General features: G+C 37.8%; 2 protein-coding genes across 3 annotated transcripts; both read right to left on the bottom strand.

The window, feature by feature from the left end:
- Window positions 1-5,607: 5,607 nt before the first annotated feature.
- Window positions 5,608-29,421, bottom strand: Coq2 (coenzyme Q2, polyprenyltransferase). The gene is made up of 7 exons (XM_047565920.1): window positions 29,149-29,421; window positions 23,338-23,504; window positions 15,675-15,796; window positions 14,580-14,665; window positions 12,495-12,628; window positions 10,276-10,464; window positions 5,608-8,484 (listed from the first exon to the last, which is right to left on the bottom strand). Exons 1-7 carry the CDS (start codon window positions 29,399-29,401, stop codon window positions 8,320-8,322), a joined length of 1,116 nt encoding a protein of 371 aa, XP_047421876.1. The 5' UTR covers window positions 29,402-29,421; the 3' UTR covers window positions 5,608-8,319.
- A 10,958-nt stretch (window positions 29,422-40,379) lies between these two features.
- On the bottom strand, window positions 40,380-71,349 carry Hpse (heparanase). Of its 2 annotated transcripts, XM_047567526.1 has the most exons (12): window positions 71,032-71,349; window positions 64,010-64,155; window positions 62,124-62,249; window positions 54,235-54,408; window positions 52,919-53,087; window positions 52,354-52,401; window positions 51,721-51,814; window positions 51,190-51,296; window positions 49,972-50,086; window positions 47,497-47,615; window positions 46,141-46,287; window positions 40,380-40,907 (listed from the first exon to the last, which is right to left on the bottom strand). In XM_047567526.1, the coding sequence occupies exons 1-12, from the start codon at window positions 71,244-71,246 to the stop codon at window positions 40,748-40,750; spliced, it is 1,620 nt and encodes a 539-aa protein (XP_047423482.1). In that variant the 5' UTR covers window positions 71,247-71,349; the 3' UTR covers window positions 40,380-40,747. The 2 variants fall into 2 exon arrangements, with proteins under 2 accessions (XP_047423482.1, XP_047423483.1); XM_047567527.1 differs by lacking the exons at window positions 51,190-51,296; window positions 51,721-51,814.
- Window positions 71,350-72,089: the final 740 nt, after the last annotated feature.

Genomic DNA, 72,089 nt, shown 5'->3' with positions numbered 1-72,089 from the left:
CAGAGTCTTGGCTTCTAAGAACTGCAGGGAAGTTATGTGTTGCTGTGTGGGAGTGGTTCCCTGTCTCCTTCTGGATTTTCCCCCTAACAGAATGGCTCCCCTAACTCCACCCTATCCTGTCCATCACAGAAGCAGCTCCTCCTGGACCTGGCCCCCTTTACCTGTATGTTATAAATAAAAGAGAGTTGGGCGAGTTGTTGTTTTAAGAGGCCGGAGCTGGTATGGCCAGACCCGTCATGCCCTCTCTCATTTAAAAAGAATATTGGCTCTTGTGTGTTTATTGAGTAGATATGGTTTTTGGGTAAGTGAGTGATATACAGCCAACATCCTCCCCTGTCAGCTAACCCTTTTCTCATCCACGCAGGACGTGGCACAGAGGACCCCTACAGTACAGCCAAATGATTTTTCTAATGTTTTGGACAGGGAGTGTGAGAGAAGAGGAGTCATGGATGACTGCATGGTTTTGACCAGAGAAAAGGAAGAATGGATGATGCCATTGCTAAGATGGCAGAGAGAGGGGGATAGGAGAGTTTGAGGAGGAAGACCACGAGTTCAGTTTTGGACAAATTGGAGGTGCCTATTTGGCAGTTAAGTAGGTCAGGTTCAAGGAGGTTTAGGCTGGAGGTATACATTAGGCAGTATTTGATGTGCAGATGACAGCTAAGAGGGTAGATGAGATCATTTTCTTGTGTAATTCTTACACAACTACCATGAGGGAGATATTATTTAATACCATGTAGATAAATAAACTGAAGCTGGAGAGGTCTGAACAGTTTGCTCTAAGTTGTACAATAGGTAACCATGTGGATTAAATGTTCATTCTTTTTACAATCCCCATGTGGCAATAACAACTTCTGATTATAATAAATTATTTACCCAGTCTTTAGTTTCCTTATAGCAAGATCAGGAGATAAACAGTTTTTTCTTCTTTTGGTACGAGGGATTGAACTCAGGGGTACTTAGCTACTAAGTCACATCCCCAATACTTTTTATTTTTTATTTAGAGACAGTATCTCACTAAGTTGCTTAAGGCCTCACTAAGTTGCTGAGGCTGGCTTTGAACTTGTGATCCTCCTGCCTCAGCCTCCCAGCCACTGGGATTACAGACGTGCACCACTGCACCCGGATAGGAGATTACTGTTTATTAAGTGGGTTCTATGAATACTAAAACAAAGGGAGGCTTAGAAGGCAGGTTTCAGGCATTTCCACCTAGCCTGAGGAAGTGTCTCTGTTTTCCATCTGAACTTACATGCTGAAACTTTATATGAGAATGTATTTGGAAAAAAAATTGTCACCTGTTTATTAAAAGTTAGAGAAATTTGCTAGACTAGGTGTTCTGTGACTTCTGTTGCTCTACCAGTTTCATGTTTTCATTCAATAAGCAACTGCTGCCTGCTCCTGCTTGCCTACACACTGTGCTCTGCTCTTAGTGTTCCCACTCCATATTGAGAAGGGAAGCAGGGATAGTCTTTCCTATTTTATGATTAAAATGTCAGTAGACAAGGAGAAGCAACTCTGTCTATGGAGCCATTGCTTGCTTGCTTATCCATGCACCTGTCTGTTCATGCATCCATCTCTCAATGTATTCATGAAACAGAATCTAGTTAGAAAATATTGATGGTAGCATAAACCTGAAAAGCATGACATACTAGTTCAACATTTTTTTTTTATATGGCTGATTACCTTTCAAATCATAGGAGTATGGGGACAAAGGAACAGTTTTTGAGGTGTATTTGGCAGTGAATTTTAATGTCTCCCCTATGGGGTGAGGAGACATCACACTACCCACTTTTGGTGATACCCCAAGGATTGTCTTGCACTTACGTACAGGAAGGATTTGATCCAGTCTTGTCCTGGCTGAGGATATAGATAGGCATATGATATTGGTGCCTCAAACTGTTTTGAGTGAGGATGGGGCAGAAGGTAGACAGGGAAGTGGTTTGGGAGAGACTGGTAAGAATACAGGTTTGAGTTCTTGTTGACTGAGGTCGTTGGTCTGGGCAGTGAGGGCATCAAGGGCAGCCTGTACCTTCGGCTGGGTAGCTACTGCTGTGGTGACTCCTGTATGCCTAATTCAAGCGCACTGCTCAAACCATAGCTGGGTCTCTCTGGGCCCCCTCTGTGGGGGGGTCACTGGCCTGGATGATGCACCTGCTGAGATAGATGGATCATGTGTCCTCTGGTGGCCCTCGAGAAACAAGGCAAGCCCTGGTAGTGCTCTGCAAGGATGCTCTCTGGGCCGTACAGAAATCTTCACCCCAAATAGATTAGAAGTTGTGCCTAAGTGTTGGATCAAGTCTTGGATTAGCCACAGCTGCATACTACCTGGTTTAATCTGGTTCTCTCCAGCTGGGGCACAAGCAGGATTGCGACTTAAGAAACTGCTTGTGTTACCCCAGCTGCCTGCTGCAGGCTAAGTGTAGGGAGGCCAGTTTTTGAGGTTTTATCACGTGCCAGGAAGTTGTTTCACTTTTTCCTCATAATAACTGAGTGAAATATTATTCCCTGTATTTAGCAGATGAGGAAACTAAGGCTCTGAGTGTAACTTGGCTGTGGTCACTCAGTAGGGATTCATATCAAGATCTGTCCCACCCCAAAGCCAGCACCTGTGTATCAGTGCTATCAACAGCTTGCAATGAGTCACAAAGGCTTCCTGTATGTCAAACTTCAATGAGCTTTCTTTGTATTCAAGAAATTACATTCTTTTCACATTCTAACTTAGTTTTATGGTTTTGATTATGCATTGCTACACTGCTTTCCAAGACGCTGTTCTTTATTGACAATACCAAGGTCCACTTTACTACTTCCTTGTCACTACTGGGTACTGTCATTTAAAACTTTTTAAAAAACTCATCTGAATCATGTGTGGCCATGCACACCTGTAATCCCAGTTACTTAGGAGGCTGAGGTAGGAGGACCTCAAATTCAAGGTCAGCCTGGGCAACTTCGTGAGACCCTATCTCAAAATAAAAGATAAAAACGACTGCAGATGTGGATGAGTGGCAGAGCTCCAGTGTTCAATCCCCAGCACTAACAAAACAAGAAAAAAAAAAAAATACCTCTCTTGGTTACTTTGATTTTCAGAAATTTGCCTTTTAAATGAATTTGAATATTTCTTCATGTTTGCTAGCTTGTTACCTCTTACCTGTGTAACATCATCCCAAATGAAATGACAGATATAAGAGTTTTAAAAATGATGAAAAAAGTTAAAAATCTACTTGTTAAATGAGTGATTAAATTACACTACAGATATGGTAATAACTTAGGCAGCCAATAAACACTGATATTTAAAAAAATGATTAATGATATGATAAAATATTAAGTGAAAATGCATATAGATACACACACACACACACACCAGTGGTATTGGGGATTGAAAATGCAGTAATTATTTTTTTAAGGCAGAAGAGAAGAAAGCTATAGGTAACTGTTTCCTGTCTTGAAGATAAGTAAGGCAATATTGCTATTCCTGGACATATGTTTCTGATAACAAGCAAGGTGTGGCAATTATTATCCACCCTTACAGGAAGCTCTGACATCATTGGTTAAGAAAATGTGTTGACTCTACCATGAGATGGGATTATGACCATTTTACACTGTAACTTCTTGGCAGCACAAGGATAGTCTAACTTTAGTGCTCTGTTGGGGTTTATCTTTTTTTTTCTTCTTATTCATGGCAGGGCTTTGTTTAAAATTATAATTTATAAAATGCAGTGACCCTACAGTCTTAATCATTTTTATAAAATTTTTCTTTATAAGGAATTTTTAAAATCTTTTTTAGAGACTCAATGTATTTGAGACTCAACTGTTCATTTGTCTCTTTGTTAATTTCAACTAAAAGTAAAATTTATATTCATTTATTTTGAAGTCATTTATATTCCCCAATATTTATTAATTTCTTTTTTTTATTTTGGAGGTTTATCTTTTCTTAGAACTGAAATTCTTTTTCAGATGTTGGCCAAGGTTATGGTCAAAGGAAGACAGGGAAGTCTGGGGCTAGTTCTATGGCTTCCTCCGTCCTCAATCTTAGTATTTATTTTGGAAAGAATTTATGAAAATGGTAATTTTCTTGCCTTTGTTTTTGTGAGGATTACACATAGGTTATCTCACAAATATTAAAAACTACAAATTGTACTGAGTTAGCTTAAACATGAAATTTACAAAATACCCTTCCAATTTCGTTACAAAACTACATCCTAATAAGCTGTTACCTAAGATCTTTTTGCTTCTTTAATCTTCATAACCTGTATTTTTACAGTTTTGATCATGTGTGCATGAAATTATTTTTACTATGGTGCCTCATGTTGTACACTTTAGATGTCACTGAATGACATTAATGATTTCTAATGGTTGGGCTGGGATGCAGTTCGGTGATAAAGGTGCTTGCCTAGCGTATGTAGGACTCTGGGTTCAATCCCCAGTAACACACACACACACACATATTTTTCTGTTTGCAGATAACACCAGGTCTGGTGAGCAGCTCAAATGTTAGCTCAACTGATGTACAATAAATATTTGAGCCCTTATGGTGTGGTGTAGTGGGGACATTTCAGCAAATAAGACAAAGTCCCAGTTATCATAAACTTTGTATCTAACAGGGGGCGACAAAAATCTTAAAATCATGTGGAAGGTATTATCATCCTTTTGAGCATCTGAACCTCAGAGATCACGGAATATGCTCAAGATCATCCCACTGGTAGATATTAAAGCAAAGATTCCAACCCAAGCAACTGTGGCCAGGTCTTGAATTTTTTAGCTACTGCTCCACCAGTACAAAGTGCTCTGGGAATTCAGAGGACAGGTCAGTGAAAGCTGGAATAGTTGTATTCATTTCTTGTGCCTGCTATAACAAATTACCATAAATCTAGTGGCTTAAAAGGACAGAAATTTATTATCTTATGGTTCTGGAGATCAGAAGTCCAAAATCAGCTTTATCGGTCTAAAGTCAAGGTGTCAGCAGGGTTGGTTCCTTCTGTACACTGAGGGGATGTGCCTGTTTCCTTTTTTAGCTTCCAAAGCCACCTGCATTCCTTGGTTCATAATACCTTCCCCTCATCATGCCAATCTCTTGCTTCTGCTATTATATCTCTTACCACTGCCTTTTTTGGGAGGGAAGGTAGAGGGAATAGCAGGGATTTAATACAGGGTTTTCTATTACTAAGTCACATCCCTAGAGCTTTTTATTTATTTTTTTATTGAAACAGGTCTTGCTAAGTTGCTGAGGCTGGTTTTGAACTTGTGATCTTCCTGCCTCAGTTTCCCAAATAGCTGGGAATACAGGCATGTACCACCACGCCTGGCTAACTTCCCTGCCCTCTTATAAGGACTGGTGATTATGTTGCACCCCTAGACAAAGAGATAATTTCTGTATCTTAAGAGTCTTAACTCAGTCATTTGCAAAGAGCCTTTTACCATGTAACATATTGGGAGGGCTTTATTAAACCTCTGTAGTTGTGGACACTGGAAGGGCCAAAATTTGTCCTTTGGGACAAAAAGGACAAATTGCAGGACAAAGAGAGACCTTCTATTCTCTTGACTTTCCTATGCCAGGCTCAGGGTTTCTGGTTAGTTTCCTACGACTGCCATTATAAACTACCACAGATCAGGTGGTTTAAAAAACAAATTTATTTCATCACAGTTCTGGATGCAAAATGGTTGAAATCAAAGTACTGGCAGGTTGGCTTTTTCTGAGGACTCTCTTCTTTGTTTGCAGATGCCAGCTACCTTCTTGCTAAGTGTTCATGTGGTTGTCTCTCTCTGCATATATTTGTCTAGTGTATATATCTAGGATTTCCCTCTTCTTATAAGGACATGAGTCACATTGGATTAGTATACACACTAAAGATCTCATTTTATTAATTCAATCACTTCTTTAAAGATCTTATCCGCAAATACAGACACATTCTGAGATACAAAGGGTTAGAACTTCAATATATGAAGTTTTGTGGGGGATAAAAGTGAGATTATAATATACCAAATCAGTTAAATGTTGATGACAGCTGAGTTTGGCAGATGAGGATAACGTGCCAGAGAGATCCTAGCTGAAGATTGCCAGGATTCACACCCTGGCCTATTACTCCAGAAGCTGGGTCTCACCATCCTACTCGGGCAGAACAGTTGTAATGACAAAACGGTGTATGAGGGTGACCTGCGGACAGCAAAGAGACCAGCCCTGAGGGTAGAGGTTGGAGGCTGAGTTGGGAAACAGGAGGGTATGGCCCGCTTGTGAAAAGCCTTTCCAGTCTGGTAAAGGCATTGAGCAAAGCAGCAAAGAAATTCAGGAAGAGGGAGAGGCAGCACTTGTGAAGTAATTTCTACACCCTGTAGTTTCCACTCTATTTCCACCCACATCATAATCTTATTTAAGACGACTGTCCACAATTTATAAAATTCTTTCACTCATTTCTCTACACAGACTCACAGAATCCAAAGAAGTCTAGGGCAAGCACTCTATCCACTGAATGGATTTCCCAAGGCAAGACTGGTGGCTTTCACTGTCATAAATGTCTGGCAATATCCCTCATAATTATGCAAGGGACAGACAATCCTCACTGTAGATGAATGACTGCTGTTCTTTCTGACCCTGAAATGTTTTGAGTCCTTGATTCTAGAGACTAATATCCTACTTCATCTTTTTTTCCTATCTCACCCTTACCCATTTATATTATTTTTCTGCTTGTCTGGTGGAAGACAAAAGCAGAAATGTAAAATAACTAAAATGATTCAGTTAAGTTTTAGCAGCTTTTGAGAGCAAGTGAATCTATGAATTAACTTTCTCTTCTCCTGTCCCCATTTATCACAAATGGCTGCAAGATTTTTACTGATTCCAAAATTTGTTTCAACTTTCATCAACTTAGAAAAATAAAACCACTGCCATTCATCCTCCTTTTAACTGAAGCCAGTGCTAACAGGGTAAGATGTTTAAGCTTTAAAAAATAAAATGTGATAGTATTGAGAGAACAAATCAACAGATTTAAATTCTATCTTGATGCAGTGTAAGAATTAGATAAAATTAAAGGCAATCATATTTAATTAAAAGTAGGGTACCATGTTCCTACTTCCTCCTCCCTCAACTCATTGCTACTATAGCTGGGTTACAGTTTCTACTTCTGTCCTAAGTCTTAACACTTTCAGTGTTTCATCATTTGCTGGAAAAAGTTAAACAATTTTTCCTATGCTTATTGATCAGTGATGGGCATATATAAGTGTTCTTTCAGCTGCATTATCATCATTGTCATCAATATTATGCACGTTAACATTTACTGCTGCCTGCAACCCACATATATAAGTGACTCCTCTTCACCTCATTGTACATGATAGTCACTTAAATTAAGTAAAAGGTATTTTAGGTTAACAGTAAGTGCTGAAGGAAAAAAGCAATAAAGAGCAAAGAGACAGGAAGTATGGGTGATATTTGTGTAAAATTTTAGAAACAATGACCAAGAAAAGCCTGGTAGCTAGCAGCAGTGGTGCATGCTTATAGTCCAGTGACTTGGGAGGTAGAGGCAGGAGGATCACAATTCACTTAGAGAAAAAGAGGAAGGAAGGAAGGAAGGGTGGGAGGGAGGGAAGTGGGAGAAGAGAAAAAACCTGCAGTAAAGGAGTAAGATCTAATTTTAACTCAAGCAAAATGAACAGTAAATGAAAAGGTCGTAGGGTAGGAGTCTGCCTATTCTAAGAACAGTAAGGCAGACAGCATGGTTGGAGCAGGTGTGAGTATGAAGAGTAATGAGAGATGAAGCCAGATCATGGAAGTCTAGCAGGTAACAGGATTCTAAGTTTGTTTTGAGTGACCACGGGAGATCTTGGAGGATTCTGGGCAGAGGAATGATATGACCTTACTTAGGTCACTTAAGAGAATTCCTCTGGTTGCTGTGTTGGAAATGTTCTGAAGGGGTCAAGGGAAGGAACAGTACATTCAAACATGTTTCTATTTTATAAATTATAATTAGATAATATAAAAAATAAATAGAGATTACATTTTCCTACAGAGACATTCATTCAGATGAGATACACATCTGGGGTTTTCTAAAGTGCCAAAACTCATTATGATTTCCATAACTTCAAAAGAGAATTATAATGGGCAGAAGAATGCATCAACTTAAATACTCAAAGTCATCTCAAATCTTAGAGTCCCTGGTTTCTGTGACAGGGGAAAAATTTTGCTAGCAAACAGATGAATTAAAATCCAGGCAAATATGATCTATATCTTCATTTTTTGGTTCTTACTTCTTTAGCATATTGCATGAGTTGCATTACGTGCTTATAAAGCCTGAGTGTTTTGTCAGAATTTGTTTTACCAATTCCTAAACTTATTTGCTAATTTTCTATTTTACTATCTTTATTTGTCTTTGTTTCATCTATCTTCTTTTCTTTCCACAAGTTCCCAAAGACAATCCCTAAAAAAATGATTATTCCTATTGTTCGGTTGGAGGTAAATTTGTCCCAACAATCCTCAGGTTTGTGGATGTCTAGAGTGTAAATCTGTAAGAGAAGAACATAATGCTGCATTGGTATCTTGTCAGGGCTTTGGGACATCACAAAGAAACAAATCAACGCAGAGCAGGAAATAGTAGTCATTGGATTTTAAATAATGGGAAATAACGTACCCCAAATTGTCTCCCAATGTAGAAAAATTTGTTCATATTTTGCACTAGGAATCATCGAAAATGTGACCTAAAAATTTCTGGCTAATGGGTGTGCAAATGCTTTGAAAGGTAACTCATGCTATTCTTAGTTCTGACTATTGGTTGAGCATCCCTAATTCAAATATATGAAATGCTCCAAAATCCAAAACTGACACCACAACAGACATGATACTACAAGTGGAAAATTCCACACCTGGCATCATGTGATGAACTTCAGTCAAAATGTAGACACACTAAAAACATTTTATAAAATTGTCCTCAGGGTATGTGAATAAGATGTACATGAGACAAAAATGAAGTTTGTTTTTAGATTTGGGTCCCATTTCCCATATGGGTACGCAAATATTCCAAAAATCTAAAGTATTCCTGGTCTCAAACATTTCAGTTAAGGGATATTCCCTGTACTCAGAAAGCTCTTCCTTACACAGAGTGATCTGAAGTCTGGTTCCCTGTAACACCCATTTTCTGCTTCTAACTTTATTCTCTGAAGCAACATCTCTCAACCAAGAACAAGTCACATTTGGGCAGGACAACTTTATTGTGCAGGGTTGTCTGGTGCACTGAAACAATTAATATTCTTGGCTCTCACTCACTAGTTGTGTAAGAGAGAACCAGGCATGCTCCTATACATTTCTAAATATTCTTCCCATTTCCACATGGAGAAGTGAATGTAGACACCTATATTGTGGCTAGTGACCTAGAATACACACATATTTCTTTCCCCCCCTGGTAGCCCTGCAAATATGTTGTGAAAGTTTCATGTTCTTGTCTTACTTTTCCCTAGGCATAGGGAACTCATTAGTATATGGTCTGCAGACTTTAAATCATCAGTTTCCTTTCTATTCAAATACTAGAAGGTTATGTCCATCTTAAAACATTGCATTAAGGACTAGACAGAGGACTACATATGCAATTTAAAATATAAAGTGGGTTTCACAGATTCATTGTAATATTCATTGAAGCAAAGTCTCTCAACCAAGAACAAGTCACATTTGGGCAGGACAACTTTACTGTGCAGGGTTGTCTGGTGCACTGAAACAATTAATATTCTTGGCTCTCACTCACTAATTGTGTAAGAGAGAACCAGGCATGTTCCTATACATTTCTAAATAGTCTGAACAATGTATTCCTATACATTTCTAAATATTCTGGTGAATATTCTGAAATGACAATTTCCTGCTTTCTAGGCAGAACCCAGACGTGTTTAGCATGTCATGACTTATCTGGCACTGGTCTCAATGGCAGAGAAACCCAAACTTCTGAATGATTAGTCTGCTAACCATCAACACAAAGATTTAAAAAAAAAAAAAAAAGTTTGGTTTATCAGTCTGCTTTTGGAGCAATTCAATCAATCCACAAGTTTTATACATTGCTGAAAATTTCCCAGACATATCAGAAGTAATTCCAGGAAAATCAAAGGGGAAAATCCAAGCTTAGGTTTATAATATTTCTCTAACATAATTTAGTCAAATATTTAATATGACAAGTTGGGGCAGGGTAGGGGGCAATTCAAGGTAATACAAGTTGTTAAAGAAGTTCCTTGCTAAACACAGAGGGCACTTTGTTTAAATAATTTTTATAATTTGTACCAAGGAAAAATGAGGGAAAAGTAAGAAAAAGTTCAAACCTGGTGAGCTAGATGGGCTCCGACAGTGGCCAGAGCAGCATAGTATGGTGCAGTTTGATCACTATTCAGTCCCACTAGGCTCAGAGCCCCCATCATGGCAACACTGAAGCCACTTAGCCACTGCTTGGTGTTTTCTTGGAACCGCAGTGCTGTGGACTTAAGACCAATCAGAGCATCGTCTCTTTTGTCCTAATATCAGAAAATAATAAGAAACTGTTTTTTGGGATTTAATTATATACCACAAATTTCATATTTCAAAATGTATAATTTAGCACTTTTAAATATATTCCCAAGGTTGTTCAACCATCACTGCTATCTAACTGCAGAAGAAATGGTCTTTTAAAGAGCATGCTGGTATGTCACAAGCTGTAAGAGATAACAGTAACTCAGAAACACAGGCTAATCAGTAATGAATGAGTAGGTTGAATCACATTTATGTGCCACTGCTAAAACCATCAGCCAGCTCTATTCCCATGTATTTTATTTCTTATGACCATAAAATGACTATATCCTGATTAAAACTCAATTCTTCACAGAGCTCCTTTCTACCTCAAAGTTCAAGTCTCAATAATTTCTTATGTATTTTAATCTTGCTAAAATGCTCACTCACCACATAACCACATCCATCCCCTTGCACTTGTAGCCCAATTGATTCCTTGGCTTTCCCATTAAGTCCGTTTTGTTTATGCACAGGTAGGTCTTGATGGCACACTCATATCTAGCTGTGTGGTCTCCCTCAGTAGCTGTAGTCACATGACAGTGGCAGCATGTTGAACTGTACACTCATCTGCAGTCAGTGACCTGACAGGGTGGCTTTTGGGGACCAAATCTAAACAACAGTATGGGATTATTCTATTTCTTTTTCTTTCATACTATAATCACAATCAGGATGAAAACTGTCTCTTTAATTATGTCGATCATAAAAGTCTCAATGAGTACACAGTGTTTTACTGAAGAAGTCAATTTAATTGGAATACAGTTATTCTAACCACTAGCTCCAGGCCTTACTATAAAAAGTGTCAATATCTCTCCTAAACTGTGAGTCAAATATCACTTCAGAAATAAGGCTGATTACAGATCTGCTTCTTCATATGTAGTGGTGATGGAAGAAACAGGATGAAATCCAGTTGAAATATTACGAAAAGAAGTATTAAATCATGATACATTCTTTAAGCAAATAATTGAGAATACATAATCATAATTTAGAAGAAAAATATTGTTAAAAATTTTTTAAAGTTCATAAATATATCCTCACCACACACACACAAATGGTAATTAATTGTAGTGATGAGTATGTCAATTAATCTGATTGTGGTAATCATTTCACAATGTATATGTATATTAAATCATCACATTACATATCTCGAAAATACAAATTTTTCTGTCGGATGCATCTCAAGGTGGAAAAAAAGGGTTTAACTGTAAAAGGTCATAAATTAAAAAATGCTAAAAAAGAAGTTTCTAAAATTAAACTTATGACAAAGTATTATCAAGAGCTATAAAAATGTGTATACCTTTACCTCAGTAATACCACTCATGAAAATTTACCTGAAAACCTCATATTTGTAAAGTGTTAGTGATTTATAATATTTATAAATACTATTTATAATTGTGAAAACTCAGGAACAACTTAAATGGCCCAAATAGACATGTTGGTAAATTTAAAATAACTATGGCATGCCAAGTTAGTGGATATTATGTAGTCTTAAAGTGACAATGATAAAGCATCAATAAAAATATGGGAAAATGCGTACCACCTGTACTAAGTAAAAAAGTTGCCCAATGCAATGATTAGAGGCATACAGAGGGGAAACGTTGTGTAACATTAAAACTATAGACTCTGGAAATTGGGTTTGAATCTCAGCTCTGCCACCTACTGTGTGACCTGGTCAAGTTACTTCACACATTTCCTTATCTGTAAAATGGCAATAATAAAACTACCTTGCATGCAGCCTATTATGGACATTAAACTAATATGTGTAAAATGTTGAAAATAGTGCCTGGAGTATAGTAAACATTATTTAAATTCTTGTAAACAAAATAAATTAACTCTTTGGTTCACATACATAAACATGAAACAAATATTTTATTGGCATCATGGAATTGTGACTTTCTTCTTAGGAAAAAAAATCCAATTTTCTCCTTAATTTGGTTCTTATTGTAAAGTTTTTTAAAAACAATATATAAAACAAAGTTAAGAAAAAAATTTATTTCTTTACCTGATGGGCATATATAGTATCATATATCAGTGTCCACATAACTCCAGAAAAATAAAGAGGCAGGCACACAGATGGATCACAGGAACCCTTGATAGCAGACCATCCAAGTAAAGTTCCCCAATTAAAAGTAAGCCCTATGATGGGTAAAACACAGAGGGGAAAAGTCAATATGTACTTCAGAAATCCTCAGAGAAGGCGAGAGGCATCTATATATATTAAGAGCTTGCTGTTTTAGGCTCTGAAGAGACTGTTTCCTATGTGTTCCTTCATTAAATTCTCTCAGTCCTGTATGGCACTTATTAGCACAAAATTACCAAAAAGGAAACAGGATCAGAGTTTAATTAATAATTAAAATAACATAGCTAATAGAATAATATCACCCATAAGGTAAATAGGTTTAATGAGAACATTTATCCTGCCTGGTGTGGTGCCTGGTACAGTCAGTAAACAGCAACTCCTGGGGTCTGAATTTAGACCTAAAAACCTGAGTTCTTTCCATTACCACTCAACTTTCCCTGTAAATTACAGAAATAAGAGTATAGATAAGAAATAAGAGTATAGACTCACTAATTCTATAAGCCCATCCTCCATGAAGAATGTAAACATAACAGCTCCTAAATCTCTATTTGCAAGTCTGTTCAATTCCCTAAGCTTCAGACTAGACACTAACATTCTGCTTAACACCTCTGCCTGTGAGTCTCTCAGGCACCTTAAATTCAATGTGTCCCTAACAGTTTTTTTCTCAGAAACCTCTTTTCTCCTTATATTGCCTATTTCCATTCAGAAAACTCCCTTAACTGTAGTCCTACAGTATTCACACATGCCACACTGTATAATGACCTGTTTTATCTGTCTCCTCCTCTATCTCCTTAAAGATGGTAAATGTGTTTTGGTCATTTTTGTCTTCCAAGTACCTAGGATAATTCATGGCACAGGTAGAAGCAGTGTTTAAAAAATGTCTGAAGGAAATGCAACAGCTTTTGAGTATTATCTTGTGGATAGGAAATGCTTAGGCTCCTTCTACCAAGACTCCCAGGTAGTTAAGAATATAATTTTCTACTTTTTTTCAATAATAAAAGAGAACATTCAATTAGAAGATCTTAGAAGAAGATAAATAATTCTATCATGACTTTCCCACAAGTCAGGCTTTCATCAATTTGCTGGGGTGCCCTTTTGCTCTTTTGTGTATTGGAAGAATGGTCCCAAAACCTAGAATCACTTGGAATAGTCTAGAACATTCCAGAAAAATAGAAAAGTCTAGGAGTAGATATTTTTGTAATAGATTTTGATTTACCTACTGACTTACCTATCTTTCTCTCTTTACACCAACAAATAGTCTATTGAATACCCGCCCTATGCTGAGTACTATATGCTAGATGTTGGGCCATATGTAAAGAATGCCTTAACTCCTACTCACAATTTATTAATGGGGAAACACAGGAGACTGTCAATATATTCTTGCTGAATTAATGTTGAAATGAGTAAATGCCACAGTAGAGGGTTATGGAGGTCTGGAGACTAATGTGTTCTTGGGAGGTCTAAGAAAGGCTTCACAGAATGACTGCTGTCTAAGCTATCACATAAACTTTTAATCCCTTGTTCTACCAGAGTGCTTCCTATCTCATTCCTCAAATTCTTTAGGGTACCTACATCAAACATCTTTTGACAACATGCCTAGATTTTTTTGGAGGGGAGGGAGGGTTGTTACTGAGAACTGAACCCAGGGGCACTCTACTATGGAGTTATATCCCCAGCCCTTTTTGAGACAGGCTCTGGTCAAGAGGCCTTGAACCTGCAATCCTCCTCTTCAGCCTCAGTGTAGCCGGGACTACAGGTGTGTGTCATAGTGCCTGGAAAAACATGCACAGGCTTTTAAAAAAGATTCCAGAAAATGATAATTTAATAAATATGCAAGATTTTCTTAGCCAATAAAAATGACTAATTATCCTCTTTATAATATGAAAATTAATTTGGTTTGGAAAATTCATGACTCACTTGATATTTCATCTGTCTCTCTCCTATATATGATACATGAAAGTGTAGGTTAAGAGTATCAAAGGAAATACTTAGCTATTCCAAGCTCACCCAAGGCTAACTGAGGCCAGTATGTAATTCTCTTCATTAGTGGGTAGGTGATGACAAGAAGTAAGGATGCTGCTCCCAGAGCTATACTAAAAACAGGAAAAACAGGATTAATCATTTAGAAATCGCTAAATATTTCAAGGCATTAGTAATACTAAGTGGAAAATATTTTTATCTTAAGTAATATTTTCTGTTATATAAAATTCTCTTCCTAGACTTTGACTTTTCCTATTAAAGGACTGATTAGAAAAATATTTCAAGCAAAATAATAGCTAACAAATATAGTACTTTTATATTAGGCACTATTCTAGTACTTTATGTTTGTTAAGTCATGAGAATCTTCACAATGACCCCAGGAGGTAGGAGGCTTTATTCTTATTCCTTTTTGCAGATGAAGAAACTTACTTCTCAAGAAAAGGAAAGCAATTCTGGAACCATAAGATGTTCTTAAATACCGTAAGTTCATCTAACACCATCCCTCCAGGAATAACGTTCCAAAAGTGCTTTTATGCTATGAGCCCAAGACATGCAATTAAGTCCAGTTCCTGAAAAGTAATACACATTTGCTGACACCCCCCCACATACACACTGCATTGAAGCTTTCTGTAATAGTCATCTGATATACATACACATTGTGTCTCAGCTTAAGAGATCTAGGAGTCCTCCCACTTTTTTCTTCTGTCAATCATTAGTTATATGAGTCTGGGAAAGACATAGTTCCTCTTTCTGAAAAATGATTCTAATCATTCCTGCTTCCATGGACTTCAGAGATAATTATCAGCATAAATCAAATTGTACATATACATGTGGGTATATACACACTTATAAAACCTAACAAAGAACCTATGTACAAACACTGAAGGTAGTTCAGAACAAATTAAATGATGATCTCTTAATTCCTTTGGCTGAAAGCATTCTTGAAGCAGATTTTATAATGTGTGGTGGTTTACTGTATTTACGCTTGCTAACTTACAGATGTTTCTCAGGTAGCCAATAAGCAACTTTGTGATAAAGCTAATTGTACTTTATTTTATTTCTACTTTAATCATTTCCAAGAAGAGATTTTATACACGATTATGAAAAACACATTTAATATACCTGTAGTAATTCAAACACAGAAGAATACCCAGTGCCAAGGTCAGCTGTCCCCCAAGAAAAACAAAGGACTGAAAAATTGAAATATCTCCAGCGGCTATCGGGCGATTTGCTGTTCTTGTAACCTTAACAAATAAAAACAGATACCTTAGCCTCATTTAGTGACTCATTTATTTAAACATTTAATCAAGAGATTGGCCTATGGTAGGCACTAAGGTACGAATAAAAATAGAATGAAAACAACACTTGAAGTTCTGCCAAGAATTAAAACTGCATACTTAAAACAGCTTTGAAAAGAGCTAAAGATTCTCATTCCCTATTTCGCATACCCATCTCCAAACAAACCAAACAGAGCAACTTCTTTATATAGTTATTTCACTAAATAACTACTCAGCATAACAAATGCATAAGTTCAATTTTCATAAAGAAAATAGGCACAATACTAAAGAGAATTCGCAGGAAAGAGGAAGTTGCGAGAGATATTAGAGAGGTTATTATTACATGAATGTTTTGAGCACATGAAGCATTACCTTCAGAATTCAGACATGAGAAAAAAGACAGATTATCTGTGTTTGTAAGTGGGGGTGCTTTTGCCAGGTTACTTAAGAATGTACCTGTGATATTCTATCAACTATACCCAAATGCTAAGGTCAAAACCACTCTGAGAATGTGAACCGACAGAGCTGCTAAATAGACAAATTATATACACTAAGTGTTCTTTTCCTTCATGAAATATGACTGTCTTAAATTCAACCACAAATAAGAATTTAACCAAAAATTTCAAAATTGCCAGAAATTAAAAACTCAGAAACTGGGATCTGAGAATCCAGCATTTGAATCCATCACTTACTGGCTGGGTAAATTCTGGCAAATTACTTAAGCTCTTCTAGCCTTAGGTTACCTACCTATTAGAGGAAAAATAGAAAGAAGTAATAATAGCACCTACCTTATATAGTAAATGCACTGAAGTATGTAAGTATGCAATAAATATTATCTATTATTAACTTTATGACTGGTATCAAAGGTTAGCAAAGTATGTTTTATAGGCCACAAACAGTCTACTGCCTATTTCTGTGCAGCCAATGAGCTAAGAATGGTTTCTAACATTTTTTAAATGGCTAAACATTTTTTTAAAAGTAATGTAACACATTAAAATAATATGAAATTCAAACTTCAGTGTCTATAAAGTTTTGTTGAGAAACACAGCCATACCCATTTTTAACATATTGCATATGTATGTTTTCACATTCTAACAAAGAGTTGATTATTTACAACAGACAATTTGGCCTACAAAGCCTCAAATATTTACTAACTGGTTCTTTATAGAAAAAGTCTGCCAATTAGATTTATATCATACTTCACTATGCAATAAAGCAACTTATCCAAAACTGTAATGATACATCCTAGTTAAAGTACCACACTTGGATCTTCATTCCTGATTTGGTTCTAAAGTTTCAAATTGGAAATAATATTTTTATATTTATTTCAAGGTATTATCATTATTCTAACAAGAGTATGAGTGTTCACAAGGTGCTACTATTCTAAGACCCATAATTGCATTGTTTCACTGAATCCTCATAGCTCTTGACACTTCTAATGTTAATGTTAATGAAACTGAGGCAGAGGCTCTGTAACTTTCCAAGGTCACAGGTGCTATGAGATAGTAGTCGTCCATTCTACTAACCACATCACTAAAGAATAGATAAACTGCCCCTTCAATATGCTAGTACAGAATTACCTACCTAAATTTGAAAGCTGCAAATAAACAAGTACTCCATCAAGGTTGAAGATGATACAACATATTGATCAAAACATATTTTATGAAATCAGAATGACCATAGTTACAAAAATGAATCATTAATATCTGTGTGTTAAGGATTATTTCAATGTTCTTAACCTAATATTTGTCATATTATTACATGACTGATAAATTATAATACATCAATGAAAACATTAAACCTATGTGTACCTTAATGACAATTCACTTATTATGTAGTATCTTAACAATTTATTTAACATGCAATGCAATTAGACAATAAATTCTTAGTGAGTAATAATAAAAAAACATGAAATGCCTTAAGCAAAAATGCTGGGCCATGAACATGTCCTTTATGACACTCATATTGCCTTTAAAAAATAAGGTAAGCATTAAGCATTATAATTAAGTCAAGCTTTTTAAGTCATCCTTTAAAAAGAGATACATATAATATTTAAAAATTCAGGTTAGCAAAACTACCTCACAACATTTATTTAGTGCTCTGTTGTAGGTCAATCTACAATATGGATTCTAAACAGAGAAAAATGGTATGTAGGAGATATTTATCAGTTCCCTTTCATCCAGGGAGAAAAAAAAAATCACTTATGGAGAACTAAAATGTTCATTCTTTGTTAATTAAAAAATGGAAAAAGGTGGTTGATATAAATGTAATTTTTTAATGAGCTTTTTCTTTTGAAATAATTATAAAATTACAAGCAATTTTAAGAATATACCCTTTATCCAGATGCCACTAATAACAACATTTTACAAAATTACTGTACAAGCTAGGTGTGGTAGCGCATGCCTGTATCCCAGTGACTCCCAGTGACTTGGGAGGTTGAGACAGGAGGAATGCAAGTTCAAAGCTAGACTCAGCAATTTAGTGAGGATCTAAGCAATTTAGTGAGACTTTGTGTCAAAATAAAAAATAAAAGGACTGGGGATGTGACTCAGTGGTTAAGCACCCCTGAATTCATTCCCGACACCAAAAAACAAAGAAACAAAAAAACCCACAAAAAACAAAGAAACAAACAACTGTACAATCTTAAATCCAGGATTCTGACATTAATGCAAGCAAGATATACAACACTATTATCACAAGGATTCCTTTATTTTGCCCTGTGAGAGACACATCTACTTATCTCCTGCCTCCATTGCTTCCATAATTCCTGGCAACTAATCTATTCATGATTTCTATAATGTTGTCTTTTCTAGAATGTTATATAAATGAAAGCAGGAAATATATAACCTTTTCAGATTTTTTCTTCCCTCTCCACATAATTCTTTGGAATTTCACCCAGGTTGTTTCATGGATTAATAATTTGTATCTTTTTGTGTTATAGTTTTCCTACTATGAATGTACCATATATTGTTTGACTACTCACCCACTGAAGGACATCTGGTTGTTGCCAGTTTGTGGCTATTATAAGTAAAGTCCATATAAACATCTGTGTACAGATGTTTTGTAAACCTAAGTTTTTCTTTCTCTGGAATAAAGGCATAGGAGGGCAATTGCTAAACTGTATGGTAGTTACATATTTAGATTAACACCAACAAACCAAACTCCCAATCCTAACCTTCTCACTAGCAATGTATAAGTGATTGCTTTTCTGCCCTCTTGCCAGCATTTGTTGTTGTCACCTTTTTTTTAAACTTAGTTATACATGACAGTAGAATGTATTTTAACATCTTATACACACAGAGTATAACTCCCATTTTTGTGGCTGTACATGATGTGGAGTTACACTGGTTGTGTATTCATATATGAACATATCAAAGTTATGTCTGATTCATTCGACTGTTGTCACTATTGTTAGTCATTCTGATAGATTTGTATTTATATGTCACTGTAGTTTAAATTTGCATTTACATGAAAGCTAAGGATGTTGAACATATTTATATGGGTTATTTGTAATCTGTATGTTCTCTTGGATGATGGATATCTTTATCCATTTTCTAATTTAATTTATCACCTCAGTTTTGAGTGTTCTTTAAATATTCTGAATATCAATTTCTTGTTGGGTATTTGGTTTGCAAATTTTTCTTACAGTGTGTAGCTTATCTTTTAATCCTTTTAACAGGATTTTTCACTGATCAAAATTTGTTTTCATGAGGTTCAATTTAACAATTTCTCCTTTTATGGATTATGCTTTTAGTATTTCGTTACAACTGGTTTCAAGATTTAAAATTTTTCCTTGGTTTTAAAAGTTCGATCATGATGCATTTTGTGTGAAATTCTTTATCATGTTTGGCAAATGCTCACATTGTTAAATATGTATATTTATGTCTTTTACCAAATTTGAGACATTTTCGGCTATTATTTCTTCAAGTATTTTCCAGCCCACCCTATTTTTTCCTATCTTCCCAAGATTCTAATGGAACAAATGCTAAATCATTTGTTATAGGCCCACACACGTTCTGAGACTGTTCATTTTTGGGGTCTATTTTGTTTTCCTCTTCGGGTAATTTCTATTCTCTTTCTAGTTCATTGATTCCTCCTCTGTCTTTCCCATTCTGCTGTTGAGTCCAGCCACTAAATTTTTATTGGAATTATTGTATTTTTTAGTTCTAAAATTTTCATTTGGTTCCCCTTTACGCTTTCTATTTCTTTGCTGATACTTGATGATTTTTCATTTGTTTCAAGCAGTCTGTCACTGCTCACTTAAGCATACTTATGATCACTGCTTTAAAAATTGTCAGATAATTCTAATATCCCTGGCCATCCTGATTGTTCATCTGATCGTCTTTTTTTTAACTCTAGTTGAGATTTTCCTAGTTCCTGGTATGATGAGTGATTTTTAATTGAAACCTGGACATTTTGAGAATTGTTATTAAGACCTGGGTCTCATTTAAACACTGTTTTAGCAGGCTTTTTTTATTTTTTTTTTTGGTACCAGGGATTACACCCATGGGTGCTTAATCATTGAGCCACACTCCTAGCCCTTTTAATTTTTATGAGTTGCTTAGGGCCTTTCTAAGTTGCTGAAGCTGGCTTTGAACTTGCAATCCTCCTGCCTCAGTCTCCCGAGTCGCTGGGATTATAGGGGGTACTATGCTGGCTTTTTTAGACACTGCTCTGGCAAAAGAAGGAGGTGTGGATGCTGCTTAATTACTATCAGATGGTGTCATAAGTTCATGTTTACCACATGGACTTCACTGACCTGCCAAGTAGGCTTATGTAGAGTATTTTAAAATTATATTTATATTTTATTTTACTACTTCATATTTATTTATTTATTCATTTATTTATTTTTTGTCTGTGCCTACTGGTATTCCCAGATTGCTGGTTCCTTTAGTTCCAATACTGGGATATGAGGTAAAAACTAAAAACCCAGAAAACTTATCACTGTGTTGTTCTTTGGGTTCTGAGGTTCCTAGCCAATATACCATCTTTCCTCTATAGTCTTCTTTTTTTAAAATTTATTTTTATTGTAAACAAATGGGATACATGTTGTTTCTGTTTGTACATGGAGTAACAGCATACCATTTGCATATTCCTACATTTACTCTGTAGTCTTCTTATGTTTTCTTTATATATAATGTCCAGGAGTTTTAGTTATATTTAGTGGGAAGAAGAGGGAAAAGTATGTCTACTCTATCTTCCTGGAAGAGAAGTCAAAAAATCTATGTAATTAGCTTTAACACTAGTCAAAAGTATGGGACTGGGTTAGGAATGTGGCTCAGTGGTAGTGCAGTTGCCTAGCATGCATAAAGTCCCAGGTTCGATCCCCAGCACTGCCAATAAACAAAAACAAAAAGTACCTAGACTTAAACTTTAGAACCTACCAAATAAGATAAAACAACTTAGAAAGTACAATTTTGCATTTCATCTTTAAACTCCCTATTCACTGGAATCACATGTCTTAGTTTTTATAGGTTACCAAGAATAAAATGCTTTTCAAATATTTATTTTCAAATGTTCACTTGTATAGACAGAAAGTAGGATTCATTTATAGCACTTTCTCATTTTTTCTCATTTTCTGTAAGCCTTACATTGATTTAGCAAAAAAAAAAAAAAAAAAAAGGGGGGGGGGTGGAGGAAGAACTACTCTACTCTAAACATGTCCAAGAATTATTTTGAAGTCTCATTCTTATGGGATACAGAATGAAAAACTGATTAGGAAGTGAATCTTCAAATGAAGAAAGTGTGCATCTGCTGGCAAATCAAGACATCCTAACTGTGTCAGCATGGCATGCTGATGCTTTACCACACAGATCCTTCTACCCTTCTATTACATCCTATCTCCAGTACGCAAACCATGTAGCTGCGGTTACCAAACGTTGTATATTATCTCACACGCTTCTCTTCATCCTCTAGTCCACTCTTTTTCTGCCATCTTATTCTGATCAATGTCAAAGTTCGTTTCCCTCCCTAACCTGAACGTTCATGCTGACTCTCTCCCTTAAATTTAAGTAGGCAGTCTTTAATTACCTGATGATCAGGAATGTTTTCCTTCATGCAACCCTAGAACCTGTTGCTGGGTCACATACACAGTATTCAAATGTTTTTGAATTTAAAATAACATTACATGGCACTGTTCTATAAACTAATAATTTCTCATGCTGGTGCCCCGGGTTCGAGTCCCCAGCACTCTGGGTTTCTGGAAATATAAACTAATAATTATTATGTTGCCTTGCATAAGGAAAATTCAGACGGTATGAAAGACTAGGGGTACTAATTCAATTTATGTAAGTTTACAGAAGATTATTCACTTTATATAATTCACTATGACTTTCTTTCCCTCATCCGCTCTTTTTTGTGTGGTGCTAGGGATGGAAATCAGGGCCTCACATATGCTAGACAAGTGCTCTACCACTGAGCTATACCCCTAGCCCTTCACTATGTGTTTCTTTTAAACTCAAAGTTCATGTGATTATTTACTTGAGCATTTTATGTTCTTGGACTGATTATGACTGATTGCTAAGATAAAAAGCAAACAACATGGCCCCTTTCCTTGAGAAAATAATGGTCTGTTAAAGAACAAAGAAAAAATTATACATATGCATTAGAATATGCACAAAAATAATCCATTGAAATATAATATAATACAGCCAACTGTTAAATTTTCTCTGGGGCTCTGAGGAGGAGATAAAGAGGACTTGTACTTTCTACCCTTTGCATTTCTATACTGTATGAATTTTTCAGAATTTAAGCATGTATAATTTTCTAGGAGAAAACAGAATAGAGTTGCCCCTTATCCACTGGGAATATGTTCTAAGATCCTCTTGGATGCCTAAAACAGCAAACAGCACCAAACCCTAAGTATACTATGCTTTTTCCTATGCATACATACTGAAGGTAGTTAATTTATAGATTAGACACAGTAGGATATTAACTAGAATAGTTAAAAATGAAATAAAATTATAACAATATATTTTAAGAAAAGAGTTCACCATACTACCCAGAATGGTGAACAATATAAACTTACAAATTATTTATTTCTGAGACTTTTCATTTAATTTTAGCTGACCTTGGATAACTGAAACCTCAAAAGGCAAAATCAAGGATAAAGGGGACTCCTGTATAACCAATGCTTACAGGACTGCCTTTGTTTATTTAAATTAAGATTTGATATGAAAGCATAGTTAGGGCTCCAAATATATCTCAATGAAAGGGACAGCAGATCTTTTGGACACTAAAAAGTTCAGGGTGGATTTTTCACTTTTACTCCTACCCTTTAACTCCTTTATACTCAGCAAATTCGTGCCCCATGCTACTCTTGTGTTGAGGAAGAAAGTAACTAAACTTGACAACACCAGCTTTTCAAGTGACACTGACATTTCTCATGCTGGCTTTCAGTGAGGACATTAGTTGATCCTGTAGCTTTTTATGGCATTCCGAAGTGATGCCGCCATGTTATTCTGCAGAATTCAGACAAGTCACTCTGTTATTTTTCAGGATACAATTACCTTTTTATCGTAGTCACAGTCCCACATGTCATTAATAGTACAGCCTGCTCCACGCATCAGAATAGCTCCAGCGCCAAAGAGGGATAACATGTACCAATCTGGAAAACAACCTTGTTCGGCTGCCAAACCAATGCTCCAGGTACATGGCAAATACAGTAGCCAAGTTCCTAAGGAGAATAAAAAGACAAAACAGGCACAAATTCCCATCAATTTACTGGTTTTATTTGTTTAAATGCCACATGTCATTGATGTAAAGAGCACTATAAGCAAAGTTAAAAAATACATGATGCAACTGGGAAAACAAATATTTCAAAGGATTGTTCTCCCTAATATGTAAAGAGCTCCTAGAAACGAAGAAGAGATCAGTAGTCCAATTAAAAATGGACAAAAGACATAAAAGAAGTTTGCACAAAAAGAAATACAAATAGCTGTTATTCATGTGAAGAGACACTCAACTTTGAGAAACACACATTAAAACTACAATGAGACATTTTTCACCTATAAGACTGGCAAAACCCAAAGTCTGATGATATACCCTGGGAGTTAGACACTGATGTATTTCTGAGGAGGTTATAAAATGGTCCTATCTTTACAGAAGGTGACTTAAAATTTTTAATGCTATTTATATTTATAAAACACACATCTATATATAAAACAAATACATATATTTGAGTGTAAGTATGTTCACATACCATGTCAGTAAGGGCACATTAAGAACACAATAATTGCTTCTGGGAAAGGGAACTACATGAATAAGAGACAGGGGTGGAGACTTATCTTTCACTCTCCCCTGGTAACTTCTGAATTCTGTATCATTTGCAAATATTAGCTGCTCCAAAAAGTTAACAGAAACTTTCTTTATTGTTGTTAGTACAATACACTGAGATGGTCTTAGAGGAGAGGATTTATTACTTTACAGCTTTTTGTTATTTTGTAACATATGCTGCAACTACATGTACAGATGGAGTTAATTCTTAGTATTTAACCCACAAACTGATGAAATTAAGCAAATAGATTATACAGATAATAGACTTTACACATGAATTTCAATAAATATTCTACTTCTAAAAGAAAGCCTTTCAACTAATATTTGGATATGGTGCCAATTAGATAAAACTCTGAGTTTTCCTCCTGTATTCAGGAACACAGAGAAAAAGGATTCCAAGATAAATAAAGATCAAATTCTGCACAAAATATGCTCAAATGGGGCTGGGGCTGTGGTTCAGTGGTAGAGTGCTTGCCTGGCATGTGTGAGGCACTGGGTTTGATTCTCAGCACCATAAATAAATAAATAGATAAATAAATAAGTAAATAAAGGTCTATAGACAACTAAAATTTTTTTTAAAAATTTAAAAAAAGGTCAAATGACTAATGTTCCCAAAATCATTTACAAGTGTAAATTTATTCATTTACAAATATTTGTGAAGCACACAGAAATACAAAGGTGATCAAAAAAGAGCTGGTTTCTATTTTCATAAAGCTTATAAATCAAAAGTAAGAAATTAGTTAAATAAGCAATAACAATAAAAGATTAATTCAACAACTGGGCAGGAACAAATTCCTCTAAAGGGATAAAACAGAACCATCCAAGTTATTTGGGGAGGAGGTGAAGAGGAATCAGGGAATCTTTTCTAACGGGTGGTTAAATTCACAGAACAGAGAAAAGGCAAGGAGAGACCTCAAGCTAAAACCTTGAGACATGCCCAGTCCAGTATCTGAATTCAAGTTGTCCTAGAGAGATTCATATTTAGTGTACCCCATCTAAAACAATAACATTAACAAACATTTACTGAATGTTCACAAAATGTTAGGCACTGTCCAAATATTTTCTATATATAAACTCATCCAAGTCTCAATAATATCATAAAATAGGTATTATTAGTAACTCTACCTTATAGATAAAGAAATAGAAAAACAGAGGTTAAGTAAAGATAATAGGTTTGACTACTTCCTTTACCTTGGAGTTACCAGTAGAGTGCAAGGAACAGTGGAATAGCTGATACTGTCCTCCTAGTCTCGAGAAGAATTATTTCACAGCTATTGTTTACTTGTGCAAGTAGAACTGAAGTTTCCATTAAATTTTTTTTTTTTTAAATCTAGAGAGAAAATGTACATCCACTTATAGTTTATCATGTTAGGAACAAAATTTCCTTGGTCAGAAGTCTGTCTTGTAAGTACTGGGCACTTACTGATAGGTACCTGTCCAGTTCCCCTACAGATAAGGAAGGCTCCTATAGAGAAGGGGAAAGTCAAAAGACTTCTCGGTTCCATGTCTGCCACTTATAAGCTGAGTGACACTAGACACTAAATTATCTGAAGACTCACATCTGGGTTTCATCTATAAATGAGGGAAAAGAACATCCACCTCATGGAGTTATTGTGACAATACCAATGATAATGATTATGAAGACTATTATAGATATGTAGTGCTTCCTATGTGCCATAAGCTTTCATAGACCACTTAGGAATTTCACAACAAAGCTATGAGACAGGTATTATTTTTATTACATTCATTTTATAAATACAGAAGTTGAAGTAGAGAGGGAGTAATTTGCCCAAGGCTATATAGTCTATGCCCTAAATTGAATGCCATCACTTTTTATACCTAAAATCTTTACATAACACTTAAGTTCTACTTATTCTTTTGCCTCTACTAATTCCCAGCAACATTTTTTTTCTGTCTTCCCCAAAACATCTTTATTCTTTATGCTCCCTCTGTAAAGAAAGACAGAAGCTGGGCCTGGTGCTGCACGCCTGTAATCCCAGTGGCTCCGCAGTCTGAGGCAGGATTGAAAGTTCAAAGCCAGTCACAGAAACTTAGGCCACAGGCAACTCAAAGACACTGTTTTTAAATAAAATATTTTTAAAAAGGGCTTTGGGATATGGTTCAGTAGTTAAGCACCCCTGAGTTCAATCTCAGGTATCAAAAAAGAGAAAGATGTAGAAATAGAAGAAATGTTTATTATAGAAAAGGACCAAATCTCTGAGGAATGAAATAAAATGATCAAATTCTGAGAGATGATAGGTAGTTCAAAGTACCTGTAAAAAGTGAGTCTAATATGCATTCACTAGTTGTGGATTACCTTTAAGAAAACATAATCACCCAAAAATTAAACTGCCAATTTAACGGAACGAGCGCCACCTACTGAAACTTCCTGAAAAATGTTGATTGACCCATTTTAATGAAGTTATTCTGCTTTCAAAAACAATGAAATCTACTGGCTTATGAAAGTAACAAGATATAGCTACCAAAAAGTAAAATAATACACACAATTACCTTATGGGAGAATTTAAATAAAGAAATATTAAACCACAAATTCTCTCAATTACTGTCTCTGGCATATGGTAGGGGTTCAAAAATGTTTGTTGACTAAACTCTTAAGTTTTTTGAAAAATCTGTAATAATTTTATTTAGAATCAAAGTATGTATCTAAAGGCTGGAATCTTAACATGCATAACACAATTTTCTCTAATAGCCACTTCTGTAGTAATAATGACTTATGTTTCTTGAGCCCTTGTTATATGCCAGGCACTTTAATGACAACCTTATAAAGTCATTATTCGTATCTTCCCTTTATACATAAGAAATCAAGCCCAAAGAGGTGAAGTAATTTAACTAAGGTTTCTCAAATGTGTGGAATAGAGATCCAAATCTAAAAGGTCTGGCTCCAAAACTTGCTCATAACCCCTTTATAGCCTCCTGTTACATGGCAAAATGTCCAGTCAGTAAGAAAGAAGTCAGAGGTTTAATTATGAAAATGGTAAAAATGGCAGCTGTTAATCTGTTTTGAATGTCTGTCTCTCCTACAGTTCTGCAATGCTGGAGCCAAGAACAGAAATAACAGTCAAGCTTTAGATTAGAACTGGGCTTAGAAATTTATGTCTATCAACTTGAATCTGGTCCTAAAATGTAAGAGGTCATCCCAATGATGGCAGGGTTATACTTATTATTTAATATATTTTTATATTTAATTGCTAAGTGTTATGACTCAGTTCTCTGATTCCAAATAGTAGTACAAAAATCTAGACTCTAATTGGGGGGTCTTGAATGGACAAAGGCCAAATGAATACATCCAGGCATCTGAATGTGTTTCCACACCCTGATATGGCAAATGTGATACCTACATTAGCTCGAATACAGTCTTATCTTCTTTCTCCTTGTTATTCATCTTCTTCAGTTCACCCTTGTCTCCTACTATTTTCTATACCCTTTTGGAGTTGCAGGTCAGGCTCATACTCTTACTGCTCCAACACTACACCCCTTTGGATCTTTGCAAAAATATTTCTCCCTCCAAGTCTCTTTCCTCTGCAAAATCAAAATGTTCTTTGGAGTACAATTTCTTCTTAAAACTTTTAAAGGTTTTTTAAAAAGTTTTTTATGGAGACCCACAGTGATTTCTGTAGGATGCAGCACTCTGCCCCGGTGTACCCGCCAGGTGTCGCCTGGCCATGGCAGGCTGCAGGCAGGCGCAGGGTTTGCCCTGCCGTCTGGCTCTCATCTTGGGTCCAGGGCTGCCTATGACCAGCGTACCCTACCACCGCGGTGGGGCTCCTTCCTGGGTGGTGGGGCGCAGAACACACCTGCGGGGAAGGCAAGGAGGCATGACAGCACCCCAGCGGTCAGTCTGCCATCCTATCCAGTCATTGGTCCACCTATCAGCTTGTGCTCGGCAGCCATTGGCTTAATCTGTAGTCCCCGAATTTTAACTGCTCAGCAATTGGTCCCATTATCCTTAGTCCGGGAAATTCAACTATTTAGGCGAAGCTCCCCCCGCCATGCTCTCGCGTGCTCTCTCTCTCTTCAGGGCAGACACTGTTAGTCTGCCTAGTAAAATCTCTTGTGTGAGTTCCCCTGTCTGGAGTGGTTTGTCTGGGCGCCTTTTCACTTTTCAATTTCTCTTTTTTTCTGCAGCACTTATGTCTCTACTAATCATATCTGATTCCAAACTTTCCCAGTTCATCAACTATCTATTTTCAGACATACCAGAATTCCTCAAAAGCAGGGAGTTTCCATGGCTCTTTCTATCCCTAAGTCTAGGGCAATGTGATAGGAATTTGTTAATTCATTTAATAATACTGCCGAACAATGTTCGAGAGTAGAATAAGTCCCAGGTATATGAAGCTTATATTGCATTAGAGGAGTCAATAAAATAAGTGCATAACGATATTTAATGATGAGTGCTATTAAAAAAAAAGGCGGGGGGGGGATAAAGAGGAAGAGAGTGAGGTGGTATGTGTTAAATAGAAGGTCTGGGAAATCTCAGCGGGTAATTATAAACTGACATGTACTTGCTGCCTTCTAATATACTAAATCTTTGCGTTACGGGTGATACAGGGGGGAAAAAACCTCAGCACCGAACCACTAGCTTCTTCTGGTCTGGCTCTGACGAGATTTTAGTTTCTTCAGCGTCTTATCTTTTAATTATTTGCCTCACTGGATCGTGGAGAGGATCAAACTCTAGTGACTGTAGAAGTGCTCCAACACTGTAAAGTTGCAAATGCAGGGCTACGAGAACGCAATGTTCCGCTAAATTCAACAATTGGACCAGTGGGCTTTTTTTCTTTTTCCCTGACTCTAGGACTCAGAACTCAGAGGGTGTGAAAGCCGGCCCGTCCCTCCGGAGACAGTCCCGATCCCATTCCGAGGTGATTCGTCCTAGAATACACAGCGCCCGGTCGCCAAGCCGGCTTTCGGGTGCTCCTTTTCAATACGCCCGGCCGGCCAACGCGGACAGTTCCGAGGGGTACGCTCGGAGGTCCGCGGCCCGCAGAGCCCTGGACCGCCCGTGCCGGGCGCCTGCCCGCACTCACCAATAGGCTTGTCCAAACGCATGAGGCGCAGATACGGCTGCAGGGGACGGGGCGCCGAGCTTACGACCGCTGCAGCCGACAGGCTGAGCGGGCGCCCGTGTGACTGCGGTGAGGCTGGGGACCGCCAGTCTCCCGAGCGGGGCGCGCTTGCTGTGTGCGCCAGGCCCAGGGCACGGCAGCTCGAGCCCCGCAGCCAGGCGGACACCCCGGCCCGCAGGCCCCGCGCGAGCGCCACTCCACGAAGGCCCAGCATGGCGCTCGGGAGGGCGCGGCGCCGGATGACGTCATCTCCCGGCGTCGGGTCGTGGACAGGCATGCGCAGTGGCATCAGGGAGTGATTGCCTCTGCTGAGGCGGCTGGGTGATCTTCGTGGTTGCTTTACCTTGTAAAGGGGCGTGTGTGGGTACATTCCTGTTATCAACTTTCTCAATAAATGGAAAAGGAAAGTGCTTATCCACATGGAACAGTTGCACCAGAGAAAGATAAGTTGAGAAAAACCTACTAAACCTGAAATATTAATTTGCATCTTGATTCTTCCCTTTTAAATCTAAATGGGCACCAAGCGGCCAAATCCGAGAATGTAAATTAAAACTATATTCACAGTCAAGGGACGTTCATTACAAAAGTGAAACCCTTAAATTTGACAGTGGTCCAAGAGTGTATAATCGGGAGTAGCGAGAGTGTGTAATTCCAAGAGCCTGCCGCTAGAACATCTGGTCGGCACTCCTAATTGTATAATCATCTATACTGATGTATGTAAGGCAGTTTACGTAATCCCATTTAATTCCTCATTGAGTGATGCTAGGCAAATCATTTATCTGGAATTTCCCGTTATCTGGAATTTGCACCAGTCTCTCCCTCTTGATTTTAAATTCAAGAAGCATCATGAATGCTCTTTCCACCTTTGGGGAGAAAAGGTAATAAAACAATTATATTTTTATAATACCTTAAATGCAAAACACCCGTATGTTATCAAGATTAATAAATTCCGTTGAAAGGGTTTGAGATTCATTTTCAGATTAGTTTGAATTTCAGGTTTTTTAAATTTACAGATACTGAAGTGCTCAACGCAATTTGCAGCCCCCAAAAGGGACCATCTCACATGTGAAAGGAAGAATTAACTTTTTTCTTTTCTTTTCTCTTCTTCTTTTTTTTTTTTTTTTTTTTGTTTGTTTTTTGTTTTTTTTGGTACAGGGGATTGAACTCGGGGGCACTCATCCCAACCCTGTTTTGTATTTTATTTAGAGACAAGGTCTCACTGAGTTTCTTAGCACCTTCCTTTTGTTAAGACTGGCTTTGAACTGCTAATCCTCCTGCCTCAGCCTCCCAAGCTGCTGGGATAACAGGCATGCTCCACAGGGCCTGGCAAGAATAAACTTTTTTTTTTTTTTTTTTTTTTTTTTTACCTAGTTTTCATTCCAATCCTACAAACTAATTCAGAGCAATTATCGTTTTAGATAACTAATTGCAGTCCCCAAGACCACTGCCAGATTCAACGATTCACTAGGAGGACTCACAGAACTCAGCGTATGGTGGTATTCATGCTGTGATTTATTGTATCCAAAGGATACAAAGCAAAGTCAGCAAAGGGAAAAGGATCATGGGAGGATATTTGGAGGAAATTAGTTGCAAGTTTCCAAGAGTAGAGTTACACAGGACAGAACTTAATTCCTTCAACATTGAATTATGACAATGTGTGTGAAATGTCACTTACCAGGGGAACTCATTAAAGACTCAGAATCCAGGGTTTTTATCCTGGCTGGTCATGTGGTCATCCTGTCTTGTATGGACCAAAATTCGAGGGTTCGGAATGAAAGCAGGTGTTTAGCATTAACAATATTGTTTGTAAAACACTTTGGGCACAGTGAGCCAATTTTATCGGCTTTAGGAATGGTGGGAACCCTCTGAAAATTTTAGTTGCTACATGCCAGCCAAGAGTCAACGTTGCAAGCAGGTTTTTCTAAAGATAGCAGTGTTAGGCCTGCTATGATATTAACTTCTTCCTGTATAAAAAAGCCATACAAACACAATATTATCTGAAGTACAGGATAGCTACTATGCTCAAAACAAATGTTATTGCTGTGCTATATTTTTAAGAAGCCAATAATGCATTGTATACTTTGTAGATAAACCTTTTGGACCATCATCTACTTGAATCCGTAGTAGTAGTGGAAAGGGGGCAGTTCATAATAGTTCTACAAAACAAGCTCACAATATGTTCACCAATTGCAGAAGAGAACTTAGAAAATATAGCAATTGTAGTCCTACAGAAACTCTGCATAAATTCTCTTCCTCCTTCCTAAAAATACTAGACAGACTACCAGATAAATATTTGCAATCAGATAATTGACTCAGGATATTTCTTGTGAAAAGTGCTCCAAGGATAAGACTGGGCAGTGGCATCCTGTAGCTTGCTTTTCCCAGGTGGCTTTGCTACTTACTCTCTCAGAAGTTGGAAACAGATGAGTTTACTTTTTAGGACAGAAAAATAAAATGACACAGTTGATGACTTGTAAACCAACCTCCAGGAATGAGAAAAGCTCTAAAATGACAGCCTTTGCTGACCACAGACATGCGATGTAGGCTTTTTCTACTTCTCCTGCCCCAGGTAAAAGTCATGGTATTTTGCTGGATGGCCTTTGCCATAGAGGCACAGGAGTTTCTTCAACCCTATCTTACAAGGAAACAATATGGAACTCCTAAGACTGCACTGGCCCTGAGATGAGAGTACTTCTTGGGGATCTAGGTCTTCAGGGGGATCCTGTGGGCTTGCGTGACAAGGACCAGTGTTGCTGGGGGATACCACCTGACCATCCCTCCATCTCATCCATGCATTTCAATGCCTTCTCAAACTCAATGAATATGTTGCCTTGCCCTTGAAATCTTGATAACACATTCTTTCTGTTAGCCTAAGAGCACTTAGATGGTCCCTAAATGTGAGAAATATCTATGTGATGTGATTCTAGTTAAGCTTCTGGAAGCCTCCCACTGTATTTTCACAGATTTATAGCAAAGGTCTATCTTTTCCTTTCTTTTTCATCATTTTTAGGCAAGTAATATTTGGGACGAGGAATACTGTCTTTTATCCTGTCACTGTTGAGTTAAAATTGGAGGAGATATGGAGGAAACAAGAACTTTTAGAGTGGCTAGGCCTTGTCCTTCAGCATGATGCACAAATGCTGGTCCAAGTTCCAATCAACAAGAATGCCCTTTCTTGGGGCTAAGCCTCTTTTGGTTTCCTTGGTGACTGCCATTTTTTTGTTGTTGTTGTTTGGTACCAGGAATTGAACTGAGGGGCGCTTAACTACTGAGCCATATCCCGAGCCCTTTTTTATATTTTATTTAGAGACAGGGTCTCATTGAGTTGCTTAGGGCCCTGCTAAATTGCTGAGACTGACTTTGAACTCTCAATCCTCCTGCCTCAGCCTCTGGATCCACTGGGATTATAGGTGGTGCCACCACACGCAGCCTAAGTGACTGCCTTATCTTGTGTGTGTGTGTGTGTGTGTGTGTGTGTGACTGCCCTATCTTTAGTACAATCTTTAGACTTGCCATCAGATTGACTTTTGTGATTGGTAGGCCCCTAGAGCTGGATGATCTTGGAAGATTGAGGTGGTGGTTGAGTTTCTGAGTTTGCTATTTTGTGTGACTACACTCTACCACTGAAATTTACATGCAAGAGCGCATCTTTCTATTCCCACTGTGTGGGCCTTTGGGATTGTAAATAAAGCTCTTCAACTATAAAACATTTTTTCTCTTCTTAAAATATTTATAGAATTTATTTAATGGAATTTAAGTAATTTTCCTTTTGTGTTTTAGTAATTCATATGCTTTTCTCATTTTGATTGGAAAGTTCTTAAATCCAGGGACTGTAAATAACTTAATATAATAAAATATTCATAGCATTCTTATTTTATGAAAGCACTGTGTTTAGTATATATAGAGTCTCAAGGTGCAAAGAGACTTAGAAAAACATTGTTTTGCCAACAATATTCTCAATTATTTGATTATCCATTACCAACTGGGTATCCTACAATTTAATTTGGACACTAACTGCCCAGAGTTCAGAAAGACCCCACAAATTTAAGCTTCAATTCTATAAGACCACCTCTTACTTCAGACACCAGTCACCCATGTTACCTGCACTTCTGCCTGGGCAACTATAAATTTGGGGTTCCCGTAACCCTTACTCAAGATTTGATAATTCTCTAGAAGTGCTAAATTTATGTTGAAAGTACTATATTTATGATTCTAGTTTATTATGAAGGATACAAATTAACAGCCAGATGAAGAAGTACATAGGACAAGGTTCAGAAGGACCCAAGCTTAGGAACTTCTGTCCCCAAGGAATCAGAGTGCACCAGCTTCCTGGCACATAAATATGTTCACCATCCAGGAAGTTCTCCTAGCCTCATTATTTAAACATTTTTTATCGGGGCTGTCTTTCATAGGCACAATTAAACCACTAGTCATTGGTGATTGAATTCAATCTCTAACCTCCACCTTGAGAATGAGGGGCAGGACTGAAAGTTTTAAGCCTTTAATCTTGAGGATGACAGTCAAGGTGCATCTAGAGTCACCTTATTAGTGTAAACTCAGGCATGGTAGAAAAAAAGGGCTCCTTATGAATAATAAAAACTTTCTGATCACCCGGAAAATTCCAAGGATTTCTAGAGCTCCATGAGCTGGAATAAGAGAAAAATACCTCCCCTGCCCCAAATATATAAACGTGTGTGTGTGAATATTTCCATCCATTCATCCACAAGCTCCCAAGATACCAGGAAGATTGGAGCACTAGCTCCCCTAAGTATTGACAATTCAAGGAGGAGTGAGACCTAGAAGCATGCAAGTATCTCTAGATCACAAAAACTGGAGACAAATGGAAGTCTATCTTGCCCTGAAGAGATTTTATTTTTTCCAAAAAGTTAACTTCGAGAGCACAAAATTCTTTTGATCCTGTCTCTAACAAGCAAAGGGCTTTCCCTTTTTGTGAGATGTGGGAAGACAACTACCTCTTTTTTCTGCATGCAAGCAGAGAACATCATCTTTCTCCTCTCCTCACCCATGGAAAAGACTTCCAAGTTTGTATAGACATGACATTCAACCTGGTTTTGATTGCATTGCTCCAGGAGTGAGAATTGTGGCATGGGGAATCATACAAGCAATATTTGCTTTCTAAAGTAAATAATAAATCTGTCTCATCTAAACGTGTCATATTCACACTTAGGCTAAAATTAATAAAGATAAATATTTAAAATGTAAGAGAGAACCAAAAGTATGGCCCGTTCTTCGAAATGTAGGTATAATTCTTTTTTTTTTTTTTTTTTTTGTACTAGGGATTGAACCCAGGGGCACTCGACCACTGAGCTAACCCTTTTTTGTATTTTATTTAGGATCGGGGTCACTGAGATGCTTAGGGCCTTGCTACGTTGCTGAGACTGGCTTTGAACTCTCAATCCTCCTGCCTCAGCCTCCCAAGCCACTGGGATTACAGGCATGCACCACTATGCCCGGCCTATAGGTGTATTTCAAGAAAAGTGTTGAGGAGCAAGACATAGGAGGATTGGGACTGTCTCACAAGAAACTCCGTCATATAAGGACAGGCAGAGAAATACAGAGAAGAGGCAGTCAGAGAGAGATAAGTGAAAAACCAGGAAAGGCCATGGTTATGGGGCACAACTTAAGAACAGACCGATCACCACTGAGAAGTCCAAATTTGAGAGTCTTTTTAGCTAGTCAGCTGTCTCACACAATGCCCCAAAAATGGCTATTGGGAGAACAGCCCCGACCATAGGGTTGTAGGGTTTTTTATACCATGTCAGTACATCAATCATAAGTGTCTGTTGCTATGATTCAAAATTACAAACTAACATCATGGGATCTGAAATAATTAGCAGAAGGGAGAAGGAAGTCAAAATGACCTTACTTAGGTACAAATTAAAGAATGGTTACTAACATTTGACAATCAATGTTGACATCACTATTGACTTGGTACACTGTTTAGGAAAAATAAGAATAAAAAAGAACAATTTTTCATTATATAAGAATTGCCATTTTGTGTTGCCAAACATGTCATGCTAAGCAACTGATGATAGGTACAGAGGTGGAGTGTTCCCATGGGAACAGGCGTCTCAAGGTAAAATGGAGTCTGTTTAGTCATTGCCATATTGCCCCGCCTATAACATTTCCATGGAGTCAAATATGTCAATCCATCATAGCTGTATCAAGAAAGCCAAGCGAGAAGATGATTGCAAGAAGGAAATGTGGTCAACTGTGTCACAGAAAAGAACTGAAAAGTAACCGCAGAGCATATACACACTGGGGTGTCTAGCAGCAGCTGCCATAGGACTTTTCACATGGTCAGAGTTGATGCATTTATTCAAGTAGAGAGAACAAGGCCAGAATTATGAACATCTGAATTTTAATTGTGACCAACACCATTGTAAAATATGTATTACATATTCTTGGAACTTGAATCTTTCCCAAGGCTTCTGAGTAGAGCCTTTATTTAGGAAGTTTTCTCGGCTCTCTTCACTTGATGTATTATGAGCAGTTTCTCTGTCACTATGCATTTTTCCAAAAATGGATGTTATTGACTGCAAAACAGTCCTTTATTTGAATGTACTATGATTATTTAACCATTTCTTCCTTAACCACTCAGGCATTTAGATGTTTTTCATCTTTTACTACTATAGGTAACTTTTCCCTTTGATTTTTTAAGATATTAAAAAAATTTTTTTTGTTGTAGGTGGATACAATACCTTTATTTTTTTAATGTGGTGCTGAGGATCAAACCCAGGCCTCACATGTGCCAGGCAAGTGCTCTACCACTGAGCCACACACCAGCCCCTCTGATTATTTTTGTAAGTAACTGTTCAGTCACACTATTTCCTTGGGCCAGATTCCTAAATATAGCATCAAATATTTGTTTTTATTCAATTATACAGCTGACTTTCATGAAAGTTTTAAGAATGGCCTAAACCACAGTGTCTTGGCAAAAGAGTTCAAAGTGCCATGAGAAAGCCACAGAGATAAGTGTTTTAAAAACTGACAGAGCATGAAATCAGAAGTAAATCTGGCAGAGCAAATAGATGCCAGTTAGACTGGTTGGATATGAACCACAGACACAAAGGTCCACTGACTGACTGACTTTGTAGATAGCATCCAATGATATGACTGGTCAGGTAATTTAAAATAAAAGAAAAAGAAAATGAGTGCAACTACAAAATTGACAAGCTCTTAACACACAAAATTTCATACCTGGATTTGGGAAATCTCATTTTCATGGAGCCACAAAGCCAAACTAAAAGAATAATTTTGAACCTATATGATGCTTTGCAGAAAATAAATTTATTTGATTGGTTAAACACAAACAGAATGGTGTGGGCTCAAACAGTCTCATTGACATTACAGACAAGAAGTTCTAAGGAAGTTTGAGGAAACTTTAGGACTATTACATTTAATATTCATTGATAAGTGTAAGAATTCCTTTATTCATTTAACTATCCACCATTGGTAATAGCTTACTAAACAATAATTCTTAAAATTTTTATTTTTTTAAAAGACACATTCAACACCATGATTAGACTATTACATTTAGCAATCAACAGTATGGGTGCAAAAAAATCCAACATTAAAACCCTTTGTTGGAATGTTTTACACTTTCCACAGAACAGAAACTAAAATAACCTGCTATACAATTAGTCACAAATGTAGTCCTCGAGTGTTTTGCCCATACATGAGTATTGTCTAAACCATGTCTTCTTTGTAGCACCTAGGCCCCACCATCACTGTGCTTGGCTGAATTCACAAATCTTTTGTAACCTGTAGCTTCCCTGCCATTTATCTGGCTCTCTTCTCCTGCTAAGCTATCTTTCCTGGCAGTATTAAAACCTTCTGCCACTACCATAGCTATAGCTTCTGCCAGAATCACCACAGCCACCTTGGTTTTGTGGTTTAGCAAAGTGTTGACCTCTACCACCATGAGGTCCAGAGCTTCTGCCTCCAAAGTTTTCACCCTTCATGGGTCCAAAATTTGGTAACTGTTGTGATTTCCAAAATTACTGTAGCTTCTATCATCTCCAAAATTGCTTCCATCATTACCAAATCCATTGTAGTCATCCCTGCTGCCACCATATCCACCACCACCCTGACTGCCACCAAACCCACCATGACCACTGAAGTTTACTCCACAACCAAAATTGTCATTTTCATAATAACCATCTCTATGGCCAGCACCAAAGTTTCCATAACCACTTCAACCTCATTGGCTAGATGAAGCACTAGCTATCTCTTGCTTTGACAGAGCTTTCCTCATTTCACAGTTGTTGCCATTCACAGTTACGGTATTTCTGAATGGCAATCTTATCCATGGAGTCATGGTCCTCAAAAGTTAGAAAAGCAAAGTCCCTCTTCTTTCCACTGCCTTAGTAAGTCATGATTTCAGTAACTTCAATTCTCCCATACTGTTCAAAATAATCTTGTAAGTGCTGTTCTTCAGTGTCTTCTTTAATGCCACCAAGAAAGATCTCTTTCACAGTTAAGCGGGTCCTTGATCTTTGAGAATCTTTTCTTGAGACAACTCTCCTTGGTTCCACAACTCTTCCACCACCTTGTGTGGAATGTCTCCCGCATTTATGGCTGCATCCACTTCCTCCACCGCCAAACACCCAAAGCCTCTGGAGCATTCAATGTTTGGGTCTCTCATTACCACACAGTCCCTAAGGGTTCCCCATAATTCAAAATGGCTTCTCAAACTCTCCTCAGTTGTTTTGAAGCTCAGCCCTCTGATGGATAGCATCCCCAGTTCTTTGGGCTCTTGGGTGACTTTGATTTAGACATGTCAGCAGTAGGAAAAGAGACTTTAATGATGCTTGGCCACATCCATGGGCAGAAAGGAGTAAGCTAACAAACATATCCTTAAAAGAGTTTTAAAGAAGTAGCAAATGCCTTTTCAGGTTTGAAATGTTAAATTTTTCCAAATATTTGAAATCAAAATACCATAGTTTCATTTCAAAGTTGGATACTCTTTTATGTTATGAAGAAGACATCTGATTGGTTACTGTGCAGACAATGTGCTAAGCACAGGAAATGCAAAGATGATAAAGATACTATATCTGTGTCTTGTAAGCTTCAAGTTGAATGAGACAGATTTATGGATACAACTAAAATGCATCATAAGTGCCATAGTAAGCGTATAAAATGCTGTGAAAGCAAAGAAAAATGATGAAAAACTACCTGAATGACTGAGGTATTGAAATTGATGTCTGAGCTGGTCTTCCTAAACATGAATGTTCACTACCTAGAGAGGAGAGTTAGAATAGTCCAGGAAGAGAAAAAGAGCAGCCCAAAGATCCAGGAGCAAATGTACAAGAGTATGTGGGTTCAGACTTCTCAATCCATATCTGTTTGGAGAACAGATTTCATGAGGAGAGTAACAAGCATTAAGGCTGAAGAAATGGGCAGGTGCCAGGTTATGGAGGACCTTAATGTACTTGTAAGAAATGGGGAGTCATTTAAGAATTTTAAGCCAGGGTGAACTAGGCAATTACTAGAGTAAATTCGAGGCCTAATTTTTCACTTGTATTATTAAGTGGAAGAGGGTAAAAGGAAAAGAAAAATAGACAATACCTGTAAAAAGACCCTGCCTCAAAATAAAAAAGGAAAATGACTGGAGAAATAACTCAGTTATAGAGACCTAGTGTTCAATCATCAGTACAAAGAGAGAGAGAGAGAGAGAGAGAAAGAGAGAGAGAGAGAGAAAGACAAGACAAGACAGAGCTTTGATCATGATTGAATCCACATGATGAGATATGATGGGATTGATGGTCCCTTTTCTTCAAGGTCAAGTACTTCTGTGTTGGGGAACGTGAAAGGACAAATAAAGGCAGGAGGTATAAAGACAATGATAAAGGAAACAAGACTTTCAAGTATAGGAATCTGTAGGCTTTAGCTTTATTTAAAGAATATTAAGATTATAAAAATTACTTTATTTCAAATGTGAAAATATAAAAACCACTTACATATAAAATTCAAGGGTATTGAAGCATCCAAACTTTTGAGTTCTAGCTTTATAAATTTACTTAAACTTTATTGAAGCAACATTCATAGACATAAATATAAAGAATAGTAATCCTTAAGAGGATTAAAATACAGGGGGAAATAATACATTTTGTCATTGATAAAAAGCACAGAACTGTTTTGTGCAGTACTGTGGACTCCCCCAGCCTTCTCCACTGCAAAGGAGGACTAGTCAACTCACGGTTACTGCCAGTGACTAGAGAAATGGCCACAGGGCCTATTCCTGACCAATAAGACATTAGCAGACACAAGGAAAGGTTTACTGGGAGAACCTCTGAGAAAAAGTTCTTCAAGTCTTTGAAGGAGAAACATAAAAAGCTGCTTTTCTTTTCCCTCTGAATGGGTCCATGGACTAGCTATAGTCATTGCACTATCAGCCAAGAACCCAACACTAAAGATGGCACAACAGAGAGAGAGAAAAGACTTGGATTCCTAGAGACATAATCAGCTGCCAGACTTTCCCTACTTCAACTTGGTGTTGTGTGGGATTATCAATTTCCTTATTATCTAAGCTATTTGAATCAGGGTTTTCTGTTATTTGCAGCCCAAAGCTTCCCAATCAAACAAAAACTAACAGCTGAGAAAAAAAATAAACATCAACAGATGGTTATAGAATGTATTAGATGTTATCTAAAATTTTTCCTCTTGGAAAATCAATCTCATTTACAGTCATTTTAAAACTCCATTGGAAGTTTACATAATCCCTTACCTCTGAATTGTCATTCATCACTTTTTGACACTCTCACATCTAACCATCTGTCCTCTCACAAACAATTGCTGACAAAGGCAAAGAGAAGAGAAGAATAGCAGCTGAATCTAGCTCTTGTAAAGGTGCAAATAGGTAGTTTCTATCTTACAGATGATTGCAAGATTGTGGCAGTAAACTCTTCCCCATGGGAGCCCACAGAGATGGTACATGAAGGAAAGAATGTGACAATCTTTTAACAGTCTTTAAAAATAAAAACAAGTGACCACTTTCTTAAAATAGTCGTACTTCACTTATTTGTCTCCTGGCCATATTGGGAGCATTCATATACATTTTAAAAATAACCTTGGGGGCTGGGGATATAGCTCAGTCGGTAGAGTGCTTGCCTTGTAAGCACAAGGCCCTGGAAGGCCCTGGGTTCAACCCCCAGCACCCCCCCCCAAAAAAAAAAAAAAAAAAAAAAAAACCTTAAAAATAGTACATGCAGTGTGCTAAGCATAGTGTTTGGCACATGGTATTATTAGTTATTATTATTAGCGGTGCTCTACTTAGATCAAAATACTATGCTAAACTAGCATAGTGTCCCAGTGTCTCTGGAGCTCCCACTAGTGATTTGTAATGAATCTTCTTGCCTTGCTGCAACTTGAGTTTTGCTTTACTCATCAATACGCTTAATTTTTTGTTGGTTGTTTTGGTCGGTGACACCGGGGTTTGTGCATGCTCAGCAAGCACACTACTACTGAGCTACACCCCCAGCCATTATCAATTATAATTGAAATATTTACTTGCAGGGCTAGTATCTGCTTTTCCTTTTCATAAACAAGCAGCCACTTTAGCATTTCTTATCACAAAAAACCCATAAGAGAAAGGTGGCAAGCCTAGGGAACTTCCTGGGCGGAGAGGTTTTTCTGTCAAAGCTGGCAGTGTTTGCTCATCCAACATCTTCAGAGTTTGACCATTGAGTTCAACCGTTCTGCAAAGAGGAAAGATACACCTGAGTTACCCAAGCTGTATGAGCCCTGTGACCCCCCAACAAAAACTGTGCCATCTTTTTCAGACCAATTTTTTGTGTGTGTGTGGCAGCCTATGTTCCAACACTATGTCAGTGAGGTGTTTGACCTAAATGATCATTTAATCACAGTGGTAGAGAAAAGTAGTTGGAACAAAGACCATATGACCTACAAAGCCTGAAATGCCATCTGTCCCTTTTCTAGAAAATGAAACCCATACAACTATACTAGGCAATATGATGGAGGGATAAAAAGAAAAAATATGACTTCATTTCTGGAGTTGTGGCAATTGTATCTGATGGAAAATAATTGAAAATATTTTTATATAAGACAGATATGTGGAATAGAACATAAATTTCAGGAATTTAACATAAAAAATGATAGTCAATGAAATTTCCTCCTTCTAACTATCCATAAACTGTCTAATTTCTTCTCTCCCCAGGAAGGATACATTCATTTTTTTATGTTAGGTATTCGGGTAGGGTGTATTCTGCTAAAGTGGAACAAAATCAATTTTGTTTGGCTAGCCCACAGTAAAATTTATGTTTTCTGTGTATTTTACTGTTGGAATTAAAATTTAAAACTGAGAAAAATAAAAAGAAAAAATTAAGACCAAGTGTAGTTTCTTATATGTATTTATTATTATTTAAATAAAATTAATGCATGTTAAGCAACAAATCCAATAGATAAGTACCTTTTTTTTTTTTTGGAACAGGGATTGAACCCAGGGGCACTTTACCACTGAGCAGCATCCCCAGCAACTTTTTATTTTGAGACAGGGTCTCACTAACTTGCTTAGAGCCTTGCTAAATTGCTAAGACTGGTTTTGAACTTGAGATCCTCCCACCTTAGCCTCCCGGGCCACTGGGATTACAGGAGTGTACCATGGCACTGGCTAAACAAGTATTTATGAACAAGAGTTTTAGTGTATTTTAGTTCTGATAATTACTTCCATAATTCTAAATTATGCTTATATATTTATATTTTTCTCAAATGCTTTTTTACTATGAAAAAAGTCAGCAGTATTTTATTTTTGCAGTGCTGGGGATTGAACCCAGGGCCTTTCTCATGCTAGGCAAGCACTCTATCACTGAGCTACATCCCAGCCCAAGTGAGCACTATTGATTATTGAAAACTTGGAAGACTAATGTCAGAGTTACATTTATGACATAATAAATATGTAATGTACATAGAACATTTATAACCGTGCCTTACATACAATGTGCACCATAAATTATACATGATCATTATTCAGATAAATATAACAAAATTTGCTAAATTGTAACTATTTTTAATGTTTTGAGGTATATTTATTCCATATTTCTGTTTGTATATACTCACATATTTTACATAAACAAAAATGGATATACTATCATATTTTCTTAAAACTTGATTCTTTTTCCCTTCATATATTCTAATATTTGTTGAAAAATTTAAAATTCATTCATTCATTTTATTGGATACACAGGATTCCATGGTATTACTACATTAGTTTATTTACTTAATCCTCTGTTAGATATTTTGCTGTTTTCAAGTAGTATTACTATATATTTTTAATTATTAAAAATTTCTACAAGGCCCTGGGTTCAATCCCCAACACCACCACCACCACCACCACCACCACCACCACAACAACAACAACAACTTACTCCCTAACCTTACTAAGGATTAATGAGAAGAAAAACTGGTCTCTATTTAAACTGGTTAGATGCTTAGCTCTGGATTCAGTAACTTAAGACATTTCAGTAACTTACTCATGATTGTGCCCAAGGCTAGCAACCCTGCATTATAGCTGGACTCAGTTCACAGGTGTCAGTTCTTGTTTTAACACCTATATCATAACAATTTTTAGATGGGGTAGGAGAGGAAATGTCATTACCATCACCAGGAAACCACAGACAAAAATAGGTCATAAAAATATCTCTAAACAATAGAAGTTAAGAGTCTGTTCTGCATGAAATCAAGGTCCTGGCAAGAGTCCACAAATGTCCCAGAAATACTTTTGGTGAAGGTAGTTTACTACCTTGGCTTAAATGTTAACCTAGTCATTGTGAATTAATATTGCTGTGGCTAAGCTGAGGAACATGGCAAGATACTATACCATCAAGTTATACTGTTTAATTAACTAAACATATGTCTAAAAGATGCTGTAAGTATACTGAATGTAAGCCTAAAGTATGCTGATTATATCCTCATCAGGCTGTGCAACGAGAGTAGAAATTTATTTGAGTGTAGCAGCCTGTTCATATTTTGAAGATGGTAACATGAGGATAATTATGGTTCTAGAAGACATAGTTGTTACGTTTCAGAAGAAGTAAAGTAAGGAATGAGCAAGCAACAGATTTGGCAGAATTGGGGATACTGGGGAAAATTTGTGAAATAAACATAAAATACTACTTTTATATCAAAAATACACTCAAATATTAATTAAATAAGGCAGGACCCTCTCTAGAAACGATACAAAGTTTGTTCAGTTAAAAATTTAATTTTTAGGGTGGTTATTGTTTAGCTTTCTGAGTTCATTCATATGAGCAAGTGTACTGCATACTCATCAAGCTTATCTGGGATACTTTTTTTTTCTTTTTGTGGTACCCATGATCAAACCCAGGATCTCTACTACTCCTTTTAAAATTTTTATTTTGAGAAAGGATCTTGCAAAATTGCCCAGGCTGGCCTCAAATTTGTGATCCTCCTGCTTCAGTCTCCCAAATAAAATGAATGACAGAAATGTACCACCATGCCCAGCTCTGGGATACTTCTTGTAAAATATAAATAGAGAAAAGTGGAAGTAATATGTATTCATTAAATAAAAGTGAGGAAAATAAAACATTTTTCATAATTTCACCAATATTCCAATTAAAAAGTATGAAATGTGATCAGAATGCAACAGAGTACTAAATACAACAAAAAAAGAAAAATCACTGAAGAAATTGGGTACATTTAGCTTGGAGAGAAGACAATCCAATCATCCTTCAAACGTGTGAGCGTTAACCTAGGGAACACAAGGTATTTGGCATCCCTCCAGATTAGGGCTGAAAAACTCAAATGAACACAGGGCCAAGGGGGGTATATATTCAAGACAGGCATAGGGCAACAGAGTCAGGAAGGGACAGTACAGAACTAAAAAGCCAAATGACCCACCTAAAATATACAACTCCAAATCCAGCTAAGGGAGAAAACAAATCCAGAGTTGCTAGAGTATCCATTTTAAAGAAAAGCTAGAGGGTCTGGGGATGTAGCTCAGGATAGAGTACATGCTTAGCATGCACAAGGCTCTGGGTTCTATCCCCAGCATTCACAAGCCCAGGCACGCACACACATGCACAAGCTAGAAATTTATATATTTTAGTAATTGTCAATTTGTAAATGTTGGCAATAAATTAAAAACAAAGAATAAGAGAGTACATGCCAACCTCCCCTACCAGAAAATGGTTGCATCTGTGAGCATCCTCTACAGGCATGAGGTAGAGTTTCCAACCTCTGCTCTAGAGTATAGAACTAAGAGCAAAGCCGAGACACAGAACTACCTTTGGGAACTTGTGGGTTCCAACTGAACTCACAGGAAGAACCAAACTGAACTGAATAGCCTTGGATGGGTCTCTTAAGACACTTCCAACTCTACAACTATTAGTTACTTCAGAAAGCTTTCTCCTTATCAGCATCAGACATGAATATGCTAAAAAGGACTGATTTTGAAAGTGTCAGAGTGTAAAGAGAGAAAAATATCTGTTATCCAAAGACACACTATTTATATTGGGGTAAAAAAATGGTTTGAACAGTAGGAAAATGGTTAAGTAACCGTGGTATTTTATAAAACATGCAACACCTTAAATATATCTACAGACCATGTAGAAAGGGACTTGGATGCTGGACACAATAGTAATCACCTATAATCCAATGAACTCAGGAAGCCGAGGCAGGAGGATGGAAGTTGAAGGCCAGCCTTAGCTCAACATAAAAAATAAAAAGGGCTTGGGATATTGCTCAGTGGTAGGGCTTCAATTCCCAGTAACTAACACACACACACACACACACACAAAAAGGGTCTTTGGAAAACCTGTGGATCTTGTAGATCTCTTCCTTTTCCCATGGGAGGTTATATAATTATGGTTTTTTAAAAAGCACTGGGGGGGGGGGCTGGGGTTGTGGCTCAGTTGTAATGTGCCCACCTAGCACCCGTGAGGCACTGGGTTCGATCCTCAGCACCACATAAAAAAATAAATAAAATAAAGGCATTGTGTCCATCTACAATTAAAAAAAATATTTTAAAAAAAGCACTGGAGAAAATAATGGAATGCATGGTACTCAATGTGAATAATGCTTGATTGTGAGGGATAGGACTTTGGAGAAAACATGTTTACTGTACTTTCTCACATTCCATTGCCAATAGTCACTGAAAACATCATGCATAGCATTTGTGAAGATGGGAGATGATGGTAAGATTACAAATTCTTCATTTTTTTGTTCTCCACTATGAGAAGAGTCACTACAAAAAGAGAGTCTTCCAACACATGATGGACAGAATCTTGTGGAACTGGGGATCGAACTCAGGGCCTTGTGTTTGCAAAGCAAGCACTCTACCAGCTGAGTTATCTCCCCAGCCCTGGACAGAATCTTAAAATGCTTGTATACCTAGCTCTGTAAGACTCAGTTATTCTTTGATACTTTATTGAATGTGTGCTTTTATAAGATGTATTCAGTGACTGGTTTTTAAAACCAAAATGTATTAGAACCAACTTCAAATAATCCAACTAATAAAACATTTCTAGTCATTTTTTCTTACTCTAACCAATAAAAAATTAATGCTATCAGAGAATCACACCCAGTTCACATGGCATGTATGGTATTTTGTACCAACCCATACACACTTAATAATAATTATATATAGGTATGTTTTGCTTTAGTGACTGTGTTACCAAGAATTATGTTTTTTCAGAGCAAATAATCTAGGTGCACTGAGTTGATCATGATCATATCAAGTTATTCTTAAATACAAACCATCCTCTAAGATACCTGCTGGCTTTCACTTTGGACTCTCTGAGTAAGTTACACTTGTATTCATAAATATCCCTGAATATTAAGAACAGTTAGAACTTGAAATGGTTGGCTTTTTATTTTTTGTTTCCTCTCAAAGCTCTCTGATAAACACCAATAAATTCATTAAAAGTATGAAATGAACAAGGAAAAATCACTCACTTGGAAAGTAATCCATCAGGTCCTGAAGGTTTTACAAGGTACTTATCCACTTGTTTATTAAATAAGTTATATGGTAACTGCAAGCGCTTGGTAACGTTATAGAGGTTTAAGGCATACAGAGTTAAATCTCCTTCTTTATACCTTGGGCTAAAAAGCAAATAGGTTAATTCAATAAAAATACTTACTAATTTAAGCAATTAAGAACTTGATTACAAATATAATCATGAATACTAAGTATTAGCATCCATAATGATGATGGGACCTATTAGTATCTTCTTTTTATGATAATATTAGACCATTCAGGTGGTCCTATTCTGAAAACATAATTTAAAATATTACTCTTGGGAGCTTGGGGAGTAGATGCCTGAGGCTGGGTTTGGTCCCCAGCACAAAACAAAAACAGAAAAAAACACTGCTCTTCATACTACCATTTTTGGAACCAGACCTCTAAAATCTTTGCTGCTTTGCTAGACTAAGTTGCTAGAAAGCCAGGGAGACCATCCATTTTTAAATATAACAACTTTAAGTGGTAAAAAAAAAGTAGATTTTGTGAGTTCATGTGAATTCAGATTGCAAACCATATACATAGCATTTCTTCCTAGCTCTATAAAAAGAATGAAACAAGAAAAATAAATGATGGATGCATTTCAGAATTTGTTCATTCAAACCATTCTCCTATTACTACTTCCTAGTGGGGCCCTCACCTTCTGTGGAATTTCTAGTCACAGAAAATGGGAAATGGTAGGTGACTTTGTTTTGGCTAGAATTAGTATTAAAGTATCTTTCTATCAGGGTGATAGATTGAAGGTAAGAAGAGAAAATCCCTGGGATTTAGGAATATTGTTTGCTACCTAAAGCCAGAGTGCAGGTCTATAAGTCTCTGGGGCCTCTCAACTCCAGAAACGATTGCTGCAACTTTTGAAATTAAGATTATTATTTTTATTGTTCCCTTCCTTTTGATTCTTTTTCTTCTTCTTCCTTACTGTTTCTCAGGTATGATCCAAGGAGATAAGTATTGACTCATAGTCCTTCAATGAATTAGTTGTTTATACAAAAGTATTTATCTTTTCTTATATTTGTATGATCCTTATGTATTAAAATTCAGTAATTTCCATTAGAGATTATGACAATCATTATATAAATTTTTACTGCCAGTAAATGCCTATACTTCAGCAATTTTTTGAAGTTAGATTTTAATATCATAGCACTATGAATAAAAAAAGACAAAGAATGAAAAGGACCAATGACACAGCTTAGACCCATTGTGCAGACAGATGGCCACAGGGTGGTATCATAGGAAGCTATGTGCTTATGAATTAAACCTGTAGACTGGCTAAGAGCGTGCTTTACACTTACTGGTTGGTGTTTGTGCAATGAAGGTACACTCGAACTTTGCTTCTGTCTGGGCCTTTCACACTTGCCATGAACACACTGGTGCCCACCAATTTCTTGAAGAGAAGAGATAGCCAATAATCCTAGTTGTGGTGGTTGGGGAGGGCAGGGACAAAAATAGATCTTTACTTATTTTATTAATAAAACTAGTGGCAAGCAAATTGCTATCCTAAAAAGAGTGTAACTGTTAGTCTGCATCTATGTAAATAGGATTCTTCTCTTTCCTCCTTTCTCATGTGTTCCTCCCTTCCTTCTTCTATACGATCACCTTGAATCTGAGGGAAATATCTTATTTACAGCTTTGTATCTCTAGAGGACTTCCATAAGTCAGAGACTCATAGCCACTAGAAGACATATTTCAAGAATGAGATCAATTGCTCAGAAAGTTTATTCCTGATTGTCTTTCATCCAAAAATTCAAGGTAAAGCTCAAACCAGAACTTTTTTGGGGGTTATACTGGTATGTACTGGGGATTGAATTCAGGATTGCTTTACCATTCAGCATGTCCCCAGTTCTTTTAATTTTTCTTTCTTTTTTTTTTTAAACAGGGTCTTGTTAAGTTGCCAAGACTGGCCTCAAACTTGTAGTCCTCCTGCTTCAGCCTCCTGAGTTGCTGGGATTATAGGTGTGTACCACCACACTCAGCCTAAACCAGAAATTTAAGTCATACACATTCATAAATACACACATACACAAAGACAAATTTTTGAAATAAAACTTCTAAGACAAGAGCAATTTAAAATCTCATAGCCCTCCTAATAAAGTAATGGATTAGGCAACAATCATCATTAGCTATCAAGAGCAAAAGAAGAAACAGACAGGCATTAAGTGCTTCCAGATGGAAGGGCATCATCTGTGAGGAAATCTTGCTTCCTCAAACCAGAGCTTGAATAAGCTCAAGTTTCTAGGTATAGCTCCCAGTATACAGGAAACGGGGGCAGAGGAACATGCTAAATGATACAACAGGAATACATTTAGTAAAATCCAGAATGTGGGAAACACTATCAACCCCACCTAGTTTCTTTAATTGATAAATGACAAGGACAAAAGAGAGGAAAGAGAACTTAAAGTTGAACAGACATATCAACCAAATGCATTAGGCAGACCTTGTTTGGATTCTGATTTCAATAATAAACTATTAGTAATATTTTAGACAGTAAGGAAAATGTGAAACACTGATAAATAGAAGTATTCGAATAATTCCCTTAAGACTTATTCTTAGAAAACAGATATCCTCTAATCTCCTTTAGATGATAGAAATCAAAGTCATATGTCTCAGGGCTACATATCTATTATCCTAATTTATATATACATATGTATATAAAATATGTATTTATATGTATATTTATGTATATATGCATATATGTATATAAAGTATGTATATTTATATGTATATAAATATTTCATATACATATGTATATATAAATTAGGATAATAGAGATGTATAAGATGTATATACAAAAATTAGGATAAGAGAGATGCATACATATATATACAAATTAGGATGATAAAGATGTACATATAAGTTAGGATAATATATGTATATATACATATATGTGTGTTTGTGTATATATCTTAAAGGTGGCATTTGGATAAAAAAGCTACATTTCCTACTTGGCAACAGATACAGTTGGAGATTGGATGGAAATGAGACTTCATTCATAAATATCTTAAAGCTAATTAACAAGTATTCAATTCTTAGGGTAAGTTTTTTAAAACAAATACAGGGAACTAGCTCATTTTAAGGCTAAATATATTATGATTTCATGACATAAAAGTTTTGTGAAGCTTTGGACACTGTAGAAACTTTAACTTTGATTTGCTTCACAAACTTTTTTTTTTTTTTGGTGGGGACATTGCTAGGGATTGAACCCGGAGGTCTTTTAGATGCATGGCAAGAACTCTACCACTGATCTATACCCCCAGCCTTCCAAAACAAAACAAACAAAAAAAAGCATATTCATGGCCAGGTGTGGTGGTGCACACCTGTCATCCCAGCAAGTTGGGAGGCTGAGGCAGGAGGATCACAAGTTCAAGGCCAGCCTCTGCAACTTGGTGAGGCCCTAAGCAACTTAGTGAGACCCTATCTCAAACTAAAAAATAAAAAATGTCTGGGGCTGTGGCTCAGTGGTGGGGCACCCCTGGGTCAATCCCCAGTACTGAAGGGGAAAAAAAAAGTATATCTACTCTATGACTCTGTGCTCCACATGGCCTGCATTAAAAAAAGTGAATCCTGGCTCTTGATTTCTTCTCGTCACAATGTGACAAGATGTGTGAGACCAGATGATCTTTAAGCTTCCTTCCAACTCATCATCCTATGATTTAAATATAGTGAGGACTGTCTATAAAAGTAAGAGGTTAGTATTGTCAATAAATTAAGAGGGGCTCTGAGCATACTTTCATCTTCTCATAAAAATAGGGAAAAAAATGGTCACTTACAGGCAAAGGTTCGAAGTTTTCATCCACTAAGTGGTAGTCTCCAGCTCCAAAGAGCACCTGCCTCATCACCACTTCTATGCCCATTTGGGCTGATAGGCCCAGTTTATCCAGCCACCTGGGACAGAGAAACATCCAGCTTTGTTCAGGTCTGAAAACAAAAATCACTCAATTCTAATTACACATGATCTTGATTTATTTGTCTATTTGGGAAGAATTAACAGGAAACTAGAAGAGTGGCATTAATTATAAAGAAGCCCCTCCAGTGAAATGCACTATGTGCAGTGGCACATCTTCCCTTCACCTCTTCCCACACCAGCAAGATGACATGTCCTTGAAGGCCACTAACTTGCCAGGAGTCCCTTTCAGGACAAGGCAACATCTACAAAGCAGAGTAGAGAAATTCCCACCCCAAGAGAAAATTCCTCATCCTGTGGCTGACCCCTATACACACACTGTGTGAGGCTTGAAGAAAAGGCTGTAGCCAGGAGAGATAAAGATGGGGAATAAGTAGAATCACAATTAAAGTGCTAAGGACATCTCCTGTCATCCCCCCTCTGTAGCCCCACCATCTGCACTCCAGTCTTTCATTAGTGGTAAAATCGATGTCTTCATTCTTTTCTCTATCCTTATGTTCTATCATAAGTTCGTAACCATGAAGATGGTGGTGGGGAAAGAGCAAGGACAGGAGAGGAAAGGGGAAAAATCTCAACTTGAGAACCCAGAACTATAGATAAGAGTACTCAGGAAGTTATATACTGAATGTAAATACACCATGGTTTAAAGCAGGCCCGTTACTGGTGTTGGATAATGAGGTGATTCAGTAAATCTTTAACTTCATTGGCAGCTCTCTGCCGTGACCTCATACTTTAGACTCTAAACTTCTTGGGAATTTATAATACAGCTAGATATTCCAAGCAAGCTTCTCAGTGCTCCTAATGCATTCTTTTACAGTGAGCTTCTTTACAGGAAGGACTCTTTTGACATATTTATAGGCCGCAATTAAGGAATACAATGTCTAAAACAATTCATCCCTTTGATGATTAATTAGGAACATTTGTTAAAGAGGTCCAACAAGCTTTAACAAGTGATTTTCTTGCAACATCTGGCACAAATTTTGGTGCTTCAGCTACAAAAACTCTCTGATCTGGTTTTGACTGACACTAACAGGATGGAGAACAGCTGCAATCTGATCCTTCAGGCCAGTGCAGTTCCACTCACATAAAGCCAGCTGCAAAGGTGTTGGACAGCAAGGGCGCACCACCCCCATACGCAGAGCTCGTTTCTCCTAACCAGACCTTCTTGCTGGGTCTGGTCTCCTTAACCACCTATGGGAACAGGAGAGTCTCCATGGTAATTGCAGACAGCTGACCAACTGTGGTGTTGAAGATTAACAGCATCCAAAACCTTGTATTTCCAGACCCATCTGTCCTATACAGTTACAAAATAGTTCATGGTCATTTAGGTCTTAAACAATTTTTTTATATCAGAATACTAGGGTATGGAAGGAATATAAATAAATCCATTATTATAGCCTATGGTAGTAAATTATACTGAAAGGCTATTGGAAGTATTTTAAATTTCTAATAAATAGAAATGGGTAAGATCCAATGCTGGTGCTGAATAAAACTGTTCTTATTCTCCAAAATTAGAAAAAAAAAGTAAATATATATATACCTATAAAATTTAGAACTAACTAGACTACAAAATAAAAACTCTGGTTTTAAATGAAAAACTCAAAAAGACTATTACCTGGAAGATTTTTTGCACGGATAATATAAAAGTGTCCAGCACATCAGGGTTTAGAAAATCTTCTTTGGTAGCAATGCGTCCATTCAAATAGTAGCTAAATTATTCAGAAAATATTCAGAGAAAAATAACAAACTTTACCTTCTGCTCTAAGTCAGTTGTCAACCTTGTTCTCCTTCCTACCCTAAATAATGGGGATTATTAGAAAAAAAAAAAAAAAGGCAGAGATGCTACAAAGGAGGGACCAAGATGAAAAGGTGAAAAGGGGACCCAAGGAAGAGACCATTCTATCCAAATAACTAGAAATCAGTTCCTCTGTCTTAAGAGGATGTAGTTACAAGTGCAGGCACTTCTGGGTTACCTGTTCTTTGCAAGCAATTGGTTTTAGCTACTTCTATATTGCATGAGTTAGTTGGCAGTGTACCTTGATCTTTAAAGAAACCACATTATTTAAAATAACATTAAATTTTTGTTTTAGTCATCTTAAAATTCTAGTACACTGCTTGAGATACTATTTGCTTCTTATCCGAACTATAAAGTTAGTTAGCAGTTTAGTGGAGATAATTTTTTTAGAAAACTGGCAGTAAGTAAAACTAGCATTTTTTTCTTAGTATTAAGAATAGAAGATATACTCACTGATGCCATGTAACTGAATTAATCACTTCTCCACCAGCCTTCAGGAAACTAAAACAAAAATTCTATTATGGTATCACTTCATCATATAGATGTATAATATTTACACAGGAGTTTTATTCCCTAGAAATGTCTTGTTACCATGTTAGAACCAAACACAAAAACTTCCTAATTCTGCCAACCAATTTTTCATAGGTGCCAACTGTCCCAGAATTCTTGGTATTCTGAGCCAATATTTCCTTTTTTGCTAAACCATGTAGTTAGGCAGCAAATAACATGAGTAATAACATGTGGTCTATTGGGGATTCTCCCCCAGAAGATCTGGTGGGGGAGGTACCAAGGATTGAACCCAGGGACACTTAACTTTTGAGCCACATCCCCAGCCCTTTTTATGTTTTATTTTGAGATAGGGTCTCTTTAAGTTGCTTAGGGCCTTGATAAGTTGCTGAGGCTGGCTTTGCACTTGAGATCCTCCTGCCTCAGTCTCCTGAGCCATGGGGATTACAGGTGTGTGTCACTGCAACTGGCTAATTTTAAGAAAAATGGTTCTGCATCCTCTAGGTCTTACCTCCTCAGCATTTTAACTGTCTTTCCTCGAGGCTGACCAACATCAGGACCATAGAGTTTTGCATTTTTGTAAGTGGAGTTTACCAGAAGTTTATGCAGCTCAATAAAATCTTCTCCTAACTGTAATCCATCAATGTAAATACCAGCCTTCTTCCAGAAACTGTTAGGTTCTGAAAGACAGCAATTGTTAAACTAATCACCTCTCTAGATATTTTTTCTAGCTTTAGAAGCTAGAATTTGCTTTAAAAGAAAAACTAAAGCAGCATATAAATGTAACATTTTCCAAACTACAAAAACTTACAATTCAAAGTGAATAAAAGTTAAACCAGTTAGAAATAAGATATTCCATAAAAATAAGTAAGGTATGAGGGGGGTATTAAACAACTTGAAGTTAATAATAAGAATATTAAACCAATGAATGTTTGGAAAATGATCTGTATCCAATATTTAATAAGAAGGAAGAAGAAGAGGAGGAGAAGTTTGGGCAGGGAAAAGACACTGAATGCTTAGCACAATGCCTACCCTATAGCATGTGCTCACTATGTTATATTTTATTTTCCATTCTATAATCAACTTCATTGGGTAATGTGTAGAAAAGTACTATATTTTGAAAAATTGTGGCTAATCATTAAACACTTGAGTTAGAATTTGTAAGTTCCTTGCAAAAGAGCAAAGAAGGAGACATTTAGGAGCTTGACATAGGTAATATTTTACATTGGCAACCTCTAGACAGCTTGAGCACACAATGCAAGTTGGGATAGGGTTGCTGAGATAAACTGGCAAGTTGAAAAACAGAGAAAGGAAAGGGGAGTAAAAACAAATGGCCTACTTCACAGCCTGCCAAGCATAATAGTTTTAACAGGCTCTGAAAATCTCACGGGAACCTGGAGCTGGGAAGGTTGCTGGCTCTGATAGTTTGCCTCACCTCAAATATAGCATAAACTGGAACTAGCAGTTTGTTCTGGAATAGATAAAAGAGTTTTCTCCCATACATAGTTTCAAAAGTTGCATTGCCCACCCTCATACTGGAAATTGACCACAGCGGTATATTAACACTGAGCTACCGCTCTTGCACTTTTTATTTTTTATTTTGAGACAGGGTATCACTAAATTGCCCAGGCTGGTCTCAAATTTGTGATCCTCCTGCTTCAGCCTCTCAAAGAGCTGGAATTTAGACATGCACCATTGTGCCCAGCTCACAAAAGTTGCATTGTTGAAAACCTTCGAGAATGTGCTAATATTCAAAAGAATATCATAAATAGAAAAAAATAATGCCAATAGGGAATCTCCTCATGAAACGTTCCCAGGGGTACTTACCATTGCCTAGTTCCCAAGAAATGTTATAACTTTTGGAAGAACAGTAGTCCAGGAGCAACTGAGCATTAGAACTATTCCACTGCAAATCTGCTGTTCTTAGTAATGCATTTAGACCAAAGATCAAGTTCAGTCCTGAGCAATTTGCAAAACTATACAGCATATCCACTGAACTTTCTGAAAGAAAAATATTACAGTTTAATGGTTAGATCAGCACCATAGTGAATACCTCTAGATTTGATCTTCATAATGAGTACTATTTGTTATTAAATCAAAGGAATTCCAGTCCCAATAAGTGACTATAATTTTGTCTATGTTACAACAAAATTGGACAGAAAATTACAAAAAAAAAAAAAAAATCTTACTTCATTTGCTTCAACTGCTGGAAGTCCCTTAGAAGATACAAGAAGTTCTGGTCTGGCAGTAAGGTTTTGCTCAAGTGACAGCAGGTGAATTGGGGAAACCATGGTTTATGGCTCTGTGTTCAACCTACACAGGCTGGACCATGGTTTGTTAGTATAAACCCCATTTTCATAATTTAAACATCTCTACTCACAAACTCAATACAGAATATTTGGGTACTTTAATTATATTTAAAACATTTTTTAAAATTCCTGGATGACTTATTAATTTAAGATAAATACAATTTTACATAAAAAAAATGGACTAGGGCTATATTATGGTTTTCAATTATATATCAAGATGCCCTAGGGAGGCATAGCAAATCCATGGGTATGCTTCTAAGAGCTAGCAAATAAAAATACAGGAAACCTAGTTAAATTTGAACTTTAGATGATAAATGAACAATTTTCAGTGTCTGTCCTATATAAAAGATAAAAATAATTAATGCTAAAAAAGAAAAAGGGATATCGTTATTTTTCGAAAATTCAAATCTAACCAGGCTACTCTATTCACAGGGGCACTGCAGGATCTTTAAATTTACAAGGTGAAAATATCAAAATAACAAAACATAATAAAAATTATTACTATTAGGTTATTTTGACCTAGCAATTGCATAATCAAAACTTGGGTATTTTGTTGGGCACAGTAATGCATGAATGAAATCCTAATTTCTCAGGAAGCTGAGGCAAGAGTTAACAAGTTCAAAGTCAGCCTGGGCAACTTGGACTCTGTCTCAAAAACCAAAAAAAGGGTTGCGGGGACCGAGTATGTAGTTCAATGGTAGAACACTTGCCTAACAGGTGCAAGGTCCTGAGTTTAATTCCCAGTACTGGGGTGGGGGCGGGGGGAGGTATTCTCTGTGGCTTAGGTATGCTATTAAAAAATTAGAGACAGCAAATGCCACAAAGTTTGTGATTTTCTGTACTCTGCATTTTTTTTATCCATTAGCCAGTTTATAAAACAGCTTTTGAGAATGGCAACAATTATTTTGATATGCATAAGTCTTTGAGATTTTCATGTATACTTCAGAGTCATTTGTTATACAGTAATTCACTTTTGAACTCCCTAGTGAAAAAATAAAAAATCTCTATCCCATCTGGCAAATTTATACCCTTTCTCCTTAAAAGTAGCATTGTGTTTGTTTTGTTTCTGAGTCTTTGGACTGAATTACTTGGATAATCACAGCAGTGAAATCCTAGATTTAATACTGCTGATAAAGGCCGCTGAGCAGGAACAAATCTGCAAGCTGTGTCACCTTTCTATCACTGTGATGAACACTTGAGAAAAACATTCTAAAGGAGGAAATGCTTATTTTGGCTCAGATTCAGGGCTTTCAATCCTTAGTGAAGCAGAACATTGTGGTAGGTGTGGCAGAGCAAAGGTGTTCAGCTTATAGCACCCAGTGAGGACAGGGAGAGAGGAGAGGGGGAGGAGAGACCAGGGACAAATGCACCCTTCAAAGGCCCACCTTAGCGACCCCCAACTTCAATTAGGCCTCACATTTTGAAGCATGAATCACCTCTCAGCACCACCAGCTGGGGATCATGCCTGAGCCTTTGGGAGGCAATCCAGATCACATTTATAACAGGTGTTGTGATGCTGTGTCACCCACTTCCACAGAACTGGGGTGCCAGACACTAGGGTTTGAGACACTCTGGTGTCCTATAGCCCAGTGTTCTACTAGATCTTAAGTCGCAGTTTAAGACAACATGGAATTTGGAATTACTAAACCTACACCAAACCTTCATTCTCATTTTTCTTCAAGGAAATCATGATCCAAACAAGGGTAAATTCTTTGCCCAATGTCACATAGATTTTTGGTGGCAATGCTAACATTAGAGTCGATTTTAGAGGGGGTGACTCAAATGTCTTACTTACACTTATATTGTGGGCTTACATCCCGCAAAATCGTGTTGTATAAAGCGCCCTGGATTAGCGCTATCATTTGAATTTAAATGTATCCCAAAGGTTCCTTTGTGAAAGACTTGTTCCCCAGGGTGTGGTGCTATTAGGAAGTGGGTCCTAGAGGGAGATCTTTAGGTCATTGGGTGCATTCTCTTGTAAAGGGTTAAGGAAAATATTAAGAGATCTTCCCTGCTCAGGTACCTACAATGACCTCTGCAAACCCTTGATAGCACATCTACAGAATGCAGAGGTCTTGATGGTTTGACTGACTCACAGGAACTCAGACATTCGCTTATCTCAAGGTAAACACGCCCTCCCTTCTGGGATCTGACCAGTCCTTGTGGGGATGAAGACTCCTTGAGGGGATCACTAGATCATGCAGGTTGTTAACAAGGAGCTTTTTAAATTCTAACTTGTATTTGAAGAGCCCCACCTGGAATAAGACTTTGAATTTCACCCATGGAAGTCACCCTGGGACTTCCCAATTGGGACTATGTAAAACTGCTCTAGGGTTCCACAGCTACATGACTTCAGGTGTTAGTGTTTCCCTGATATTTTAATGTGTTTTCTTCTCTTTCTTTCTTACCTTTCACCTCTGCTTTTGTTTTCATGATATTGCTAAAATAAATGCTATCTTGCATAAAGAGAGTGTCTTTCTTGGTTATTGGATCTGACCTGCCAAATTCGGCAGCTTCAAACACATCTAACACTTTAACATTATATCTTGAAGGGAATTGTGGGATTCCAGTTTCTTCCTCTTTCTCTTTTACTTGCTGGCCACGAGGTAACAATTTTGCTCTACCATGAATGAATACCCTGCCATTGCCATGGGCACCCCCACCAGAGACCTGAAAGCAATACGTCCACCCAATCAGGAACTGAAACCCTCAGTCAAAATAAAGCTTTCTTCTTAATAAGTTTTCTCAGGTACATTTTATGGGAATTCCAGCTCTCCCACCTACAGACTATAGTATGATTGGGGCAATATCTTTATCCTACAGGACCTCTTGCTGTGGATCTAGTCCTAGGACAAGCACCATCTCATAACTGCCCCATAAAACCACAGTTGAAACCACACGTGAAATTGTTAGTAAATCATAAAACACTCTTACAGATGTAAAGTACACTACTGCCTAGACTCCATACAAAGATTATGGCATTTTCAAAAAGTTTGAAATACTTGCATTTTAGAGAATTTATTCAACTCCTGCTCTACCCTCCCACTATTTCTTCATTCTTCTAAATGCACCTGGAATTTATGTGGTTTGAAGTTCTATTATGCATCCCCTATAATATAACGAATGGTAACATATTTTAGAATAAAGTCTATATTTCTGGGTTCAAATTCAGTCTTTAAATAAAAAAAAAAAAAAAAAAACCCACCGGGTTCACTTCCTCCCCAAAATAGAAATTACAGTAAGAAAACTCACAACTAATTATCCTATTACCAATTATTTTCTAAACCCTTATTTCTTACTATATAGGAAAGTGGAAAGATCCCTGGGATGAAGATAATATGGAGGACACATTTTAGAAAAAATGAAACTGACTCTTTCCCTTGCAATGTATCACATAAGTTCACATAAAGGCATCTAATATCCAGCCTGGGAAGGGGTGTTGGGTGGAGGACTAGAGTAATGAGAAAGAGAGGTGGAGAAAAAGGGAAGCAGCACATTAGATCAGCAGTATGATGAGTGTAAAAGGGAGTCCTCCTTTCTTTAGTCACACCAGAATTACATCTGTAATGCTGTTCCTTTTTCCTGCCCAAACAGGTTTATATTATAAGTCTATATTCTCATGAACGTTTTTCACATCTACTTAAATAGAACACACCATCTGAGAGCATCTGTGCTAGAAAACTTACCCATATCTTCTAAGACATCTGTCTTAGGGTGCAGGCCACTAACCAAGCAATTAACACACCTTTGCCACAACAGACTTGCACTATCCCTTCCATTGCACCTTGTCCCCCAAGCTGTTTAGCTGTTCCCAACCCTTGGGTCCAGAACAATGTATAGAAACACCTATTGGCTTCTGAAATATTTGTCATTAAGGTGGCATTAAACATGGCAGATGTCTATCTATGTTTCCATGACATAGAGGTTAAAATTGAGAATTTCAAAACAGAGTTCAACTATTTCTCAACAAGATGGCTGGAGTTATGCTAACCTAGTTACATAGTTAGCAAAGGAAGGATATTCCCCAGCTGTAGGAACTATGAAGGTCTAAGTAAGTACCAGAGGCAGGTAAAGAGGTTGGATACCCAACACCTTGGCAAGAACAGGATCATGTGAGTTAGGGAAGCTTTTTTAGCAAATGAAGATAAACTGGTAATACAACCTCCTCCCAAATTAGGAATGCAAATTACTTAATACCATGGAATATTCTCCTAGCAGGTCTATGTCATGATTTATTACAAAGAAGACCTTACCAGGAGGATTGCAAGTTTCAGTCTTAAAAAATAAAAAGGACTTGGGATGTAGCTCAGTGTAAAGTGCCTCTAGGTTGAATCCCTAGTACTCCCCCTAAAAACAAAACAATGAGACTTTACTACTGTAGATCTCTGGTACTTTGTCATTCCTTTAATGATACCTGAGAAGGTCCTGCCTTGGGCCAAATTTAATTTGACAATAAATCATGCTTATTAAAATGTCAGAGTAGTTTCCCCTCCTCTGAAGAACACAAAAAAGAGTTTAGAGAACTACATTAGCTATTAGCACACAAGCTATTTTATGATATATATATATATATATATATACACACACACACACACACTGATACATTGAAATCTAGGTAGTACACAGTAAATCAGACAAATGTAAAAAATATATTTTAAGTAAGGTATAGGCATGACTTGAAGATATTGGGCAATTGGTTTTAGACTACTGCAATAAAGCAAAATCACAATAAAGTGAGTTACACACATTTTTGGTCTCCCAGTACAAATAAAAGTTATATTTATGCTATATTATAGTCTATTAAGTGTATAATAGCATTAAAATATACATACTTTAATTAAAATGCTTTATTGTTAAAAGTGGCAATGATCATCTGAGTCTTTAGCAAGTCATTTTTGCTGGTGGAGAGTTTGCATTGATTTTGATGGCTGCTAACCGATCAGGGTGGTGGTTGCGGAAGACTGGGGTGGTTGTGACAATTTCTTAAACAATGAAGTTTGCCATATCAACTGACTTCCTTCCATAAAAAATTTATCTGTAGCATACAATGTTGTTTAATAGCATTTTATCCAGGGAAGCCCCTCTTTCAGGACTGTAGTCAATTTTCTTTAACCCTGCTGCGTGTGTGTGTGTGTGTGTGTGTGTGTGTATGTGTGTGTGAGTGTTATAAGGGATTAAACCCAGGAGCACTCAACCACTGAACTACATCCCTACCCCTTTTATTTATTTTTTTTATTTTTGAGACAGGGTCTCACTAAGTTGCTGAGGCTGGCCTTGAACTTCCAATCCTCCTGCTTCAACCTCCCAAATTTCTGGGATTACAGGTGTGTGCCACCACGTACACTTCACCTTAAAGTCATTTTTTGCATTACCCCCAACAAGAGAGTCAGGCTATCCTTCAAAGTTTTTAAGCCAGGCATTGACTTTTCCTCTCTTCTTCAGGTATAGGGCACATTGAAAACCTTCCTTGATGATCTTAGGCAGATACTGGGGATAATTTACCGCAGCTTCTACATCAGCATTTACTGATCATTTTGCACTTTTATGCTATGAAGATGCTTCTTTCCTTAAACCTTATGTATTAATTTCTGCTGGATTCAAATTTTTTGTCTGCAGCTTCCTCAGTCCTCTCAACCTTCACAGAACTAGAGAGTTCAGGCTAGATTAGGCTTTGGCTCAAGGGAGTGTTATGGCTGGTTTGATCTATCCACACTGGTAAATATCCATTTCTCCATATCAGCAATAAAAGTGTTTTGCTTTCTTATCATTTGTGTGTGCACTGGAATAGAACTTTCAATTTCCTTCCATAATTTTTCCTTTGCACTCAGAATTTGGCTGTTTTCGGCCTACCTCAGCTTTCGACCTTTCTCACAAAGCTTGATCATTTCCGGCTCTTGATTTAAAGAGATGTGTGGCTTTTATTTTCACTTGAACATTTAGAGGACATTATAAAGTTATTAATTGGCCTAATTTTAAGATAGTTGTGTTTCAGGGACAAGGGAAGCCTGAGCAGAGGGAGAGCGATGGGGGAACAGCAGGTCAGCAGAGCAGACAAGGCATACACAACATTTATCAATTAATTTTGCTGTCTTAAATGGGTATGGTTTGTGGCACCCTGAAACAATTAAAATACTAACATCAAAGATCACTGATCACAGATCACCATAACGAAAATAATACAAGTTTAAAATATTTCAAGATTACCAAAATGTGACACAGAGACATTAAATCAGCATGTGCTATTGAAAAAATGTTGCCAATAGATCTTCTTGATGCAGGATTGTCACAAACTTTCATTTTGTTAAAAAAAAGTTAATATTTTTGGAGGATGATAAAGCAAAGCACCATAAAATGAGATATGACTATGATTTTTAAAAATGTTGACTAACCAAATAAAGTCATGGGAATTTACTTTTTTAAAAGCCAAAAGAAGACAGGTTTAGAGTATCTGAGCAGATGATTATCTTACTTGAGATCCAGAGTGACTGCAGAAAACATCAACTTTCAGATAAAAATATATTGCATAGTTAAATAAAGACAGCTTGTTTCATTTACTTTAAAGTCCTATGTGGTAATGTCATCCTCTTTTGAAGACTAAAAAAGTGTTCAGTGAATGGAAATAAATTCCTGCTTAGCTGAGTTAGTCATGTGTTTGTAAAGCCACAGAGGGAAGAGAAAGTAGCTTGGTGGGTGAGACTGTTGGTACAAGTCGGTATTGCCTGCCTAATGATATATATCAACTCCTAGCATGGAATGGATCTCCCTTATCTGAAATACTTGGGACCCAGAGTGTTTCAAATTTTAGAATTTTCTGGATTTTGGAATATTTGCATGAACTTTATCAGCTGAGCATCCTTAGTCTGATTGACATTCAAAAATTTTGGATTTTGGAGGAGTTTGAAGTCTGGATTTTTCAGATTAAGGATTGTCAACCTGTAGGGGTTACTTCTGGGAGGGGAAAGAGATGAAAAAGTTGTGCATGATTTCCACATTTTACATAAGGAATATATTCATGTCTTCCTCGTCTCCCTAGTTCTTGAGAGTGGTAAAAGTCATTCATTATTAGTTCATGAACTGTTGATTTCTAAACCTCACTCTGTGGCTAGGAGGCAAATTTAGATGAAAAGGAAAAAGCTAGAAATAAAGTTTCAGGTTCAAGATTTCCCATGAACTCTTCCTTTTTCTTTCTAGTGCTGGTTATTAAACTTGGGACCTTATGCATATTTAATGTGTGCGCTACCACTGAGCTACACTCCCAGCCCCAGCCCCACCCATGAACTCTTGATAGTATTTAAATACTGTATAGCTTTACACAACTGCTGTAGCGCTTACTAGACTCAAACCCAATTAAACCTAACCAAATACTATTATGATTGGAACACCTGCTGGAAGCCTTGTGTTTCTTACTTGAGTAGGTGCTGCTCTTGAACTTTTTCTGATATTGTTCTCGGAGTAGCAACTGCTCCTGGAAAGGCCATTCCAACTGTAGCCTTTTCTTCACATCAGAAAGGAGTAAACCAGATTTGCAAATATCTGTGAGCAGAAGCGAGAATTAGAGAACGTGTTTTTTTTGTAGTAAGGTCGAAATCCTGTACACGTTTAGTTAGCCATTACATGACTACAGCAGCATAATTAAGTTTCAGGTTATTAGGTAAGAAATCAGAGAAAGATATGGTCTGTTACAGGTGCCAAATTTGCCAGTTTACCAACCACCACAAGAAAACCTCCAAAGAACCGGTTTCCTAAGAAACACTGGACATACTCTGGACACAGAACACTGGATATGGCTTCAAATAATTTAACAATTCAGAAGATAGCTGAGAAGTTTGAAATTACCAGGGAACCATAACAAAGGAAACTCAGTTCAGTTCACTTTAAAATACATAGTAGACATTTATAATACATGGACTCTGCCTGCTTCGTGGTGATTTCCTCTTGCTATAATGAAGATAGGCCAGGATTATTGACTTTTCCCTGCTCCTCTACATTTGATACCATCCAAGCTTCTGGGACCACAACACATATACTTGGAAAACCTTGTTGCTGTGCTGTTGGGGGACCTGTGTTTCTTTATCACAAGGCAGCAGGGCCTCTGGGTGCTTGCTGCCAGGGCGGTTGACTGGTCAACCACTTCCTTTCTGGAAATCTGCACATTGTGACTGGCTGGCCACCAGGGTTCCTCTATCCCTGTGCTCACAAAGGATGTTTCAGAGGAACTGGGATAATCCCAGTGACACCCCCTCCCCACAAGATTTAAAAAAAAAAAAACAAAAAACAACTGGTGACTAAAGGACAGTTTCCTGTCTAAAAAGGTCTAGAGCTTTTGAAGGCATATGACTGCTGGACAGGGCCAAGTCCAAACAAACGATTCTATAACTGTTATTCAAAGAGAAACCTCTGCCTTTCTTCTCTTTTTTCTAATTACCACTCAGTCAATTGTGGCCCAATATCTGATTAAATGTTCTGTTTGCCAGCTGAAGAAAATAAACAGAAGGAAAATATGTAATACATGGAATAATTACATATTGCTCATTAATATAGGTATCAGATACACATTATTATAATTCACTGATGTATATGATATATTTATCAATTGCTCAGATAGTAATTTAACTTTCATTTGACCTCTGGTAACACTTCTGAAAGACCCAGGACAATCCTCAAGGCTCCATAGGGCAGGTTTCTCGGGTGAAGCCACACACTTGTAATAACAGAATCACCTAACCAGCTTGCTAAACTCGGACTCTAAGGCTGTAACCCAGATATCCATATATTCAGACTCACAGCAAGTGATATAAACAGCCAATAATGACTGAGAACCATTGCCCAGTAAATCAAGTCTTGAAACCCATTTGTAGAAGCAGAGGATATCTCTATGTCCCTTGTTAGAGCTTCCTTCCACATTCTATTTCCAGAATAAACGTGCTAAATTTAAATAAATCTATTGCTGTGTGGATATATTCAGCTGGAAATACTCTCTTCAGTTTGTCACCTTTCTGCCCATGTGCTCCCTCTAAGCAGCCCTGTCCTTTGGCTACAACCACTGTCCTATTTGCAGCACAACTTATTCTCAGTTATGCTTAGCATACCTTGTCTGTAAGGTTCTGTAGTCATGAAAAGATCAGATGAGAAAACCTGCCCACAGCTTGATCCTGTCATTTTTGTGCATCCACAGGTTAGCTGGGGTCCTCAACCTCTTGTTAATTATTACATGCAAGCAATAACACTTTTCTCCCAGGATTCTTATGACAGACACAAGTTAATTAAAATATAGAATCTTTAAAAAGTTTCACCCTGGTTGACTTGAGATTGCCAGTAACTTCTCTCTTCAAAGGTTGGTTCCTTCTTGGGATCAAAAGTTAGAAAGTCTGTCTTGGTGCCACCAAATCTCAAGTATGCAGGAGACAAACCTCTGGCTAAAGTACGAAGCTTTGGAGAACTGTTATGAAGACAAGGGAGAAAGTATAATTATTTTTTTTCCAAGATGACTCTGTCAAATGTTTTTGCTTTCTTTTCTGTTGAGGGACCTATTTTCTGACTTTTAACTGGTAACTTGCCTCAGGGATGGAGAGAGATGGACATATTTATACATAGAAATTATAGGTTTGGTTATTAATTTGATGTTGAGGAGGAGGCAAGGGTTTCTCTTTGGAAGCACCTTGGAAGATGGCAATATCATTTGTTGAGATAAAGAACTGGTAATAGATTGGAGATAAGGATGAAGGAAAAACAGGGAGGGAGCTTAGTTTGTAGAATTTGAGATACCAAAACCCCTATTTCCATCTAGCCTTTGGCCAAGTGTCTGGAATTCAAAAAACATTATCTAGGCTTGGGATATAGATTGATGAGTCCTCAGTATAAAGATCAGTGACTGGTAACCCCTAGTGCACAGGTCCCAAGACATGGTTCCAAAACCCATGTGAGGAACCTCCTCTGACAGAGTCGCTCAAGCCTGACAACATCACTGCCTTTAGCCAAGCATTGACTCTAGTTCTTGGCATTGTGATCATTTGATGATAGAGGAAACTCATTTAGATTCATGTAGCTAATACCTGTAAGCAATCGAGATTTGGCACTTCCTCTTTGGGAAGTGGCAGGAAAAACTAGCACCTGGGAAAGGAGCCAAGGCATTGAAAGATGGCCTGGGTGAGATACCTAAGTGCCAGGGCTGGTGCACAAAGGTTGGGACTATATCACCCAGGGGCGCTATCCAACACATCACCCTGCCTTATTTTCTTCACAGCATTCGCCACTCTCTCAAGTCAGCCTCATGTGTTTCCTTGGTTTCCTATCTAGTCCAGCCTCACTCCTGATGCAAGCTCCCTGAGAGCAAGGAACCTTGTCTGTCTGGTTTATCAGACTCTCCCTAGTACCTAGACGAATGCCTGGCACACAGCTGGTACTTAATAAATATGTGTTAAGTAAATGAACAAGGGAGGCCAGTCTGATGAAAGGGGAAGTGGAGGCTAAACAAAGATTATTTTCTGAACAAAATTAAATTAAAACCCAATGCTATGGCTATTGCGTAAAGGAAAATACTTTTCAAAGTTTTGATATTAAGGACCTTTTTGTCTCCTTTGCACGGAATACTTCCACGTTTTGAGAATACAATATTGGTGCCTTCTGACAAAAGACAAAAAAAAAAAAAAAGATTTAATACAGCTGCAGAACTTTGCCATAAAAACAGAATTGATCAAAGGTACAGTATTTCAATCATATGCAGGGAAAAAAGGAAAGGGAAAAATAGCCACTACCACAATGACATAGAAATAACAAAAGAATATATAAAAGCAGCTGCAGCTATTTCGATTCCAGAGCAGTTTGTTAGAGGGAAAACCCAGGAGTCTGCGGTTGTTTTTATTTTAGCTTTTGTGCAAATACAAGTTGTATATCTTTGACACAAAAAGCAGAGGTGGTTTATTAATATGCACCAAACATTAAGTAATATTTTTCCATTTCCATATTTGAGGGTTACACTGTAGATTCCAAAGGGAGAAAATTTGGTTGGAATAAGTCAGATTTTTGAGTTTTAGCAGGAAGAATAATGGCACAGGGTTTGGGGTTACTATCACAAGAGGGGTTTGGGTGATAAATCAAGAAGGCCTACGCCAGGTGCACAACTGCAATCCCAAAGACTTGGGAGGCTGAAGCAGGAGGATCACAAATTCAAAGCCAGTCTTAGTAACTTAGTGAAGCCCTAAGCAACTTAGTGAGAACCTACCCTAAAATAAAAATAAAAAAAAAAACAACAAAGGGCTGGGGATGTGATTCAGTACTCAAGGTCCCCTGGGTTCCATCCCTGGTACAAAAAAAAAAAAAAAAAAAAAAAAGTGGAAAAAAAAAGCCCAAATCAGGTATGGAAGAAGTGGAAAGAAGAGGAAATTGTTCAGTGGAGGCACTTCCAAAAAAAAAAAAAAAATGTGATGGGAACTTACTTTTACCATGAAATAAAGGAGCTGAGAGGATATGGAGTTGTAGTTCCAAAGTGAGGGGTTTGAATTTAAGTTTTTGGATGTTGGAAGGTCACTAGTGATGAAGGGCATCAAGGTCACGGCATTCACTAGCTGAAATGGTGTGAAGTCATGTGTGCTGACAAGCCAGCTCTCAACAAAGTGCCCTGATTTTCAGGGTTTGCAATTTCCATCATGGTGTTCATATCATGGTGATGTAAAAATTCCCATCACAGCCCATTTCAAGACAGCAGTATGATGTCACTGAATGCAGAGTTGAGAAGAAATGAACTCATTTTATGAGCTGGTGCAAGCTGCTTACCACACTGAATGAAGATTATCAGATAATGTGTGGGGTGAAGAAATTGAGGGAGTAGTTTATTCAGATGGACTCAAAGGCATCCAGGATGATGATGGAACTTGATGGTGGAAACAGGGAGATCAGTGCCAGTCTTTCATCAATAAGGAGAAGTCTTGCAGCAGAGTGCAATGACGAGGAGCATTGGATGAGAACCAGAAGCGAAGAGAGTGAACCTCACACCAGTGTCATAACAATCATCTCTAATATGCGTCAGCTTAGTCCAAGCTGAGTGTTTTAAGCATGTTGCATAGATTTTTTTTTTTTCACTTAGTCTCCAAACAACCCAATGATGTGGGTGTCATTATTATCCTCATTTTACAGACATGGAACCTGAACAAAAGGAAACGAAGTTAACTTGTCCAAGGTAATAAGTCAAGAGATTTGAACTACAGTAGTCTGCATTCAAACTAGTGGGCTATTATCTAGAAAATGTGTGGGGGAACAGGAAAAGGACTGGAGTGTGGGAGAATGCGCAGCCTGAATTCTAAAGGGCTACAGAGGAAGAGCGTGTCTTCAGGAAGTGCCACGTTTTTAGCTGGGCAAGGGGAGTATTCTGAGGATACAGTGGGATCACCACACAAAGGAGCACGGTGGAAAGGTTCAGGAGGGAGGGGAACACTAAGAGTTTACTCAGGGGGACAATGCTTCTCAGGGATCAGAACGGTCATTGTTCTTAGTGCTCTCTTTGCCGTGGTCATTTCTGCCAGCAATTGGCACATGGAGGATCTGTGGCTCTTTCCAACGTCAGTTATAAAAATGTGCAACTTTGTTAATGAAGATGCAGGAATCTGTTTATTTTTATTTATTTATTTTTTTGGTACAGGGAATTGAACCTGGGGTTGCTTAACCATTGAGCCACATTCCCAGTCCTTTTTTTAAAATACATTTTAAAAAATATTTTTTCAGTGGTCAATGAACTTTTTATTTATTTATTTATATGCAATGCTGACAATCAAACCCAGTGCCTCACACCTGCGAGGCAAGTGCTCTACTGCTGAGCCACGACCCCAGTCCAATATTTTGTTTAGAGACAGGGTCTCGCTGAGTTGCTTGGCGCCTCGCTTTTGCTGAGGCTGGCTTTGAACTCTCAATCCTCCTGCCTCAACCTCCTGAGCCACCGGGATTACAGGAATGCACTACAGTGCCCCACAGGAATCTAACTGTTGAAAGTTATTACTAATGAATATTTATTGAACTGGCAAAAAAAGATGAACTTTGCTGAAGAAAAATAAGCAGATTACTGTGACAAGCAAACACAACTGCATTATTAATGTTATTGCTGTTCAATAGCATTTTGCTTTGTAATACTTATGATTTTTTTAAAGTACAGTACTCAGTTTTGTGCCATTTTATCTATATGAGGGAATGTCTTATATGCTCCTGTATGTGTCTTGACTGAAATGTAAGCACCCTCTAATACGTAGCCACTTTACATGTGTTAGGAGTCTGAATTGGTAACTGCTATAAACATATAAAACAGATTTTGGAGATGTAGTTTGAGAAAAGAAATGTCAAATAACTCATTAGTAGTTTTATAGCAATTACATGTTCTAATGTTAAAAATAATCAAATTGATAACATGCTTATTAAAATTAATTTCACCCATTTCATTTTATGTTTTTTTTGTCTTTTCTTTTTTGGAACTGGGGATCAAACCCAGGGTATTGCATATGCAAGGCAGGCGCTTTGCAACTGAGCTATATCCTAGCCCTATTTTCCCTTTTTAAAATATGACTACTAGAAAATTTAAAATTACATAAGTGCCTTGCAACACGAGGCTTGCATTAGATTTCTATTTTACATGCTATTTCAAGGGCCAGGTCCTCTTTGGTGTTCTGTGCCAAGATGGGCTGAGGAAATATTTTTGTTTGTTTTAATTTTCTCTGGGAAGAAAAATTACAGCTACTCTTTTTCAATTCTAAATTGTTCTATCATTAGCATTTAAGTTTTGTGTACTTAAAACACAGATGAACCTGTCTGCCATTGTGGGAAACCAGAACTATGCCCTCTGACTAAATTTACTTAGACCTCCTTTCAAGGACCTTATAGGTTTCGGTACTGATTCCCTTACCTGTGTGTCAGTCCTTCTTTTCATTATATCGGTCTCTCAGTTTGTTTCTGGACAATCTTTTTCTAACATGCTCTGCCTCATTTTGTTTAAAAAATAAAAATTGCTTTGCTTTCTTTTTGTGTACTGTTGTCTTTTTGATCAAAGTCTGGTTTCAAACTCTGCTTTCATTTGCTATCTGGCTGACCATGGCCAAGTTATTTAATCTCCTCGAATCAGAAATTCTTCACTCTTAAAATGGGAATGATAATAGTACTCATATCATAATGCTACAGCAAAGACCAAATGCATTAGGACCAAGAAGGAACCTAGCACAGGGCCTGGGGAAGGGCAAGGGCTCAGGCAGTGTCAGCTCTCTGTATTGTCCTCGCCTTTCTTACTCAGCTTTCAGCTGCTCAACTCTTGACATTCTTGCCCACGCATCTTCACTTTTAAGGAACTGGGATAAAACAACAACCCTCTCAGCCTCCTCTACTATAAACAAACAATAAGCTTAGTACCATCTTCTGAGATGGCTGGGCTACCCCAGGCCCTGTGCTAGCTACCCTGGGGAGATGGACCTTCACGCCCTAATCTACAGTGAAGACTTAGCTCAGGAAAAGGACCTCCTGCTTCTTCTCCTCAGCTGAGAACAGTGAATACAGATGAGCAACCTGGAAAGAAGCCTGTATGGAGAGGCATTGTTTTATAAATGTACCCACCCACCCACCCATGCGCACACACACACACCTCAAGATTAAAATGTACAACAAAATATAAAAACACCAAATCAGGTTGTCTCTTGGGTTTTCATTATCCTCCAGTCTCCAACAAAATGGGAGTGGGGTAAGAGGGAAGAAAGCGTGCTATGGGAAGTCAAGAGATGTGTTAAAAGAGTAAAGGTATCACTCTTACTGAATTGTAACCTGGAAGTTCTATGTGTTTGGGATGGAGATGCTAGTTCATTGGGGCGAACTTGACTGCAGGGTGTTTGAACCTTGACCCTAAAAGTCATACTGTAAGTTTTTTCTTTTGTACCTGTTTCTCCGGGGGGGGGGGGGGATCCCCAACTGCCCTTCCCTGGAGAGGTGGTGTGGCACCTGCTAGCTGTGTCAGAAGAGGACTTCGCTCCTCACATTTAAGTAAATGGACATCTATTTCATCATGTTTTCACTGCCCCCTGCCCCCAGACCCGAGATCCACGGATCCAGAGGCCTGTGTTCAGCATGTATCCAGAGTATTCTTCCCAGCCTCCATCCAGCTGCAGCCAGGTGTCAACTTTCTTTCCTTAAGGCGAAGGGCAAAAAGCAGGGCCCCTCCTCCCCAGAGAGGAGAAAAGAGAGGTTAACTATGATCAAAGAAACACAGAAAATTGCTGAATGGCTAAGCAAACACCATTTCCCGGGAAGAGACAAGTAACTTAAACACTCCAAGTCAAACATTGTGCCAATTACTTATCACATTATCAAATTTTCATAATAATTCCATGAGGCAGGCTCTAGAAAGTCTGTTCTACAGATAAAGAAGCAAAGGCTTGGAGTGGCCAAGCTGCCTGTAAAAGCCAAGTCACCCTGTTTCACACAGTTGGGAATCAAGACAAGGTGTCCTGCCTGCCAATCTCTTAACCACTAACTAGGCCACCTGTGAAATTAGCAATGACCTGACAGTGTGGGCTCAGGAAGGGCAGGTCTAGGCCTTTGACAATGGTGAGATGATACACTGGTGAAGATGTGGTCATCTCTGGGCACTCCCATGGCCTAGATGACCTAGGACTGTCCTTGCAGCTGTTCATCAGATCAGATTGGGGCAAAAGCAATAAACCTGCAACAGGTGCATTTCCACAGGTGAGGAGGAAATAAACCATTTAAAGCTGTTAAAGCAGCACCACATTTTGCAGCTTCATTTTGGAGAGACATCTATTAGGGCTCTGAGTCACTGCAGTAGTCTCCTAGGTCTCACTTAGCTAACATTTAGATTTTTAAAAGAAATAAGTAACACATATTCTTCTCCTTTGAGGTCTTTTACGTCTGACTTTTTATATTATTTATTTTTAAAAAACAGAATCTTCCTAACAGAGTTTAAAGGACCACAGCCTGCATCACAAGCTTATTTTTTCTATACTACACAGCAAATTCAAACAGCCCTCCAGGGGCACTTGTCTCTGTCCCCTCCTTCTAGCGGGGTGCTAAGGCAGGTGGGTAGTTTCTTTTCCAAATTTTTCCATAATACTTGAGTTTAGTTGGCATTAGGCCAACACGTGCTGAATGTATGAAGGAAGTAAAAAGGCGAAAGCTGTCTGCAGCTGGCTGGAGAGGGTGTATGTGTGTCGTGGGGGAGGGTGTTCCCAAGACCAAATGTAAAGTTGTTTCACCGCAGAAGAGAAAAGAGTGGCTGGCCCGACTGCAGCCTGTGTCCGGAGGCCAGGAAAGGGGACAGGACCAGGAGGCTGGCGCTTACCCCAGGAAGGTGAGGAACCGCGGGTCGGTGGCCAGGTTGGCGTCGATGGTGAAGGACAGGAACGCGGGACTCACCAGGTGCAGTGGCCGCTCAGTGTAGAAGTCCAGCTCCACGATGTCCTTGGCCTGCCGGGGTCCCGCCAGGGCGCCCTGGGAGAGAGGACCGAGCGGCCCCAGGAGCAGCAGGAGCAGCCCCGGCTTGGAGCGCAGCAGCATCTCGGGCTCACCTGGCCGCCCCACCCGCAAGCGGCTGCGCAGCAATAACAGAGAGCGCGCTCACTTCCTCCTGCCTGGCCACCGCACCCTTTTCTTCTTTTCTCCACAGTCTCACGCCCTCACCCCTCCCACTGCGCCCTACATCCCTCCCACTCCTCCCCTGCATCCCTCCCACTGCTCCCTCTTCTCCCCGCCCTGCCTCCCCCGGTCACTCCCATTTCCTTGCAGGCTTTCCCCTCGGTGGCGGTCACGTCCACTTACGAAATCACCCACACTCACTCATCTGAAGGGTGCACAGATGGCTAAGACCCAAGCGCCTAGAAGGCTAGTAGGGAGCGCCCGGGGAGGAGTGCTGAGCATCTGGAACTGCGCTCCCTTAGGGAAAATGTCCTGCTCCAGGTTGGAGGGTACAGGGTCGTTTCCCTCTTCCAGGTCCCATCCAGATGGCGCTACTTCTTCTGAATCTCCGGTTGAGCATTCATCACTTTCCCTCTCATTTGGTTTAAAACACTTGCTTGTCACTTGAGCTTACCAAAATTGGATTAACCCTGTGTTCTCTGCCCAGGAAACTATTTCTCAGGTATCTTACTTTGGCTTGAAAAACCTGACCAAGTGAGCTTTGGCTAAACTACACCTAGAAAGAGATCAACTCTTCAACAATTCTTTATCATCTTAGGTAAATAGTATTTAGTGGAGTCTTAGAAATCCACTAAATAATAACATGTTATTATTACTTATTATTATTGGCTTAGAGATCTGAAACTGAGGAAAGAAACCTTCATACAAGTGTGAAGTGTTGACTACCCCTTGGATTTGGAGACTCTGTCAAATTTCCCCTCTGTG

This window comes from Sciurus carolinensis, chromosome 10 (genome assembly GCF_902686445.1).
Source record: "Sciurus carolinensis chromosome 10, mSciCar1.2, whole genome shotgun sequence".
NCBI lineage: Eukaryota > Metazoa > Chordata > Mammalia > Rodentia > Sciuridae > Sciurus > Sciurus carolinensis.
Note: the sequence above shows the minus strand (reverse complement) of the source record. Positions and strands in the feature narration are given on the sequence as shown.

Bases quoted from the DNA above. Each gene is read 5' to 3' on its own strand.
- Coq2 (XM_047565920.1), bottom strand. From the start codon at position 29,401: ATGCTGGGCCTTCGTGGAGTGGCGCTCGCGCGGGGCCTGCGGGCCGGG. The intron at 15,797-23,337 runs GTAATTGTATCC...TTATTTGTTAAG, and splicing joins ACTGTGACTACGATAAAAAG to GTTACAAGAACAGCAAATCG. The intron at 8,485-10,275 runs GTTTGAACTTTT...CTTCTCTTACAG, and splicing joins GAGCCCATCTAGCTCACCAG to ATTTACACTCTAGACATCCA.
- Hpse (XM_047567526.1), bottom strand. From the start codon at position 71,246: ATGCTGCTGCGCTCCAAGCCGGGGCTGCTCCTGCTGCTCCTGGGGCCG. The intron at 50,087-51,189 runs GTGAGTGGAACT...TCTCTGTCCCAG, and splicing joins ACCTTTGCAGCTGGCTTTAT to GTGGCTGGATAAACTGGGCC. The intron at 46,288-47,496 runs GTAAGTGTAAAG...TTTGCTTTTTAG, and splicing joins CATTGCACAAACACCAACCA to CCCAAGGTATAAAGAAGGAG.